The sequence below is a fragment of the Miniopterus natalensis genome, chromosome 8 (assembly GCF_054644295.1).
Source record: "Miniopterus natalensis isolate mMinNat1 chromosome 8, mMinNat1.hap1, whole genome shotgun sequence".
NCBI classification, from domain to species: domain Eukaryota; kingdom Metazoa; phylum Chordata; class Mammalia; order Chiroptera; family Miniopteridae; genus Miniopterus; species Miniopterus natalensis.
Window position 1 is genome coordinate 38,291,989 of NC_142088.1, and position 72,089 is coordinate 38,364,077.

Sequence of the window (72,089 nt, forward strand, 5' to 3'; positions counted from 1 at the left end):
ACACCAGTCGTTCTTTCCTGAGTCTTGGTGGTGTCTTCATATGCATGTGACGATCACCACTCAGCTGAAGCCTGGCCGCAGAACCACCTCACGGCTCCCTAGAGCTCTCTGTGCAGCCACCTCCAGCGCTCTGCTTTGTGACTTCTTGCCACCTGGCCCCTGGGGCTCCGAACTCGTCTTCTCAGCCCAGGGAACCTCCTCGGCTCCGTTTGGGTCCCCTCTCCTGGCTACAGCCCGGCAACGCTCTCTACGCAGAAGCTGGGACAGTTGAAGGGCTCACCTTGTTTCTCTTCACGCCAGGATCACTGTCCTGAACTTCCTCTTGCTTCATGTCTGAAAACCACTGTTCCGTATATTTTGTCTGGTTTCTTTAGTTGTTTAAGGCAGGAGAATAAATCCTGTTACTCTCATCATGACAGGAAGTGGACATTCTTAGATAGCATTCTGAAATATAAAGATTGCTCTAGGAGTCAGAGTAAAAATAAGCCTTTCTTATTTGGAACTGTCAAGAAAACTAAACAAAAAAAAAACACAAATGAAAATTTACCATTTTCCAAAATAAGCCCTTCAGCAATGGTATTTAGTTTAATGTAGAAAAAGTAAAACGTATGGGCTCCTTAGAGTGAAACCTTTAATTTATACATATGTGAGGAGGTAATTCAACATTTTAAAGGTGATTTACCTATCTAACCTCTTTCAAACTCATTTTCGTTTCTTAAAGATCACAAAAAACATTATTTCAATATAAGGTATTTCTCCATTTGTGTTGTTTAGTCAAGAAAAAAGTGCGATTGACAACACAAATCTGTTTGTAGTCAGAGAGAAGAAATAAACAGAGAAATTGGTCTGAGCAAGCGAGTACTTTTTTCCCTTACATGCTCCACTTTGTATTGGTAAGACCAGATAATGAGTAGCACTTTTTCTTTGTAACAATTCATTAATCAGAGAAATGATCCTTGCTAGTGTTTAGATGTTTTACTTAATTTGGTACCTCTGGCCTGCTGCCCCACTAGTGCCAAAATTATTATTTCTCACCCAGCAGGTGATAAATAACAACTTCAGTCGTGATTAATACCATGAATCCTTCAACCTGACTAATGCAAAAAAACTTGAGACCTACAGAATAAGTGGGTGATAATTGTTGTGAAGACTGTTGCAGCTCTGCTCAGCTTGTGAGGAAAGAAATCCACAGGAAATGGAGCGTTTGCTAGCAGTCCAGCTGATCCTAAGAGGCTTCATTAAGCCCATCTCAGCGACGTTCGCCATTTGAATACCAGTGTTAGATTTTTCTCCCTCCCAACACTAAGTTTTAAGTATCTTCAGAGAAAAGAAACTACTAACTCATTTTGCATACATTTAAATATTTATTGAATGGATGAGTGAATAATAAATGAGAACAGAATTCTTGCCTAAGTACTCGTCACTGTTAATATGGGTCATTTGAGAGCTACATATGGTTATTTCTTGTCATTTCTCTAATAACGCAATTGTACACAAATGTAGTTTTGCTAAAGCCGCAGCAAAATTAACATTCTTTGCTGGCAAAAAGAAAACAGTTGGTAATAGCCAGTAACTGAGGCCACATGGTGCCATCATCGTGATCTTGATTGTTACGGCTTAGAAAGGACCCCAAGGTAGTATACCAGTAGTCCTCAATTAGACAGCTGGTAAGGGGAATAATATTGTTTGTAGAGCTTTCCAGGATATTCCTTGCCTCCTGAGAAATTTATTTAAATGGTACAATATATTTTAAGTCACAAGTCAATGAATGGTGGTCAACCAGTTGAATATGGCTTACAGACTTTTTTTTTTTTTGGCAGGCAAGTAGTTTTAATTTTTTATGTTATTTTAATGCGTTAGGTGGAGGGTTGCAGTCTCCAGTTTGCCACAGCCCCCACTATTCCTACTGCCTAACATCCAGTCTGTCTCACTCTAGTCATCACATGCTTGGTTTCTGAATTGAGGTTGTGATCCCTGGCTAAATGGGGAGGTGTTAAATAATAACCAAGGCGGAGGCCCAGGGGAGACTAAAAAAATGGAGTTTGGATTGAGATAAATGGCTAAACACAGGGTGTGGCAAAAATAGGTTTACAGATGTTGACGTTGTAAACCTACTTTTGCCCTACCCTGCACATCCAGAGATTTTCAAGAACCACAAATTATCTAAGCATCAATTTCTTCAGTTAAAAACATTTACCTCATTGTGGTTTAATTACATTTACTTGATGACTAATGACATTAAGCTTGTTTTCATGTATTCATTAGCCATTTATATATATTCTTTTATATAATATCCATGTAAGTCTTTTGCTCACTTTTTAACCTGGTATTTTTGCCTTTTTATTAAGTTTTAAGAGTTCTTTATTTGTTCTGGATACATAACTTTATCAGATATATTTTTGCAAATATTTTTTCCCAGTCTGTGGTAAGAATTTTCATTCTGTAGTTTTTTTTTTTTGGAGAGCAGAAGTTTTTAATTTTGATATAGTGAGCATAGATCTGGGATTAAAGAGACAGTGAAGTGCACAAGTAACAACTAATCCCAAGGATGATGAACACACAAGACAAACTGCCACCAAACTCGATTTAAAAGCATACCATGGGGGGGGGGGGCGGTTAATCAAAGAACTTAGATGCATAGATGCATGACCTATGGACACAGACAATAGTGTGGAGAAGGCCTGGGGTGGATGATGGGGATGGGAGATCATTGGGGGGGGGGGGGGGGGAAGGAGACTTTCAACAATAAAGATAAATTTTTTTATAAAAAGCATATCATGGAAAATGAGAAGAACGAGGTAAGGCGAATGACTAGCATCCAAAAAGCAACGCATAGCAATTCTCAAATGCAAAGACAGATAAGCAGACAAGCAACAATTTTCAAATATAGATAGAAAGCCACCTCATTAGAGAAAGACTCTAAACTCAACAGAAAAACTAAATAAAAAGACAGAATTATGCAACTGAAGATGTATTTAAAACAATATCTTTGAAGACTCAAGAGAATACCATGCTTGTGAAATAAATGGAAATCTTGGAAGTTAAAAATATTCTTATTTGGATATCCATTTCAGCCAAGACAACAGTAATAAGAACTAGATTTGCCCTCTAAACTGAAACACCTAAAAATCCAGACAAAAACATGACACAAGGATTTCAAGACATTGGAAATCAGGCAACAAAATACAGTGGTCCTCGAGAGATGAGAAGCAGAGTGAATCTTCTGATTGCCCTCAGATTGCTGCCTTGAGATTCCAGGACAGGACAGGGAAGCGGAACCCAAGCAGAACCTGGGAGACTCCCTAAATTGAGGGGGGTGAGGGGAGAATCCAGAGACAAAGGCAGCTAGGGTTTGCAGGGCAGAGTAGCGGAGAGGAAAGAGACTCCAGAGATCTGCAGAGGGTCTCCCTTGAATATTCAGCAGAATGCTGATCTGGGCACGTGCATGGGAGAACTACTAGAGGTTGAGGCCAGGAGCCTGAAAGGACTGGCGGGAGCAGTGCTCACATCATGCAAGCGCAAGAATAGTGCCTACTCCCATCAGTGAGATTTTTGCAATTTCATAATTCACAAGACCTTAGATAGTGTATTAAGAGGGGTCTTCCCTTTTGCTTAACATTAACTTAAAGGTGCTAGTTACCACAGTATGACAAGGAAAAGAAACAAAATTGCCATTATCTAGGGATTATATTCCTTTATCCATAGAAAACCAAACTGAATACTTGGAAGGATTATTAAAATAAAAAAGTTCAACAGGATTACTGGTCAGATTTCATACAAAAGTCAAGAACATTTCTTCATATCAACAACTTATAACTTTAATTAGGTAAATATCATTTATTTATAACAGCTAATATAGAAAGAGTTCAGTAAATAAGAACAAAACCCACAAAAAGATGCTGAAGATCTCTACGGAGGAAAAAGTTTATTGAAGGACATTAAAGAAACATATGAAAGCATCACACATTTATAAATATAAAGACTCAATTTTGTAAAGGTAGTGATTCTTCCCCAAATAATTCAGAGATTCAGTGCTAAGCCAATCAAAATCCTAGTTTTGGGTGGAATTCTAAAATTTACATAGAAGTACAAAGGACTAACTTCAATTCCTGAAAGAATAAAATGGGAGCTTTGCCTTATCAGATATCAAAACTTGATACAAACTATAATAATTAAGAAGATTTGAGTTTGATGCAAAATAGGATAGCCAATGTAACAGACCGATGCTATACAATAGCCAAGAAGCAATCCTGTGCAGCCTGATTGGAAGTACAACCGAGATTGTTTATCAGCAAAAAAAGTCAGACAAGTCAATAAGGTCAATAAACAGTGCTGGAAAAATTAGTTATCCATTTGAGAAAATGAAATTAAATATCTATCTCACACCATTAAAAGATATTCAAGATACATTAAGAACTTTAATATGAGAGGGAAAACTTGTATAAGAAGCTGTTGGGGAATAGCTTTATAACTTCCAGTGTGACGAATAAGGTGGATTGATGTTCAACATCTATTGTATCATCCTTTTAGGGAGACTTTCTCTGCTGCAGAAGCTAGAAAATGAAAACCTACATTTTCCAGACTCCTTTACAAACAGGGCTCTTGATGTTATTTAAGTTCAGCCAATCAGATGCACTTGTGAAAGACTTGAAAAGCAAAAGTGAGGTGGAAGATACAATTCTACTGTTTCTCTAGCAACATTATGACAAAGGCTCTGTTTTTTCTGCAGCAGCAGCAGAGAGGTCCGAGTATCTAGTCACTAGCTTGGTGATAAGCAGCATGGCTGGGCACCCACTTTGCGAGTGCACATTACAGCAGGTGTCGTCTCGTTCTTGGCAGAGTGCCGACGCAGTGGCGGAGCGTCCCATTTTGGTGCTTTCTGTCACAGCAGTAAGGCAGACATTCCACGCGTGATGAAGTTCTGTGGAGTCATTCCTAAAAGCACAACCTACAGGGTTTCTTCAGGACTCTCAAAGACTCTGCTAGCCAGTTAACCTTATAATAAGTTCCTTCCTGCTTAAACTATCTAGAGTAAATTCTAGTGGGATTTTGTTTGGGTTTTTTAATATTTTAGATTTGCTTATTAAAAGGGTTATCATAAATTGTCCTCTACTCTGTATAGAACACGAGAGCAAGGTGAGCGAAGTTTAGCCCTTTGTAGGACAATTCTTCATGCTTGAAGTACTTGGAGGACCTGACCTTTTTTCCTGAACTTTTATAGAGGGGTCCTCTGCAGTTGAAAATCATGCCTCTCTCAACATATTTGATGTCGATTTCCCATTTTTGTCAAAATTTCCACATATTTCAAGAAAAATTAAATTGAATGTCCCTAAGAATTTCACAGTTTTCTTTGTTGGTATTACTTTTCACATACAGTTTTTAAAGTCTCCCTTCAGTTGGCAAAGTAGGCAAAAATGTACAAGGGGACACTAAAATACACAAAAATATTTTGATTAAGATCACAGAACAGGTTTAGTTTCCAGTCACCTACTCTATGACTCTGAGATCTACCATAACCATATTAGGTCCTAATACTGTATCCATCTTATGGGTTAAAATACAGGGAAGTAACCAGCCTCAAGGGCTTAGGAGTCATTTTCATGGACAACAATAAGGCCTTCTTATTTTGGAATCCCGTGAACAAAGGAACTCTAAAACTGGACCCTGACTTATCAGGATTGGGAAGGATGTCCTAAACAAGGCACACAAAGCTCAAATGATTAAGGAAAAGACTGATCATCACTTTGACTACAGAAAAATTAAGAAAGTCTGTACATTAGAACACGCCATCAAGGCAGTGAAAAGACAAACCACAAAGTAGGAGATATTTGTAACATTTATAACCAAGTAGGCATTAGTATCTATAATACAAATAGGACCCCCACAAGTTACTAAGAATAGGCGAACAACCCAACAAGAAATAGGCAAAGCATTTAGTAAGTCATTTCACACAAAAAGAAGGAAATAGCCAAACAATAATTATATATATAATTATAAATGGTTAAATGTCACATAGAGGTCTTTAAGATACTAGTAATGTTCTATTTTTTAACCTAGGTGTGGATATGACCTACATAACAAAATATTAAGAAAAAAGAAAATGTTCACATATTACATTTTTTTTAATTTTTAAATTTTATTTTTGTTTAAAATATTAAAATTTTCTCCCCAATGACCTGTTCCACCCCGTCCCATCCCCTCTCCCCACCATTGTCCGTGTCCTTGGGTTGTGCATATATGCATATAAATTCTTTGGTTACTCTCTCCCCCGCCACCCACCCGCCCTCCTCCATCCCTGATATTTGTCAGTCTCATCTATGCTTCCATGTCATTGAATCTATTCTGTTCATCAGTTTATTAAGTTCTTTAGATTCCACGTATAAGTGAGATCATGTGATGTTTGTCCTTCTCTGCCTGGCTTATTTCCCTTAGCATAATACTCTCCAGGTCCATCCATACTGTCCCAAAGGGTACGAGATCCTTCTTTACAGCTGCGTAGTATTCCATGGTGTGAATGTCCCACAGCTTTTTATCCACTCATCTACTGAGGGCACTTTGGCTGTTTCCAGATCTTAGCTATTGTAAACTGTGCTGCTATGAACATAGGGATACATATATTCTTTCTGATTAATGTTTCAGGATTCTTAGGATACATTCCTAGGAGTGGAATCAGTGGGTCAAAAGGCGGCTCTATTTTTAATTTTTTGAGGAACCTCCATACTGTTTTCCGTAGTGGCTGCACCAGTCTGCATTCCCACCAGCAGTGTACTAGCGTCCCCCTTTCTCCACACCCTCACCAGCGCATATTACATCTTAAAAGCAGACTTACATGAATTTATTGTAACATGTATTATTAAATAAAGCAACCATATAAAAAAGAATGGAAGTATAGACTGTCCTGAATTGGTGACTGTTGAAGTCAGGTAGTGGGTCCTAAGTACATAGAGTTCTTTTCGTTTTCTCTTCTTCTGTTTGAAACTTTTCATAATAAAACCTGTTTAAAAAGTCAGCATTTTTCATTCTAAATGAACAGTTATCTCAAGAATAAGAAGCAACCTAGATTTCCAGATTTCCCACTTTAAAATGTAGAAAGCTGACTTGCCAGTGAGAGACTCAGAGCCTGAGAGTGATGACGGGGGAGCCCCTCCGTTTTGAAATGGGTGGGGCCACAGAGCAGGAATGTGGGCCTTCCCTAAGAACTTGGAGCTGTGTCCAGCTGAGAGCCAGCAAGGTAATGAAACCTGTCTTACAGACGCAAGGAACTGAATTATGCCAGCAACCTAAGTGGTCTTGGAAGCAGATTCTTTTCTCCTGGCTCCAGAAAAGAACTCAGTATAGCTGGCACTTAGATCTCAACCTTAGAAGACCCTGAGAAAGGAATCAGCTATGCCATGCCTGGGCTTCTTACCTACAGACTAAGAGATAAGTGGGTGTTGTTTTAACCACTAAATAATAATAATAATGTAGAAAGCTAAAAAGAGTATTGCTTCCACCCTTACAATAATAATGAACACCAATCTGCAAATTCACCCCAGTTCTTGAAACCAGAGGTTACAGGGCCAACTAACCCAAAGTCTGAGAGAAGGAACATGAGCACTTGTTTACCTAAAACATGCTAAATGACAATGGTAAGGAGAACTTGGCTAAAATTAACTAATGGGTAAAAGTTGAGTGTGGGCTAATAGAAGACTATTAAAACTCTGGGAGCCACAGACAAAAAGAATTCACCCTCACTCACAGGCTCTTCTCCAAGGACAGGAAATTCACACACACACAAAACTGGAGACATGGGAATCTGAGAAAGTTTCCTTTGAGGTCCCTTGGAGGCCAGCATCAGCTGCAAGAAAGACTTACTAAGCCCCCACCTGATCCCTTCTCCCCTTTCACATGGATTAAAACATTTTGCCAGGTATCTTCTATTATACTTGTTCTAATTTCTTTTAACTCTTCCTTCTTTCGAATCGAGGTATTTTAATGAGGTCATTTTATCTCTACTATTGGCTTATTATTTATACCTTTAAAAAATTTTATAATATGTATAAAATTTAATAATATGTATATTTAATCAGAGCCTATGTTCAAATAATAGATACTACTTTACTCCCAGTTTATGGCGTCTTTTCATTTCTCAGTGGTGTCTTTGGAAGAGCAGAAATTTTTAATTTTGATGAAGTCCAGTATATTAAGTCTTTCTTTTATGGATTATGCTTTTGTTGTAGTATCTAAAAAATCTTTGCCTAATCCAAAATTCTAAAGATTTTCTTCTATGTTTTTTTAGAAGTGTTATTTAGTTCTTATATCATTTAAGTGTATGGTCCATATTGAATTAATTTTAATGTATGAGTTGCTGGTCTGATTCCTGGTCAGGGCACATACCTATGTTGCTGGTTGGATCCCTAGTCAGGGCGTGAATGGGAGGCAACTGGTCGATGTTTCTCTGTCTCTCCCTTCCTCTATCTAAAAATCAATGAAAAAATATATCCTTAGGTGAGGATTAAATATATACATACCTGTCATAAAAATTGTGCAAAAACAGGTAACTTGGCATTTTTATTTTAATAATAATACACATTACAAAATTAGTTCAGGAAAGCTATAATAAATAACATTGTAATCCAAAGAGAGTACCCAAAGTTTATGTGGGATTTAGACTAAGAAGACTATAAAATGCCCCTTATATGGTATAAATTTATAATCTTAAAAAAAAGTATAGTGTTCCTTAAAAGCCAAACAGATGCCAGACTGCCTGGGTTTGAATTCCAACTCTACCACTTACAACTCTAGGAGCTTGGGCAAGGTATTACCGTTTCTGTCTCCATTGCCTCTTCTGTGAACTGGGGATAATAACCTTTGCAGTGTTTTTGTAAGGATTAACTGAGTTAAAAATGCTTGGTACCTAAAAAGAAAATATGAAAGTACTATTATTCTACAAATTTTCAAGAAATGATTTTTACATCTGACTCTTTATAACATCCCTGGTTTTATGTAAAATATTAGAAAATTTGAAAGGGACATATAATCCTTAGTGCTTACATATAAACTCTTGTTGAGACTTCTGTGAAAACTATCCTCCCTTCCCCATAAAAGGAATAAAACAGCATTATTAAAATATTCTTGTCTCAAAATAAAAAGTTTCAAAAACTAAAGTCCTTGAAACTATCCCTTTATCAAATACAAATTATAGCTGCTCTGGTGAAATGTTTTTAAATTCAATTAACTTTTAAAAAATTTTTTCCTTTTTATTGAATTTACTGGGGTGACACTGGTTAACAAAATGATACAGGTTTCAGGTGCACAATCCTACAACACATCATCTGTATACTGTATTGTGTGTTCACCACCCAAAGTCTATTACGCTTAGATATGAAGAATGGAATCTGTTCCAGGATTTAATCACCTTGTAATCATTCACATTTGCCAAGCACATACCTATTAAGAACATTTTCCTGTGACCAGGTTTACCATGTATCTAGCAAAATAACCTTGGGAGTAGGGACACACATTACTTGCCTGAGAAAAGACACAGTTTACTCCATGTATAAAGCTCAGAGAGTAGCTTTCAGAAAGATCAAGTAAGAACACCAGCCATCCAGTTGTTTAAGGTTTATTTTTATATGCATACAAGTTTCAAGACAACAAAAATTTCAAGATATACGGTATAACATATCAAATGAAGTCATTCAGAATTATTTCAATGTGTACATAAACAACAGTATAAAGTACATGTATAAGATAAATTATACAATTTGTTTTGAGGTTTCAAAAAGCAGTGTTTTGGTTTTAAAATTCTGATACCATTATCATATCATTCAAGTAACACATATTTCAAAAGTTAAATTTTTTTAACAATAACTAAATTAACACATAACTCTAAGACAATCTGATAGATGAGCTGCCTTTACCACCATCTTCGAAATAGTGCTGTTCAATTCTTCTACAAAAAGCAAGAAGGTTGCTATAGTTTTTCACCTTCTCAGAAAGTTCATCATTGGTCAACTGTGTGGTGAGAATGGTGTACAGATGGCCAAATACCAGTGCATCTAGTTCAGTAGGCCTAAAACAAAAGTAGAAATGAGAGTAACTTAAATAGTGTTTAACTTGTATGGTAGGATATATACTATTTTAAAAACATTTTATTCATCTACTTAAAAGAAAAAAGTCACAGAAAGAAAGAAATCCTACCCCAACTTGATAGAATTTATTGTTTTAAGAGTTCATTATAAGATCTGAAAATAAATATTTTAAACTATGATTTGCTAAATGTGTGACTTGTTTTTTGAAGTAGTATTATTAAAAGGTGTTAAAATAATATACGTGTGATTGATCATATTCATTTTATTAATTAATTTGTTCACTACATAAATATAGCAGGTCTCCAATGTGCCAGAACTGTGCCAGATGTTACAGATATAAAAACAAGAAAGATATTCTAAGGCATGGACACAAAACACGAATTACCACAATACAATTTAGTAAGGGCTTTTTAATAGATGCATGAACAGAATGCTGTCAAAGCACAGAGGACTTCACTGTGGTGCCAGGACAACAATATGATACCTGTTTACCCAATCATATATTAACATTATGACTTCATTTTAATTTGACCACTGTTAAAGTAACTTAGCTTCTAAAAGAGACATAATCATGAAGATGGCTTCAACAAAAATTTTTCTAGGGGTTTTTCCCCCCTTTAATTTATATAACAAAAAAATGAAATTTATCTACCTCACTACTAATGGTCTATAAATGGGGCATCACCAATCTACATTATATTAAAATAATTACCAGCACAATATTATAAAAAGGAGAAAATACAGCTAAATCTTTTCACAAATATTTCTTGAAAAAACAATTCCTCTATGATAAGTTTGTAACCTAACAATATAGAAAAGAAACTAACTTAAAAAAATTAAAAATTTCTTACTGCTTATTGAAGAAATATGGTTGTGTTCCCAGCCTTTGAGAAAGAGCTTGACAGCACTGGTCAACATCTTCTAAGACCTAATACAGGCAACAGACCCCAAAGAAAAATATTAGCAAAACCATAAAATGTGTCTAAAACAATTTATATTACAGTTTATAACAAAAATATAAATTTAGGTAATCTTATAATACATTTAAATTGGATATAGGTCACATATAAAATATAAATAATACTTTCTATATGAGAAATACAAAGAAAATTTGAGAGCTTATTTCCTTTAAATACAACTACAATTAAGTTACTTATAAGGATTACTAACAAGAAAGTTTTTACTTCCAAACTCCACTCCCTACAAAAACTGTTTTCCTGAATCTATATATTGAAATGGTTTTTTATATATTTAAAAATCTGCTTCATAAAAATGGCACTGCTGACCCACCATGAGCCAAAGCATTTCAGCGGTTCTTCCACTAGTGGAGATGGTTTCATTTGCTCCACCCCTGCCCATCCACCCAGTCCAGTCCCACACACGGCCAGCGGCACGCGGAAGTGAGCTGGCTGCCAGGACTAGGGGCAGCCTTGGAAGAGACGTTAATTAGTGTAATGACGTTCAAACTCATGACCTTGACAAAATTTATATTTTTTAATCTTGCTACTTCAATAAATTTAAAACCAAAATTTAAAAAGAGACATATTAAGCACTGTATTTAACAGATTTTCTTTTTTTAAGCCCTGATGTTGCAGATCAATATTTATCGGCATCAAAGATGCCCACAATGTATTGTTGAATGGAAAAAACATCAGGTTATAGAATGGTAGGTATAATATGATCCAATTTAAGGAAAATGTTATCAAGACACATCTAGAAAAATGTTCTCCAAATAGTTAACAGGGGCATTTCAAGCCACTTTTATTTCCTTTTTGAACTTTTCTACATTATATAATTTGTTTTACAATAAGCATGTGATTTTTATAAAACTACTTCATGTCAAAGAAAATAAGAATAAATGTTTTGTTAGTTTTTTTATTATGCTGGAATTTTTTAAAGGGCTATCAATATAAAAAAATGAATATTTTAATACTTTAGAGGTTTATCTTAAGTGAATTAGGGTTTTGTGAACTTTAATATGAACTTACCTGGTCCAGAGTCTTGTTACCCCATCCAATAGCTTTCATCTTACGTTTGACTTCCCACTGTTTCTGATAGGCCAAAATACGATTCAGGGGCCAAGGGTAAGGAGACCCATACCTAGCAAGTGTGATCTAAAGCAAAAGATTTTGTTAAAAACATGATTCTTTCTAAAAACAAAGCCTCTTTTTACAAATAGAATTCTAAAGGAAATATACTGTCGGAGAACACAAACAGAGCAATCTGAAAAAAATACAGAGCATGCAATCTTAAAAATTAAAATTTTAAAACATTCCCTTTAAAATATATATAAACTTTTATGTACTTTGCAACCAGTTATATCAAACAATGACACATAGCTTCCCTAAAATGTATGTGCAAGCAAAATTAAAGTAAGTGAAAAACTGTATCACTAATGGTATAAACCACAATGTTTCATTCATGAGCAGGGACTTACAATTCTGAGCAAAAGTGTTTTCTCATTAAATTTTAATTAAGATAAATGCTGCAGAACCACTCACCTCCCCTACTGTAGCTTCATCACACCACTGAAGATACAACTAGGAACAAAAGAAACAATCACTAAAACTTTAGAATACCAAAGAGAAAATGGATAAAAATAAAGTTATTTCTTGCCATGGTAATTTTTTATAAGCCAACTTTATAAAAGTCACATGTGAGAGGTTTTCTCCTTCACTAATGTTGCTATATATAATTATTAAATTTAATGGTGGTACTTAATAAAAATATTTCTTATTCATTTAGCACATCTCTAAATACCATTAAAGAATTTTATAGATATTATTTAAGTACACTTTACAAGGCCAAAGTAAAATAATAAGTGAGCAAGAATCACTCCTTTTTACAAACAGAAAAATTAGAACTGAAAACGTCAGGCAGTTTGTTCGAAGATAACGATCAAACAATCTGAGTCAGCATCCTCACCCTACGATTGCCTGACTGTTTTCCAGTTTCTCAATAACTTTAAAATAACCATAAGAAAAGAGTATCTTTTATGAGAGAAAAAGCTCATTTTTAAGACCTATTATTTTCTATTATACCTCTGCAGTCAACAGCATATTGTTGACTAATTCCATGTAGGCTTTCATTTCTGCTTTCTGGACTTCATCCAACCCATCACTAAGAGAATGGCCCTAAAGGGAATTTAAAAAAATTTAAGAGCATCATATTAAATATACAAAAACTTTCAGTTATGTTACTACCAAGTAACATAACATCAATCTTTTTACAGCAAATGTCCAATGGATTAATTTCCAATATGCTTCTGAAAAAACTTATTTTATATTAAAAAATAGGTAATATTCTATTGCTACAAAATATTAATAAGTAGTATTTGTCATTATAAAAATGATTCTTTCAATGGATAAAATTACATTATCAACTATTTCGCAAAAGAAGAAAACAGGAATGGTCAGTAAACCTTATTATAAAATAAATGCTAAAAGGTTGACATGCATTGCTTATAAAGTGGTCAAAGATTTAAATAAAGGTATAGGGAAATAGATACTAATTTTTAAATTCTAATACACTATAGTAATGAGTGAATGCATAAAATTATATAACCTTTAGTTCAATCTGGCAATCTGTTTTAAGATCTTAAAAATGCATATCCTATAACATTGCAATATCACTCTTAGGAATGTATCCTAAGGAAATAGTATGACAAATGTACAAAGGTGTAAGTACAAGAATATTTATCTTAGTACTCAATAACAGCAAAAAATTGGCAACAAGTTAAGTGTCCATCAGTAAAGACTTAAAAATTATAAATATCCATATAATAGAATATTATAAATTTAAAAGGGTAATATATACACATACACACACACACACACACACACACACACATAGTCATTAACATGGAAGAATTTCCAAAGCTATTGATGATTTGCAAAATAACTAATAATACTATGAACTATGTTTTTCTATATATACAAAGAGAAAAGTCTGGAGGGATTTTTGCCAAAATGTTAATGGAGGTTGTCCTTTAATAACTATTAAAATCTAAGCTAAATAATTCGAATGGATAAATTAATACATTCAACTTCTAAACAGATCCTAATCTCCCTTCTCAAAGGTTAACTTGACATTTTTAACAACCTAACAGTTTTCATTTACGACCAAAATTCTCATAAGCGTAAGTTAGAATATTGTCTATTTTGTAAAGATCAAATTACCTTGTTTGCCATTGATTTGCATGATTAAAAAAAAGCCTTACACTTTAGAAATATTTCTCCAGTAGTTTATATTGGCATTTTATAAAACTAGGTTAAAATCAATGTAAATGTTAAGACATGCTAAAAAATGATGAATGACTTAAGAGTGGCTGTGATCAAATGCATTTAATATCTTTTTTTATTACCTTGGCTTTAACAAATTGGACTATTGGACCAAGTTCTGATACTACTTGATTTCCTACATGAATAAAAGGTACTTTACCTGTTGAGGAAAAAAAAATGTATGAAAACACTTTTGGTATGTTAAAATTTATGCTAATAAACAGAAAAGTAACACAAAAGTGGGATATATTTTATTAATACAGAATTTCATAAAACTATAACTTTTGAAAATTAGTTAAATTCTATGAAATTTTAAACTGATTTGCTAATTTTAAAACAAAAGACAAAAGCACTATTCAAATTATTCATTTCTAGAGTTCTCACATATATAATAACAGATCACAATATTCCCTTTTCAGAGGTAACACTAATAAATCACTCTATAGTTGTAAATATTAATTATTCAAATTACATGAATCAAGCCCAGATACCAGCTCATGACCACTGACAGATTTCAAAGAAATTCAACTGGGCCTTCTCTTCAGGTTACAATGAATTAATCCATATTTTAAACTACAGTTAAGAAGTCTTCCTTTTGTATCTTCTATTTTCAAGTCTCAGATACTCATTAAGGTCAATTATTTTAATTACATAATGGTATATTAATAAATGTCTTTGGATCAGAAATATCAGGAATTAAAAGAATTAACAATCCTTGAAGGTATGTTAGTTTATGAATTATAATAGAAAGTATGTTCCCAACACATATGGGAGAAAAGAACAAGTAGGATATTTACAAAAACTGGTTTCTCTAAATAAATGTCACATTGACAAATTATTTAATTCTTATAAATACAAATAGTTGATGAGATTATCAGAGATGATGAGAACAAAACAGCAATAAAGTTTACCCCAAAAACTAGAGAATAAGCCTTGCTGTCAGGCCTAGTTCAAACAGAGTTCACATTAACAGCAGGCTTCTTCACGGTCCTTTTCAATAGATTCACTCCTCTCTGGCTCAGTCAGCCTGAGGGTAATGGATGAGGTGCGTGGCACCAACAAAAGCTTCATCTGCATCCATAGGGTAACACATTACAAAGGAAAGCCAGGCCTTTTGGAACACAACAACTCAATACATGTATTTAGAAGACATATCCATGTTACCAATATAGAAACAATGAATTCCTGTTCTTCTACTGCTTTATAAATCTTGCAATAAAAAAAAAAATTTCTTATCTGGATAAGCATTTGGTCATATTGTATTTTAGGGCAGGTCCTCTGAGATAAAATAATCTTAGGATGAAAACTATTTATTAATGAATGCCTAGACTAAAGGGTATTTCTGGGGTGTAACATTCTGAGAGCCAAGTATATTCTCATTTTTAATAACCAGTCTGGAGTTCTTGGAAGAGATTTCATTTTATTTCTTTTCTTAAAAATACTTTCAGGGATATAGATTCTGAAACAGGGAAGCAGTGTAGGTAGTAAATTGAGTAGTTATATACCTCTAAATACAAAGCGACATATAAAAGGCAACAAATTAGAAGTGAACAATGTTTTTTGTTACTTGCCTGACTTAAAGTAGAGCCAATGTTACATCCCTATTATATCCTTATTATCAGGCAAAAGCACAGTAAGAAAGTTATCCTCTGGAACCAAAAAAAGGTTATAAAAGAAAACTAAGGGTACCTTTTCTCACTTTAGGCAGAATAATCATTTTTAGAACTTTTATTTCTAAAGAAAACAAGAAGATGTTGCCAAGCAAGTATGTAGATTTAGAGAATATTAGAAAAGAAAAGACCTTGGATATCATCTATTCCAATCATCTCATATTACAGATGAGGTCACCAGGGCTCAAAAAAGAGATGTCAAATTTCCCAAAGACACTGTTACTGTGTGACAAAGTCACAGAAAGATTAAACTAAAAATTTCCGCCCAGCCGGGCGTGGCTCAGCGGTTGAGCGTCGACCTAGGATCCAGGCGATCGGGGTTCGATTCCCGGTCAGGGTACATGCCCGGGTTGTGGGCTGCAGCCGATCAATGACTCTCTCATCACTGATGTTTCTATCTCTCTCTCTCCCTCTCCCTTCCTCTCTCTGAAATCAGTAAAGATATATTAAACTAAAAATTTCCTAACACTTAGCCAAGTGGTCCTCTGACTATTTCATGATACTCTCTGCTTTAAAAATCTTTCACAACAGCCCTGGTCGGGGTTGGTTCAGTTGGTTGGAGCCCATCCCATACACCAAAAGACTGCGGATTCGATTCCTGGTCAGGGCACATACCTAGGTTTTGTGTTAGATCCTTGGTTGCAGCATGTACAAGAGGCAACCAATTGATGTTTCTCTCTCATATAGATGTTTCTCTCTCCTCCCCTACCCCCTTCCTCTCTCTAAAAACATGTTCTCAGGTGAAGATTAAAAAAAGTCTATAACCATAGTTATAATAATCCGTATCAATTCTATTTAACATTTACTTACCAGCTTTGTGGCATTATATTTTATGTTAAAAATTATCTGAATCATATTTATTTAAAACTGTACTTTACTAATACATGACACACAGAAAGGCAATACTGATTATGAAAAATAGCAGAAAGGCTAAAACTTTAATAAAAAGTATCTTAAAATCTGTTAAAACAAAAAGAATTAAAAACCAAAAACATTCAGAGATGACATTAAGATCTATGACAAATTAATTATTTCACAATCTCTCTTCTTCCATCTTTACAATGGGAGAATATAATGTAGAAAAGTTTGTTTAATAATAGATGGATTCATTAATATTAAAATTTTTTTTGTGAAGAGGAAACAGTCCCATGTAAAAAAGACAGGCAAAATATGAGACTTTGTATTTTCTTAATATTTAAAACAATTCCTTAACTTTCCAGTAACCCTCTCTGACCATAGAGCTGAAATGCATAGACATGCCCACCACAATATTGTCAAGTTTGCAATTTTACTTTATAAAACCATGGGGAAATTCTTCAAAAGGTAAACTAAAATTATAGGCATTTAAAAAAACTAGGTAAAAGCTGGACTAGCACTGCAGTTTTATCAATTATAATGGCAGAGAAGAAAAAAAACTTACCAGATGGAGACATATATTCTGCATTTGCCTTACAAACTACTTTGATAGGCAGATTACACATTTGCAAAAAGGCCTGCAAATCAAGAGAATAGTAAGCCTAGTGAAATTATGTGCATATTTGAACACAACTTTTTAAAAACTTGTTTTCTAAACGTAATCACTTATACATTAATACTTTATTAGAAAAGAATAAATCTACTGAAAGTGAAAGATGTGTTCCAAATAAAAATAAAATGTTATTTCACTGCTCAAAAATCAATATGATGTAGATACCAGTAAATGTCTGAAGCTTAGAGCATTTATACATTTAAGAAAGGAAATGTAAATTATCCATATTTATCCTACTGTATTAGTTTGCGTAAGTCAACAATATTGTATATTGCTTTAACTTCTTTAACAGATGACAAAAGCCCAAATTTTATAAGGTATTACTTGATTCCATTATTCTTTCTTTTCTTAGGAAAAAACTCTCAAAATGTTATTTCTGCTACTTCAAAGTTCTCCTATAATACTAAATATCCTAACATGTAGTTTTTATGTTCACTAATCACTTATTAAATATATAGTTTATTTTCACTTTGTTTAGAGTAACAAAAATTTTATGAGCAACTTAAATATATTACAATAGGAAATGGGTAAATCATTTATGGTAAATCCAAACCATGGACTATTATGCAATTTTTAAAATCACATTTTTAAATAATAAATTTTTTATGACAAGAAAAATGTCCACACTACAATACTAAGTGAAAAAATACAAAAGTGTATTAAATATATACATTAATTCCTTTTTAAATGTTTTTAAGACATCAGTAAACTCTTTGCCAAACCTCTATGTTTCCTGACTGATTCTCTCCACTGTTTTTGTAACCCTCAAAGCTTACTCCCCTCCTTCTCTCTTCTATGGCATCTAGGTTTCTTTTTCTCCACTCACTAAATTTACCTACTTTCTTTCTATAAAATTATTCCATTGGGGCAGTCATAGGTTATAATGGTTTTAATTACCACATACAAATTAGAAAACAAACTTTTATCTTTTTCAAAACTGAGGGAACTACTATAAATAGCAGTCAATGTCAGTTGAGATAAATTAATAAATAACAAGGCTATTACTTATCATATATTAAGATTAATAACAGACCAATAAAGATTTATCATAGGGGTTGTCTATTACAATTCCTTCCTCAGTCTCAAGACTCTTGCAAAAGTAGTAAGAGTGTTCAACAGTGATTATCATCTTGCATGAAGTGCTCTATTTACCTAAAAGTATGTCAATCCTCTTCTTCAAATCTGTTTTCCCAAAATTCCAGTCTTCTAGGAATGCTCCTCTCTAAAAATAAACCTTAAGTGTATGTTCCCTCTCTACTTACACCCTGATTCCTGCATTGTTCTATAACTTACGACTACATGTCTGATGGCACCAAGTAAATGTAATATCTTAGAGAGCTAAGGAATAGATTTGAATTTTTTGTATTTCTGTCCCCCTACCCTCCAATCTCCCTCCTTTTCCTACAGCTACCATAAGATGATGCATTACTTAATAAACATTCAATGCTTAGTGACTGTGCCAACCAAAGCTCCCAGAATTTATTGTGGGAGAGGCCCTTAATTTTCCTCCATATATGTTCCCCACTTTCTCTACAGTGAACCCACTGTATTATATCTTCACACGTGGCTGCCTAAAATAAGAACTTTATTTCCCAGGATCCCTCATAACTGGGTGTGGCCAATGTCTAAATTCTGGTCAATGGGACTTAAAGTTCTGAGCAACTGCTGGCAAGTTTCTTAAACAGGAGCCCTTTTTTCTTTCCTGTTGACTAGAACGTGAAAGGGATGACTATAGCCACAGCAGCCAAACTAAATCATGAAATACAAGTTCAGTGTTGGACATGGTAGAGCAACAACAGTAAAGAAGCCTAGGTCTTTGATAACCATGTACTCACCAAACCTGAATTACCTTTTTATAAGGGAAAAAAATTCCATTTGGGTTTTTTGTCACTCGCAGACCAACTTAATCCTATCTAATTCACCAACAATTACTGTTCCTAAGTTTAAGCACCACCTCACCCAACCAAAAGCTGATTCCTCTGTGCCAGTGTAAGTGTACATTAACATTCTAAATACTATAAACTGTACTCCTAATTTATAATAATAGTGAGCTCCTTAACTGACCTGTAAGTATAGACTAGGGAAGTGGTTCTCCAACTTTAGTTTGGCATGCATCAAAATCATGTGGAAGGCATATTAAAATACAGTATGCCAGGAAGAGAAGAATTAGAGAAAATAAATTTAAACAGCTCTTTCAAGAAGACTAGGTGAGAAGGAAAGAAGGAAGGATTAGAAAGGTGAAATCCCTTCTGTTATATGTGTAACTGTACTGATTACGGAGAAAGGTTGAGCTCGTCAAAACAAATAGAAAAAAACAAACAGTAAAAATAGGCAGAAATTACAAGAAACAAGTAGCAAAATTGATATGCAAGATCCGTGAGAAGGTAAAAAGGAATGGATAAAAGCACAGATGGAAAGTTCTGTGTTTTCAGGAAACAGGACACTTTGCACTGTAATGTAAGGGGTGGTTGGAATCAGTGCTGATGACTGTAGAAGAGTAAGAAAATGGGGGTGTGCTCACGTTCTGTGAGGAACGAGAGGAGAAACCATCTGCGAAGAATGAGGGACTAAAGAGGCTGAGGCCCTCAGAAGAACAAAAAGAATTTCAAAGAATTGCTTAATATACCTTCTCAAAGGTATGAACAATATTCAGTTGTTAGTTAACAATCATAATACTATAAAAAACAGTAAATATGGTATACTGTATTTTGCTAAACTACATGCATAATGGCAACTGTACTAATCAATTTTCCAAAAAGCTGTATTTCTCTAAAAAAGATTTAAGCAAAATTATAATGTTCTGTAATCTAAGCCATACTTCCCGTCCTGTGAATTTTTTACTCCTTTACTATAAACAACTGACTTAATTTTGTCCAATTTAACAACACTAAACTTACCACAGACCTCAACTGATGGCATAACTCTGGTTAGTCAAAGATTAATTTTACAGCACTAATTATAATTACTCTTCATCCCTGATTCCAAAAGAAATTGTCTGAATTAATCTGTACTTCACAAAGAAGTCTGATGTCATAAACACAGTATTTTCACCCAAACTTTAAAAATACAAAACAAAACATTACTATGGCTGTCTTCAAGAATATAAAAATTCTGAAACCAAACCAGGCTTTGATTCAAACAGTATTTCCCTTTTCTCTTGTAGGATGGAAGAAAATCCCTGAAAGGTTCCAAAATAGTATTTTCACCTTTCATTTTCATTTTCAATCTCTTACTAGAACCCCAAATACTCCAAATAAAACAGGCATGATACAACAACCTAAAACACATTTTACTTTCAATTCTGAAATCACAATCTGCATGTTTTTATTCTTATGTAAATCTAAAGGAAAATGTAGTTCTAATTATAGTAAGAAAACTCAGGATAACTCACCTAAGTCCTATTCCTCAGTTGGATATTGTATTCCAAACTAAATCAAGTGATTGACAATATAAAATATTTGAATCAAAAACTTAGCACATTTTATCAGAATAATGATCTATAAACTTTACTGTTCAATATGGTAGCCACTAGTCATCTGTGGCTATTTAACTTAAATTTAAATGAATTCAAGTTGAATAAAATTTTAAATTCAGTTCCCCAGTCACACTAGCCACATTTCAAGTGCTCAAAAGTCACAGGTAGTTAGTGGATGCCGTATTTATTGGACAGCACACAAAAAACAGAGCATTTACATCATCTCAGAAAGTTCTATTGCACAGAGTGTGTCTATAACAATGGAAATCAGTGCATAAAACATCTTAGCAAGAGAGGAAATGAACAGCAGACAACTCTGCTCTCTTTTCAAAGGCCTGGAGTTGGTAAGGTACACCTGTATTTTTTGAAACCAGACAAGCAGTTTCCACTGAAACATTGAGAAGCCCAATCCTGAGGGCCACCCCATCTCTTCTGTGGACACAGATGGCAGAAATATGTACAGATCAATATCATCTTTGTCAACACTTTCCTGCAGGTCTGTAACATCAAGGTGTTAAATTGGTAGGGCTAGAGGTATTATACAGAATAAAAATACAATCAAGGATAGTTTTTATTTTTGGTCATTTCTATCTCCTGCATCTACAGCCCACCAAGTGAAAAGTCAATTTAACTAAATAGTTAAAATAAGAAGCTTTAAGAAGCCAAGAAAGCCATCCAATTAGAGCAGTATTATCTTCTGAAAATTTACTGAGATGTGAAAGAGTCACTGACAGCAGGAGTCCTTTAAAATCTCAACAACTATGGCTCCATCTTTAGGAGATTAAAAATAAGTATGCAGGTCTCTTATAATTAATATAAGTAGGAAAGTAGAATAACATCAATGAGCAAGTCAAACAAGAACAAAACCTCAAGTATTATACATATCTAGTTTCTTCAAGTTTTTATTCACAGAGAAATATACTAATAATATTCCAGAAAGAAATTTGGAGAGGAAATCAGTGAAATTGAATTTAAAGCCAAAAAGTCACTCATTTCTTTTACAGAAAACAATAAATATGATAGGTCCTGACAGAAGCAAGGAAATAGAATCTACAACATTAAAACCTTAAAATGCCAAATATTCTTTAATTGTATTATGTCTTTTCAAAAAGGTAACTAAAAACACTCAGTTCAGAAAGTGGTGAAGAGGACGTAATCCCAGTTGAAAGGAAACAGCCAGCCAACAGCAGGCCTGCCCCGGTCACATTTGCACAGGGAAGGTGCTGCCTCATTGAGATGCTATCCTTACCAGCATTTAGAGCACCTGACTTCCCGTTGCTGACTCACAGCCATACCACTCTCAAGACTGGGTAAACCATTAGCACATCCCACTCCTTAATTGTCACGTGTTAAGTGCCTTAGTAGAACTTAATGGATTTTAATAGAATATAGATTTAAGAAGCAAGTTGTTTAAATGGAAGACCAGAGTATTTTTTGAAAAATGGGAATCCTCTGCATCAGTCTTAAGAGTCAGTATAGAACAAAAAAGAGTTAATAGAGCAGAGCCTCCCAGTGAGATGTCTCTCAGTGGAATCTTGGCGACTGACTGTGTTAGCTTGAGAGAGTTCCTTTACCTCATAAGCTTTCTGATTTCTAAAATGAAAACAATTTATTAAGCAGATTAATTGAGGTGCTATATGTAAAATACCATTTATAATCAAAACAGCAAATTGTACACCAAGATAAAATCTCTAAATAGATATTAAAAGGAAAAAATAAGGGAACATAATAACCAAAAGCACTTTTAAAAGAATAATGCAATGAGAAATACATGATTTCTGCTTTCAGTATGTCTCTCATATAAAATCTTTTCTAACAAGGCAAAAACAAGTGAATAAAGATACTGACACAAACTTTTACTTTACAAATAATTTTTCAAAGTAATACACACCGGTGAAACTGATAAATGAACTGATAAAAGGCCTCCACCTCCAGAACACAAGCTCCATGGGTACACACTGACCTTGTCTACACCTTTTCACTACTTTATCTTTGGCATACAATAGGTCCTCAAAAAACATTTGCTTAATGAATAAGATATTGATATTCATAATAATAAATGCAAACATAACTTCATAGAAAACTAGTAATCTACAACAAAGCTCACTGTTTTAAAAAATTAGATGTAACTCCTGTTAAATTCAGAGGTATTTTTAAAATTCAATAAAATTACAAATATCAATAAGCAGATAGTGTTTTAGAAAATGGTAACAGGAATTCAACTTAAAAAAAAAAAGCTGCACAGAAATCATCAGAAACCACAATTCAGTAAGCATAAACAAGTTTTAAAGAGAGCAAATTTGTTACCAAAAACATGAAATGCTATTGAGACCACATATGAAGACAGGTCACATCAGAGGACCTTCCTTAATACAACTCTCACCTGAAAACTACTCCTGGAATATTTGACTCAGTTTTAGATACATCAACATCTGACAGCTGTAGGAAAAAAATCAAATTCAGAAAGAAAGCAACAAAAATGATAACCAGAATAGGAAAAGATACACGCTTTTCCTGCTAGAATAAATATAAATAAAAAGTTGTCTGGTGGAAATTAAGCAAAAGACTTATAACACAGACAAAGGAAAAGAAAGAATAATTCTTGTAACCCAAGAACCTAATGCAATACCAGTTGCATGGCTGGCACTCAATGAACAATCCAGGAGTAAAGAAAAGAAACTACTTTTTTTTTCTCTCAGGTCCTGTAATGAATGTTTTAAAGTTTTGTTATTTACAGACAAAGTAAATTTTTCCAACTGAGAAAAATAATAATAATAACAAAATTTTTTTAATTCTTAGGATAAGCTAAATAGTAAATGGTAAGTATATAAAATGTATTCCTTTTATTTTAATAAAATAATGGTAACTCAATATCGAATCATCTATACCAATGAGCAGTAACAACTATCTTCTTTCCTCTTCTTTATTCCAAAAATAGAATGTACATTGGTCTTCCAAGTAAAATACATAATTAACAATACTCCTTAATTGCACTTAAGCAAGAAATTCAACATTGCTTCCCAATAAAGATACAAAAATAATTCAAAATTTTAAAGAATTGTCTTTAATAAGTTTTTAAAAGATTAGGTGCTTAATACTGATTAATTTGGGGGAATTTAAGGAATTATAAACACAGCTTCTAAAATGTATGTAGATCACATTAACAAAGTTATCCAAATTCTAGATAGCAAACAATCAATCCATTTCAGTCCAACCAGGTAAATCTATCCTTAGACAGCAAACCTCAGGTTTTCTTCTTTAGGACAAAGCTTCTATATTCATTTCATAATTAAATCTGAAATATTTTATGTAAAGATTTACCAAGGATCATTCTAAAGCATGCAATGCCATTTTCAGGACACAAAATGAAAATGTTTATGAATTTTAATTCATATTTTATTTTACTAGGACACAAAGGAAAACTGTGATGACAACTGAAGAATTATTTCCCACCTTACTGAAGAAGCATGTTTTAAAATTAAAAACCATGAACAAATCTATCTACAAAATAATTCATTTTTATATCAAACAGCTGCAGACCCTGTAATTGAAATAATGTATCTAAGGTTACAAATGAAAAGTGTTAGGTATCATTCTTGAAGTGACAGATTAAGTACCTAATTCAGTTAAAGTAATAGCCATATTTGTAGTTTAACATAAATTAAGACCTTAATTATATTTGTGACTATTTTAAACAAAATAACAAACTCCTTTGTACCTGGGAATGTAATTTATAGCAAAGCCAGGTTCATTTTCCAAACCAATCTATTTCACACTGCAGAAGTACTTTGGTATAATGGTATAATGTAATTCTTGTTGTAGAATGTTGAAAGAGTAGATTCACTAAAAGCGCAGAAGAGGTTTGAAGATAAATGAAGATGCTATTCATTCAAGGGTAATTTCATCTTAGAACTATATGAAAGATGTTTCGCTCACACAGGGTAGTGTATGGCCTCAAATTTAAGTGTATTTTCAGCTCAAATATAATGCTGCTAGATCGATTATGTTGATACTGTATATCTAATAATGAAGAATTCTAGTCTTTTTCTCTTTAAAAAATAGACTGTCATTTTTTTCATCTTACTGCCATGTCTTTATTGCTCTGTTTAACAGCAACACATTTTAAAATCCTGCTTGCTATTTACTTTTTAAACAGAAAAGTATACAATTGATATTCTAACTTGCAATGTCTCAGAACTATAGGAGTATGAATTTTTGCTAAGTTAAATAAATGTTTATATTAACAAACCATTACCCTACATAACCATTTTGCATTATTTCACTAATTACTAAAAATGACAACTCTAATAGCCACCTAATTCTACTTTCAATATTCTTTATTTTCACAAATCTGGTAAGACTAATTTAAATATTTCATATAACCATACCATTTACATGTTGACAGATCAATATTAATAATGAATCATTTTTAATCTGCTAAATTCTGTTTGCAATTTAAGTTTTACACATTTAAATCATTCCAGGTTATTGTAAGCATGCATCACAAAAGTGCTTTTATACTTCCGGTATATAAAACGTGATGGGGATAAAATATTCAGTCTGAAAAATTTCCACTCAGTGATATCAGGGAAACATCTGCAGCCTCCATTTTGCTCATTTTAAAATACTTAAAAGGATTTCACAAGTTCCCTTATGTAATCAGTGTTCACTAAATTCTCTCTACCCCTTAGCTTTCTTTCCTTCTCTTAATCATGAAAGTGAATGAGCAAAGTGGGAGGGATGAAGAAGCATTAAAAAACTAAAATTAGGCCCTGGCAGGGTAGCTCAGCTAGTTAGTGTGTCGTTCCCATACGCAAAGGTTGAGGGTTCTATCTCCAGTCAGGGCACATACAAGAAGCAACCAGTGAATGCAGAAATAAGTGGAACAACAAGTCAATGTTTCTGTTTTTCTCTCTCTATTTCTCCCTCTCCCTTTCTCTCTCCCTTCCTTTCTCTCTAAAATCAATACATAAAAAATAAACTAAAATGTTCACTTTATGAAATTTTAAGAAAGATAACAATTTTTAAATGTTTTCCATAAAATGGTATTCTATTAATTATTAAAATATATCTACTGGTATCATCCTACTTGTATTTACATTGGGTTTAAATTAAACTGAGACAAAAACTTGCATACAACCATAAACAACTTATTTAAAGCAAAAATGTATCCAATTAAACTGAAAATTCAAAATCATTTCCTCCAAAATTCTGCAGGTAGGCTGTCTACTATGGCCATCTGCTATATGGCATTTTCATAATCACAATGCAACAACTGACATGCAGTCCCAAAGGAGAGAGAACTACTCCTCCCTCTGCTCTTCCCCAATCACTACATTAGGATATTACTATTTAACCACTAATTAATATGTCTACCTAAAAAGCATCATTTGCTAAAAGGAAAAAGCAAGGGTCAGCTAACTATCAGCAGATCTGACATGTTAGTGTTCATGGCCTAGCATTAATAGGGCCTATAAAAATGCTGGCTTTTTTAATGATACAACATATTCAACAGAAAAAATACTGTTTTTTTCTGTTGTCTTCCCTTTCATTTTTAGAGATAAAGTACCTATTCACAAAGGAAAGGGAAAAAATGAGAATATTAAATGGAATAGGAATATTTCCCTTAATCTGATCTTAAGTGTTGTTCTTGAAGTAAAAACTGCATAAGGAAAAACTAACATACTCTTTCATGCAACATTCTCATAAGAATCCTCAGCTTGACACACTCTCTAAAAATAAATTCAGACTTTTACAATGTTTAGATTAACCCATACCAAAAAAAAACCTCAAAAAACAGGTCTTTTTAAATTAACTTCATATATACTAAACAAATACATCTCTAAAACTGACTAGAAAGTAACATTTTATTATATAAAGAAATTTAAAAATATGTATGTAAACTTTTTAAGTTGAAATGGGCACTAATTCAGCATTTAGTATAATACGTTTCTATTGTTTTTACTTTTTTCAAGAAAATTTCCCATTTATTACCAAACTTGAACTTTACAATAACTCATAATATAGGTAAGACTGCCTTTATCACATATCAAAGATCCAAAACTTAGACATTTATCTTTCACATCTTAATGTAATCTACAAGTATAACATATAATTTGCTAGGAAATGTCAGAAACAATTTTTGAATTAAATGCCTACTTTTTTTAATATTTTAATATGTTTTTATTGATTTCAGAGAGAGGAAGGGAGAGGGAGAGAAAAATAGAAATGTCAATGATGAGACAGTCATTGATCAGCTGCCTCCTGCATGACCCCTACTGGGGAAGGAGCCCAAAACCAGGGCATGTGCCCTGACCAGCAATCAAACAGTGACCTCCTGGTTCATAGGTCGACACTCAACCGCTGAGCCATGCCGGCTGGGCCCCACTTATTTTGGGGTAAAAATTAAAGATCGGTATCACTGGACTGAACTGATTTGTAGCAAAGTGTTATGAGTGTGAATTCTTGACTCAGACTCTCTGGGTCTGTATTCCAGCTCTGTCCAGTACTAATTATATGACTTTGAGCCAGTTGCCTAACTTCTCTGCCTCAGCTTCCTAATCTGTAAAATGAGAATAATAATATTACCTACCTCATAGGGTTGCTGTGTGTGAGAATTATCTATATAACAAGTACACATAACAAGACCTGGCATACAGAATAAGTGCTGTGTAAATTCTAGCTACATTATTATTATTGTTCTTACTAACATCTACAGAATGGGAATTATAATAGCACATACCTCATACAGTTGTTATAAGGATTAAATGAGTTAATAAGAACTAAGTGCTCAGCACAGTGATGAGCACATGGTAGGTACTCAAGCAATACTGCTGTCTACCTCCACAATTTCTGGGCTCTGTGACCTCGAGTAGAGCTTTCCTAAGCTTCAGTTTCCACATCTTTAAAATGAGGGTACGTTACAGCAGCGTTATGGTAAGGACTGACTGAGATACTTTACATAAAAGCTCTCAGTAAAGTGTCTTTCACAGTAGAAGCATTCAATAAATATTCAATTTTAAAACAAATCTTATTCAGAATTATTAAAATAGTATTTTATTTGATTGAAAGCATTCAATATTAACATTTTTGGGGTATGGAATGAAAGTATGATTACAAGAATTAATGTTCACACAAATTCAAATATGTCTTAACAGTTATTTTAACTACTTCAGTATTTTTAAGGCATTATAAAGCCTGCAAGCTTCCAATCCTCCTGCTGACATTGATTATGTGTACTTCTCTCAAAGAATCAGGAGAGAAGAAAATAATAACCAACGTGCAGTGCATATTTACAATATGCCAGGTACTTTTTCTAAGTACTTTATATACATTAACACATTCAGTCCTCACAACAGCCAAGAGGATAGCTTCTATTATATCTCCTCATCACTTATCATATCTTATAGATGAGGAAACTTGAAACAAAGAGTACTGTTTAAGGTATACTATATTTGGAACAGAGACCAACTGCCCATTTCATTTGTGGAATCTGCTATAAAAAAAACAGTATTTGAAAAAAAGAAAATAAAACTTTTTTTTTTTTGGCAGAAAACTTGTAAGTAGAGGTCATGTTTGTTCATACTGTATTTCTAGACATGTGTTGTCAACACAAGAGATTCCAGCTACATGTAGCTACTGAGCACTTGAAACGTAACTAGCACAAACTGCAATGTCCTATAAGTGTAAAATACACATCAGGTTTTGAACTTAATATAAAAAATTTAAAACATCCCATTAATAAATTCTGTATTGAATACATGTTAAAATAATAATATCTGGATACACTGGGTTAAATGAAATAAAATATATTATTGAAATTAATCTCATCTGTTTCTTTTTACTTTTTTAATGAGGTTAATACAAAATTTTAAACTACATATGTGACCCACATTATATACATTATAAATAGCTGGTTTAGGTTTAGGGGTGAGAGTAGTAACAGAAAATTATTATCAAAGTTCTTTTATCAATACAAGCTTAAGTCCTTCAAAGAAGAAGTATTACGAAATGGAAGGTTTCTCTGTGTGTGTGTATGTGTGTTGTGCCATATATATGTATACATACCTAGCTACATGCATGTGCATGTATGAATATATATACATGCATATATCGTGAAAACCGGGGAACACACACTACACTAATACTTCACTATATTCAACACATAAGATTATTTTATGACTAGGCAAACACTTGCGGTAATACCAATACTTTGTGGATGAGGAAAGGAAAGAAAATCTAAGAGGAAATAACGGCCATGAGAAAAAATTTATTTCCTTTTACACTGAAATCATAAAGGTTCCCTTAATCAAAAAAGATCTAACCACTTAGTTTCAGGGGTATGATAAATGCCAAGTCTATGTGGTAAGTAAAATTTAAATTTCCTGATGGATTGACTAGCAGACTATTAAAATATCTGATGTTTGATATCTGGTATCTTCTAGAAAATATCCAGTTTATGGATACCTGTCACATTGTTTTGATCAATTTTATACATTTAACTGGTTCTTCTAAATAGATATTGGTCCACTATATAGATGAAAATTACTCCATAAAGTTTACATCAGATATCTGGAAAAGTCACATTTATAGTCATGGCTACTATCAGCTGTCAAGCCGAAGAATATTGAAAAAAAACAAGAATTTTTAATATATGCTGGTTAATTTATCATCTAAGTGACATATGTAGGATAACAAAAAAATTGAAAATGGTTAAGCAAAATTCTGCATTTTGAAAGGTTCTTTTTTTCTGGTTTTATTTTTAATTGCAACTATGATTTGAGAAGCCATGGTGAGAAAGCAAATTAACAGAAATCATAAAAATAGAGTTGCTAAAGAAAGTACATGCTAAGATTTCTTTTGCCTTGTCACAGATTTTTTAAAGCATTAATTTTTTATCAGAAATATACCAATATTTTAGTTTGTAATGAAAACTAGTTAAACCATCTATTCCAGGGTTTCTCAACATTTACACTATTTACACTTGGGGCTGGTTAATTCTTTATTGTGGAGAGGCTTTCCTACGCATTCTAAGATGCTTAAGGGCATCCCTGGCATCTACCCAATAAATGCCAATAGCACCCCCGCCACAACAGTTGAGACAACCAAAAATGTCCAAATATGGTTAAATGTTCTCTGTGGGGTAGAAATCTCCTTAGTTAAGAACCATTGGTCTATTCCTACCCCAAATACCTTCCTACTTGGTAAAAATTACTTCAGTACTTTCCTACACTACTCTTCATAGCAGATTCCCAGACAGTTTCAGCAGAGAGATCAATAAACTTCCTGAAACCATGTGCAGAATAGTCTGGGTATGTTTTTATTTGTGTGTGTGCACTGGAATGTGTTTCATCAGATCCTGAAAGAGTTATCCCAAAAATGGCAATTAAAAAAGATTAAGAATTAATGCTTCAACTAAAGTATTCACTGGTCCCTGAGCCATCTTTTCAGGCTATAAAAACTAAAAATACTAGTTTATACAGAGCAAATAATTTATTGGTGCTATCAATTATCAGGCAAGATTGCTTTTACCACACTTATAAACCCTTCATTCAACAAACATTTACTGAGTACATTCTATATTCTAGGCACTATGTTACCAGTATTTGAAAGCTAAACTTAAATTTCATCTCCCTCACCAAAAACAAATACATAATCTTAAAAAATTAAATAGCAGTATAAAATCCATATTTATTGCCTATAACCAACTAAAATTTCTGCTTCTCAAAAGTTAACATAAGAAAATAACCAGTTATAATACTAGTGCCCAAAGATAAATTAAAGGAAAATAAATAAAATAAACATAATTTATATTCTTGGTAAAAAGATATAAATCTTCTAAATAAAGAAATTTAAAGATACTCAGACTCATAGGAATAAATTACTGTCCAAGACATCTCTTTCTACCTCTCCTTCTTTCCCTGCCTCAAACAAAACACAAATGTACTGAATGATATACTATGTATCAAACATAGTTATTATGCCCAGAGGATATAAAGTTGAATAAAAAAATATAATGAGATAACTAAGTGCCTAACATCATGCCTAGAACACAGCGAAAGTTCACAGTTCCTTTTCTTCCCTTTCTGTCCTCAAGATGCTCACAGTCTCATCTCCAATAAATATCAGATGTCTTACATTTCTCTTTTAAGTTGTCCTTTAGATGCTGGACAAAAAAAAATCCTCTTTGTGATTCAAACTATGTAAGCTAACTGAATAAAGAGCAGCTAAGTATGTAATATGTTTAAATAATTATAATTCTATAATCTACATAAACATTTCCAAGTAACCTATTCTTCCCATAGTACAGTTTAAAGTTTACAGGGCCACTAATATCTTTTGGATTATACAACTGTGACATACAACTTAAAGAGCTACTGCATTCAAGAAGTGGTTTGGGCATAACAGACACTAACGTAATCAATACATATGTAAAAAATATAGAATATGTCTGCTTCAAGATTACCAAATGGATTAATGCTAGAATGAGTACAATGAGGAAATGATGTTTTAAAATATGTGGTGAATAAATCTTTACAAATAAGTATGAAAACAATTCCGTGTATGTAAATGAACATATCGCCCCCAAAAAATCAACATCATCATATCTAGCCAAGAGCAAAACCACTAAGAAACAGAAGGGATTTTTTTATTAAAAGAATAAATAATGAAAATGTTTATGTTTATTTTATATAGTGACAACAATTAACGGAATAATATTGCATAATAAAATTACCCTTCACAGAAGAGATGTTATATTGATCATTGTAGATCACACAGAAAAGTCCTAAATGAACCATATCAAATTATCTAGGGGGGAGGAACTGCAACTCAAAGTGAAAAAATTTTACATTATTTATATATTTACCTGCACAGCAAGAGAAGCTGCATTGTCAGAAAGCAAAATTTGCTCCCCTGTGGAAACACAATTAAAGTTTTCAGTTAAAAGTATGATTGCTAAATAAGTAAGATAAACTTACATTTTTATTTTTAAAAATTATTCCTATTTTTTAAAAGAGATAGCCTTTCACTAACATAATTATGAAGTTCTATATCAATGCTACTGTGTAATTATAATTTTGATTATATTATCATCATATGTAAACAATGATAAAACAAGAATATTTCCTCTAAAACTGATCATTTATCACATTTTATGGGCAATATGTAATTAAAATCACTCACTTAAAAACAAATTCATTTTTCAAGTTTTCAAAATATATTCCTCTTCTTTTCATTAAAATTGGGTATATTTTAAAATTAATACTATTTGTATCTACTCAAACCTCTCTAGATAAAAGTAAAACCATTTGAAATCGTATAAAACCAGCTTGCAGTTAATATTGCACAGTGTGTCTAGGACTGTCACACAAAAGAAAGATGACAAGTTCGCTGCAATAAAAATTCCATGCTTAGAAGACTAGGGCTGCTGCCTATTAGTCTTCATTACTTTGCAGTCTTCTGACAACTGTAGCAGGCTGCTGAGCCCCAAATGGGGTCCATAATGTGATCTGATGATATATGAAGAGCTGCTAAAGGGAGCCTGAACCATCCTAGCCTATACATTTTAACAGTTCCTTTTTACTGAAAGCCCACTTTACCACAGAACTTCAAAAATCTGCTGTGTCAGCTATTGGTGCAGTAAATCTGCCAACTGTTCCTGCAACCACATCATTTTACACTGCCTACAGCAGCCAATATAATGAGTCAATAATAAACTAAGGACCTTATAGGCCATGAATAGTTGGTTTACACTGGCAGATACAAGTTTAGGCAAAATCTTCTAGACGAACTACACAAGGGAATCCCTTTTCTTTATATTTTATGTTCTCCTTGCAGTAAATTATATTACTGAGGGAATATTTTGGGGGGGGTAATAAATATATTTCGATACAAAGCCATTTTTAATTGTGAACAAGTTCCTACCTTTCAGTTGCTGATATAATGTAGCATTTTCAGGCCAAGGTTCTGCAGCTGTGGAAACAAGGCAGTGATAGTTAGGGACATAGGGCAAAAACATATGAACCCACCAAAGTAAATAAGCACATGCATTGGCCTTATAAGCTGGTAGTATTTAAACATACAGTGGAATCCTGTAGTATTCTAGAACATTTCATTGCCTTGACCCCACTACCACCACCACCCCACAAAATCAAAGGAGAGGAGCATGATGAAGCAGTGAGTTCCTACAATGTCAAATAAAGCTGGTAAAGCTAATTTTAGGCCTAAAGTCAGGCTTGACCTTGACTCTTAACCGTTCACCTACAGAAGACTCCATCTAGCTAGCTACAAAGAGAATATCAGCAATCTACCAGTGCTTAGAAAAAGCTCTAGATTTAAATTTTGTCTAATCAATTACACTTAAGAAGCAATGTCTCCACTGATAGAATATATAGGATATTATTTGTTGAATTCTTCTTTATAAAAGCCATAAAACATCAGAATCATCAATTCTAGCATAGTAACTACATTTGCTCTTAGGAAAAAAGTAAATTATATATATGAAATTTGATAACAATTAGTATTTTCTTATTCTGTTTAATGCAGTCTCTGTGATATAGCAACAAATTATTTTTTTAATACATAACTATAGTTGATTTTTTAAAGAAATGTATGTATGTGAAGCATTTTTTCCTTATGAATGATCATTTAAGATGCATTAAAACAGTCCCAGGGATAAGGGGACTCCTTAATTTGCTTATATTTATACTTTAGAATGAAAAGGAAAACATACTAGTAGTAGTATAAATTATAAATTCTATTTTTGTTTTGGTTTGGGCTACACAAAATTAAACTCATACTTAAGGGTAATATGAAATCATCAAGCATAGTCTTGTATGCTGTTACCCACAATATTTTACATATACATAAAGGCTACTGAGTTTCAACTCACATACAAAAAAGGCAGTGAAACTAAATATTTATCATGTTACTGTAAACTTTTTAACAAAGTAAAATTTCAGTAAGAAGCCAATTAACCTGTGTAACATAGTTTTATAAAAGTCAGGGAAACAAAAACAAGCTGACATCAGCAAATTACTCAAAAATAACCTTTTACGATAAATTGCATAGTTAGCACTCCCACACTGTTTACATCTGTACGAGAAACAATACAATGAGGTTCATTCATTATAAGATCCTACATCATCAAAGATTCAATTGTATGTACTATATTAATATTAAAGCATAGAAATAAAATTTACAAAATTTTCAAAGATTGAAACTAAGTTCCTTGAAGACACAGATGTGTTGTATGCATCTTGTGTACCATGTTGTGCATATAGCTGGTGTTCATTAATTGGGTGTGGAAAGAAAGAAAAGAGATATTTCAGCTAAACCTACCACTCTATTCCCTAAATATTTTGTCTAGGCTAATAAAAATTTTACTGAACTTAATATTATCAACTATGTTAAAGTAATAGGTGTTCTAATTAGATATTCTGGTCATTTTAACTGTTGGGTTAGCTGTTTTGTACATATACGAGACATGTATTAAAATTTTTTAAAACAATGGAATAACATTCCCTTAGCATTAAGTACATCCTGAATGTAATTTAAGTGTTCTTTGATAAATCAGAAACTATTTCACTACTGTGACATATCAAGAGTTCTCATATAAACAGTAATTTATGTGTCCAGTAATTCCAGTTAAGAGTTAATTTATCATCACCCCCATGAATTCTGCAGATCTATTAAAACAGACAATATGTGAAAGTAAAAGAAATCTTGCAACATATTACCTGACTGTAAATAAGATTAAAGAAGCTTCCTAAAAATACAAAAACTCTATTAAGAACCTAAAGCTGAAAATGGGGGTGAAGTGCTATCCTTTTCTTGATCCAATGCAAAATATGTTCCAACTCAGACATTATTATTGAAAATAAATTTTCAAAAAGTAACTGCCAAAACATCTGATGCTATCTTCACAAACAGAATCTACCATTTAAAAAGAGAAGGCAAGAAGGCTTAGAACCATATATAGTCATGTTATTTCAACAGTTTGGAATTCTAGTGCATCCACAGACTAGGAGGCAAGAAATGGTAGAGGAGGCAGGGAATGATCAGATGCCTGTCTCACCCATGAGCAGCTCAGAGTATACAAACATCACTGATTTAAATGTGTCACCTACATAAACCAGCTCAAATAATTACATTTTAAACATGAAATGGGACATGAAATGGCTAGAGTGTCATTCAATAGAGTGCCCAAAGTGAAAATCCTAAGTTGTGTGGATCTACAAATCAACCAGGCAGATTTTTATCTAGGAAATGAGCTCTATAACTGCCTTCATAAGTAAATCCATGAATCATGCACATTATTATCCACACATAACAAAGTACAAAGCCTATTTCTTGGTTTGGGTAATATTAATTAAAGCCTTTTTATTGAGAATGCCTATTATGTGAAAGACAAAGTTCAAAAATACTCCTTCCCCACTCCTCTTTCCCAAGGTTAGGCAAGTCAATATCCACCCCTTCTCACCATATGTAAGAGAGATTAAGAACTTAAAACTATTGTGCTGACAAGAGACCTTAAAAATCTGTAGTATTTAAAAAGAAAAATATTTTTAAAACAATAATAAAATAATTCCATCTCATACAAGTTTTACTTCAGTCGACCTAAAATGTTTCAGACTACAGACTAATTCTTTTTATTTTTATTAAATGTATTGGGGTGACATTGGTTAATAAGATTATATAGGTTTCAAGTGTAGATTTCTATGATACATGATCTATATATTGCATTGTGCACCCACAACACAAAGCCAAATCATCTCCCGTCACCATATATTTGGCTCCCTTTACCCTTTACTATCTCCCACCCACCCCCACCTCTGGTAACCATCATACTGATGTCTAATTCAGTAGTGAATCAAATTTCACAATTCATCCACCTCATTTTCAATTTCTACCATCAAAAGTACTCACTGATATGAAATGCCTTTTTAGACCTGCATTAGGGAAGGGCAGACTTAGAGTAAATATAGAAAGTGTAGCTAAAAGTTTCTAAAAAGAAGGCTGGTAGGAAATGGGGACTGAGAGAGAATGCTGTGAAGGTGCAAGTTACTAGTATTATTAGACATCAAAAGTAAACTTTATGCTTAACATATATCAGTTTGTGTGGCTCTTGAAATAAAGATCAGTATCATCAATTTGGCCTTACACATCACTCTCTCTACCTCTCTGGCCTCATCACACCTCCACTGCACCCATTGTGTACTCCAGCCACAATGGCCTTCACCTAGTTCCTGAATGCACCCCATTCCTTCCTGCCCTAGAGATTCATTGGGGCTGTTTCCTCTGCCTGGAGGAATCTTCCTATCCTATTGTGTACTCACATCTCTGATTAAACATCACTTGCTGGGGTTGGGCCAATTTCATGGGCATGCAACCAGAGCAGCTGCACAGGCCTGCACTTAGAAAGGCTCCACGTTTGATTTAATATTCTGCTCTCAGTCCTGAATTCTTCTGAAGAAGGGGCCTCTAGTTTTCGTTTTGCACTAGGCCCCACAGCCAGTCTTGTCTTCAGGGAAGTCTTCTTTGAGCTCCCTGAATAGTTCAATCCCTTTCTCTACAAGCTTGAATAGCAGGCACACTCTCCTGTACCACTTACCACAGTCAACATTTTCACCACAGAAGACTATTGGATTGTTTATCTCCCCCAGTAGAACATAAAAACACCATAAATCTAGTGTTCATGTCTGATTTTTGTTAACACATCATCCCTAGAACCTAGCACCTAACAGGCAATCATTAGATGTTGGCTGAGTAAATGTTTTTTATTATTACCACTATCATCATTATCATTCTGGATCATTTAGGCTAAGAATGCAGCAGGGAAGATTAGGAAACTACAAAACAGGCCCCCCAAAAAGGAAACTTTACCCAGAAAACTTCAATACTACAACCAATAACCCAACTGTAAAAATATTAAACAGCTGCCTGAAATAGTTGGCAGAATTTAATTCTATAAACTTACCTATACACTGACCCTAACACTGGAAATGTTTCTATATTTTATATCAAATATATAGTTTTCATGATATTATTGTTGTAACACTCCTAAAACTAATATAAGGCCCTCAACCACTGATAAGTAACCTCATTAATCCCCTTTCCACATTTTATAACCAGCCCAGGGATCACTACTTTTTAAATCTCGTGTCCCCATCAATAAAATATTTCAGCATGCAGGCCCAAATAAATTTAGAAATCATAGGGTTGCTATTTCTGAGCTTGTAAATAACATACATTATAAAACATACAGTGAAAAATAAAGTTTTTAAAAAACTGAAATCCAAGTTCCTGTACTTTAAAGGATTGTCTTGCACAACACAGGGTGCATTTACCCCACCCCACTTTGGAAAAACACTGTTCTAGTTAAATAACTACCTTTTTGAAATTTTAGCAGGGAACCCAGCCACTCATGCACCCTTGAACAAAGAAGAGTCCTCTACTTTATTAAAATCATTTTTTGACCATGGAAAAAGCTTGGAAAGAACACACACAAATTAATGGGAAGAAGAAGGGATATCGGCCTACCTTATCTACCTAACAACGGGAACCTCGTATCCTATAAGAGCAGTTAAAATTTCTCCATACATTTCATACTTTGCCACATTCGTGACTTTGCTCAAATTATTCCCCTCTGTCCAGAATACTCCTTCAGCAGTACAAATTTAAATCCTACACTTTTCTCAAAACCAAGTTAAAATGCTACCTCTATCAAGAAGGCTTTTGTAACTAAACAAATCTAATTTCTCCTTTATCTGTACTGTCCGTAGCAGTTTGTACTTGTCTTACATCATATATTACTTTCTACTCTATTCTATTATTATGTCAATATCTTATCTCTCTTTCCAGGCAGTAAGTTCCTAGACTGTGAAAAATTCCTATGGTCCTGAGATTATTTATTAAAGACCTGGCTTCTCAACTGCTCCAAACTGAATGTGGCATTTATAATAATATATACAAAAAATATTAAATTCAAATTACGCAAAATTTAAATTGTTTGCTCTAAGTATCATTTAGAGCTAATATCTATATTACAAGAGTTCCGAAGTAAAACTACCTGCTTTTCAGAAATTTATTCTTTCACAATAAGAAACTACTATATCATTTTCACACTAAAGCAATAATTTACACTAAGGTACTCTTAGTGACCTACATTAATTCATTCTTTAAAATTAGAATGACTTCTTATTCCCTAGCAAAAGACCCGTGAAAATTTTTATAAAGAAATAGATTCCTATTTTATAGCTATAAAGAACATCTAAAAATAAGGCAGCCCGGCTGGGCATGGCTCAGTAGTTGAGCATTGACCTAGGATCCAGGAGATCTTGGTTTGATTCCTGGTCAGGGCACATGCCCAGGTTGTGGGCTTGATTCCCTGTTGGGGGCATGTAAGAGGCAGCCAATGAATGATGGCTCTCTCATCATTGATGTTTCAATTTTCTCTCTCCCTCTCCCTTCCTCTCTCTGAAATCAATAAAGATATATTAAAAAAGAAAGAAAGAAAGAGGGGGGAGGGGGGAAGGAAGGAAGGAAGGAAGGAAGGAAGGAAGGAAGGAAGGAAGGAAGGAAGGAAGGAAGGAAGGAAGGAAGGAAGGAAGGAAGGAAGGAAGGAAGGAAGGAAGGAAGGAAGGAAGAAAGAAAGAAAGAAAGAAAGAAAGAAAGAAAGAAAGAAAGGCAAATATCAGAATACTGCATAACAAAGTTTCTATCTAATTAACATCATTAAAAGTTTTTATGCCCTGGTCAGTGTTGCTCAGTGGTTAGAGTGTCCACCCGAGCACCAAAGGGTATCGGGTTTGATTCCTGGTTAAGGGCCTGTACCTGGGTTGCTGGATCCACAGCTCTGCAGTGGGGGCTGGTGCAGGAGGCAACCCACCGATGTATCTCTCCCACATCAATCTCTCGCTCTCTCTCCCCCCCACCCCTCTCCTTCCCTTCCACTCTTTCTAAAAATCAATGGAAAAAAATATCCTCAGGTGAGGATTAAAAAAACAACAGTTTTTTACCTGCTTAGTCCTTTACTTACTTTCCAATTCTGCCCAGGCAAAGTGATTATTTTACATTTAGCGTCTTTTTTACCAGGAGCAAAGGAGATGCCTCTTAGGTTTCAGCCTTCAGTGGAATAGTTTTTTTCCATCCAAACGAGTGTTTTTAAATTTTTCAAAGAAATTTTCTTCATTCCTAACAGTATTTATGTTGGAGAATAAAGTTTTAAAAAAAGAGAGAGAGGATCTATATGCTTGGACTTTTGAAAGTCATAAGACAAACTTAATGCATATATAAATAAATTAACGTTAAAAATGCACACATGGTAAAGAAACATCCACAGCCCAAAAAAATAAATACTTGCTTCTCATTTAACTATCTTTAGAGTACCTAGTATTTTTAAGCTTTATCAACCAATACAATATAACAAGAAAATCAATATTCTTCACTACTAACCCATTATAATTTTTAGAAAAATGACTAATGGCCAATAAATTCCAGGGATATGTATATCCCTAGATCTCTTAAAGACTCTATATTTTACCTTAGGCATTCTCTCAAGTATCAAGTTGGGTGATAAGTCATTGTAGTAGCAGATGATCTATCTATTCCATTCAATTCAGGGTATGTCAGTATGAAAGTGCTATGACCTAATAAACAAGTCTAATTCCCAAGTCCATCTCTTGATGATCTAACCTAAGAAGACAAGAGAAAGGCCATGAAAAGAAGTGCCCTGTGTTGTTGGTTTTTAAGTTCGGCATTCTTAATGTACAACATGACTCCTCTGGCACATGAATGTAGGTGAAAACATAATTTGTAAAATAATAGGCACTAATATCACATGCTGCTTCAACGCTGTCATATTTCCAATCCATCAAATTGATTAATGTTATAATAACTCTACACAAACCTATCATTTGTGCACTAATGAAGTAAAATCCTGTTTATCCTTAGGCAATTGGATTCCAAAAGCTCATAGATGTCATCTCTTCAGCTTCCAAAGACGATATAGACAGTGTCATACAAAAGGAGTAAGAAACATGTGCAGCCTATCTCCAAATTTGAATGGCTTTCTGCCAAAGGTGTAAATACAAACACTACTAATATAACAAAATGATCAAAGAGCATTTGACAGCTCTTAAACATGAACAAGTTACTGCAAGACACACACAGAAAAGGAAATAAATTTACTAGTTTGACATAAATATTATTCTGATGATCTCAGTGATATCAACACAGACATTAATTTCAAAACCTAACAAGTTTTAGGCCATTATGATATGAAGGCCTCGTTTAAAGTAGATTTTAAAGATGTTTAGACTTAAAATATGATGACATGTGACTTTATCAAAACTGGAATTTTAAGAGCTATATATCAGATTCAACCTGAAAACTATAGTACAACTCAAAGATAACACTATATCTCATATAACATTGATAATGAAATGATTAAATAGTGAAGCCCCTGAGCTATTGTTTCATAGGGGATGTTTAATGATATTACATAGGATATGTAAGCAGGAAGTGACTCTTCCCACAAAAGGAGTTTAAAACCAATCTCCCATCACTTCTAACAATCAGAGATCAATGTTCGTGCCAGAAAGTGGCTCATGTTGAAAAATGGAGAAACACAGTGTAACCCTGTCATTTCCATAAACCTAAAGAACTGGCAGGTAGCATTTTGTATCATTAGTGGTAAGTCTACTATCTTAGTCCATTTGGGCTGCTTATAACAAAATACCACACACTGGGTGACTTATAAACAAAAGAAATTTATCTCTCACAGTTCTAGAGGCTGGAAGTCCAAGATCAGCATGGTCAGGTACTGATGAAGGTCCTCTAGGTCGCTGACTGCTGCTGACTTCTTGCTGTATCCTCACATGGTGGAAGGAGTGAGGGAGCTCTCTAAGAGCTCTTTTGTAAGGGCACGAATCCCAAACATAAGGGCTCTGCCTTTATGACCTAATCACTTCCCAATGGCCCTACCTTCTAATACCATTACCTTGGGGAACAGGATTTCATATGTGAATTTGGGGGAGGACACAAAAATTCAAATCATAGCAGTTACTTAAAGAATATATTGCAAGTGCCCTGGCCGGTGTCGGCCCACACACTGAAGGGTCCTGGGTTTGATTCCTGGTCAAGGGCACATACCTGGGTTGCAGGTTCACACCCCATGACCCCCACCACCCGTTGGGGCAGGTGTGGGAGGCAACCAGTTAATGTTGCTCTCTCACATTGATGTTTTTCTCTTTCCCCCTCCCTCCCTTCCACTTGCTCTGCAAAAGCAATGAAAAAAATATCCTCAGGTGATTATTAACAACAACAAAAAGAAAGAAAGAAACAAAGAATATACTGCAAGCAAGTGCAGATACAAAGATTAAAGACTACCTTAGGTTGAAATAAGGGTCCTGAAGCAAGAAGCAGACATTCAAGGACAGACTGGAGAAGTATAAGATATATACAGAGGGATTCCCAGATTCTGGAAGAAGATTCACCCCAGAATTATTCCCTTGACTACAAGTTATCATCAGTCCTTACAAAGAAGAAATTTGTTGACTAATATCAGAATCCACTGTATATTCTTTATTGCTTGTTGTGTATATATATATATGTGTGTGTGTGTGTCATAAATTGTACATAGCTCTCATTTTAGAAAGTAAGTTTAGCCACATTCTACAAATCTGTTTTATCACTCATTCAATAAATATTCACAGAATATGTATGTATTCCTCCACCACCACCACTACCACCACCACCCCCCACACACAGATATGCCGGGCACCATTCTAAGCACCAAAAATAAAATTATAAAGAAAATTAAGGCACTTAGACTTTAGTGGTACCATGTGGCTTATCTTCATATCTGTTACCTTTATAATGTTTCAAATCTAAAACTCTGACAAATACTGGAGTCTATCTGACTATGACAATTAAAGATTCTCTAATCTACCCATAACAAGGCTTAATTCTGTTTGGTCTACATGCTTCATAAAACTAACAAAAAATTACATACAACAGCGCATAATATCCATAATGCAAAATGAATGCCCATTTACTGAGTCCACGGCAAATAAATCATATCCCACAAATCCCTCATCAATACCTTCAATGCTCCCCCATTCATTTGTAACAAAATGGTAAACAAAAAATTAAAATGATCCAAAGTGAGGGCACATGAATGAATGATATAGAATTAAAATCCAAGGCAAATGGATTCTAATACCCTGTCATTCATGAAGCAGAAAATAGAAAGCAAAACAGATTGAAAATTCAGGAAAACTAGTAGAGGGGAGAACTTCTCCCTCACAACCCAACGCTGGGGCCCAAATGAAACGAGAGAATAATGAGAATCTATCTTCTTCTGGTCAAACACTACCTAGACTTCTATCTAGGCAGATGATGATGATGATGATGATGATGTTGATGATGATGACGGTGATAGCAGTTAAAATTACCCAAGACTCATAAAGCTTATATCCAGGATATACAAAGAACTTTTACAATTCAATAATAAAAAACACAAATAACCCCAAAACTTTTTATGGGCATAGGATGTGAATAGACATTAAAGGAGATGATGGACAACAAGCAGATAAAAAAATACTCAGTTATCACTAGTCATTAGGGAAATACAAATCAAAATCACAACATACCATTTCACACTCACTAGAATGGCTATTTATCAGTAAGACAGAGAAAATAACAAATGTTTAGAGGATGTGTAAAATTTGTAACTTGCACACACATTGCTGATGGAAATATAAAAAGTTGGCAATTTCTCAAAATGTTACACAGGATTACCGTATGACCCACTAATTTTACTCCTAGGTATTCCCTCAGGAGAAATGAAAAAAACATATGCCCACACAAAGACCAACCTGTATGTGAATGTTCACAGCAGCATTATTCACAAGAGTCAAAAAGTGGAAACAAATGACCATCAAGTAGAAAATGGATAAATAAAATGTGGTATATCCATACAATACAATACTATTTTTTTTCTTTATTTTTTATAAATAAATTTTAACAGATGTCCCCCTTTTAACTCCACTGATCCCCTCCACCCCATATCCATCCCACCCCTAGGCCCTCCCCACACCAATGCCCACGTCCATGGGCCATGCCCATAAACATACAAGTTCCCTGATTAATCTCTTCCCACCCACAACACCCTCCCCGCCTTCCCTCTGAGATCCCTCAGTTTGTTCCAAGCTTCAATGTCTCTGGATCCACTTTGTCCATCAGTTTATTTTGTTTATTATATTCCACATATAAGTGAGATCATCTGGTACTTGTCCTTCTCTGATTGGCTCATTTCACTTAGCATAATACTTTCTAGTACCCTCCATGCTGTGCACCAGGCCAAAAGGTCCTTCCTCTTCACAGCCACATAGTACTCCATGGTGTAAATGCGCCACAGCTTTTTTATTCACTCACCCACTAATGGGCACTTGCACTGTTTCCAAATCTTAGCTATTGTGAATTGCGCTGCTATGAACATAGGGGTGCATAAGTTCTTTGTGATTGGTGGTTGGGGTTCCTTAGGATATATTCCTAGAAGTGAGATCACTGGGTCAAATGGCAGGTCAATTTTTAATCTTTTGAAGAAACTCTATACTGCTTTCCTTAGTGGCTGCACCAGTCTGCATTCCCACCAATACAATACTGTTTAGCAATAAAATGGAACCAAGTATTGATATATGCTACAACATGGATGAGCTTCAAAAGCATTATACCCAATGAAAAAAGCCAGACACTAAAGAAAACATATTGTGTGATTCCATTTATATGAAATGTTCAGAATAGGCAAATCTACAGAGACAGAAAGTAGATTAGTGATTGACTCAGAATGGGGATGGGAAGTGACTGTAAATAAGCAAGGGATTTCTTTTTGGAATGATGGAAATGTTCTCCAATTAAATTGTAGTAACAATCACAACTCTGTAAATATACTAAAAAATTCCTTAAATTGTACACTTAAAAAGAATATTTATATTATATCACAGTAAAGCTGAGGTAAAGAGAAAATTTTAAAAGACTCTTATTGCATTTATTATGCACTTAAATGCTTAACGTATTTACTATCTCACAACTTTATGAGATTGACATTATTATTATTACCCCTATTTTACACTAAGAAAATTGAGGCACAAGCATAAGTAACTTGCAAAGTCACACTGTTAGAAAGTGACAAGAGCCAGGGTTTGAACCCAAGTAGTCTGACTCCAGAGTCAGTGAACACACAACTACATTAGCTAACATCTTACAGAGCCCACAATAAACATTCTTGAGAGTTAATTATTAGAATTAAAGCAATTATAATCAGCTTACAACAGTTGTTCTCAACCCTTAGCATATAAGAATCACCTGAGGAACTTCATAAAATTGTGTACTTCCACCAAACCCAAAACTCAGACATTCTAATACTGTAGAGATGATGCCACAAAGACTCCCAGTAAGTCTGATGAAGACAGTATGTGAGCACCGCAAAAAAAGACCATCCCCGGGACAAAGAATGCGTGTGAAATAAGACTGAGTTCTTTTCACCTCCTTCATTCATTTGCCTCAAAGAAGGTGGTACTGAAGATCTATGTAGATTAATTTTATTCAAGAATATTTTTGCCCATCTTACTTTACTCAAGTATTTGTGGATATGGCTTAAAGCCATGTTTTACAACATGCCTTTACAACATGTTGCAATTTTATAGTGTTCCAGAATAAGTCTTTAAGATTAATGAACTGAAGCCTCACTAATTTTGGAACCAAAGTGGCTAAATGATAGTTTTTCCATTAAATGTAATCAATAAGGAAAGTAAAATTAAGTTAGTAATTATGAGACCTGAACATGAGCCATCTAAATCTATCTATGTGAAACTAGAGATCAATTTCATAAAACTGACAAATCTCTGGAGGTTAACAAGGGTCAAGAAAACAAATTCACATCATCAACAAGCTAATAACTCAGGCTAAAGTGAATACAAGTTAAATTTAAAACCTTCCATTCTTTCTTCATAAGTATGCATGAGTCATCTCAAATAGTTATGTTTAATTCAGACTTTGTCCCATTATAAAGTGAACAACCATTTTTCATTAGCTTCCAATAAGAAGCAGGCCAACTACATGTGATTATGAATAGATATGAACCTTGTAGCTAGGACTCAAAATTTGAATTCTTTTTTTTTTAAATGGTAATCTGAAATTCACAAAAGAGGAAACCGTAATACCATGTCTGAGCTTTTCTCAGAAACAGATGCATTTGAGATCAACAGCAGAACTATACGAAAACAACTGGTTAAGATTAAAAGTGCAATTTCTGCCCAAAAAACAGAAGACATACAGCCCTGCATAGGTATCAGGCCTCAACAATGTTAACCTTCAAGGTTTAATGGTTCTCTAAATCTAATCCTAGAAAATGGAAACTAGATTTCCCTCAAACTAAGGAGCAATTCTCTCCACTACTCTAAGACAAACACAATCATTATAATAACAGCACCTATTTATTTTTTAAGTATCTACTATTTACCCACTATTCTGAGTACTTTGCATATATTCATTCTCTCATATCAAGCTAGGTAACCAAAAACTCTCCATTCCTCTTTCCTCACTCCCCCTAGCTAGCCATGAAACACATAATCCCCTACAGTGGGTTGGATCTGCACCTCCTGAAATCCTGGCAGAACTGCAAGATACCCAAAAAACAAGAAGATAACATAGTGTAATCATCACAGAACCCCTTTATGTATGAGTTCAGGGGTAGAAAATCCTCAGAAACAGAAAAAATACATACATTTAACAAGTTATTAAACTTCCAAAATGTATGAGAGACTGTAATAAAAAGGTAAAGATGAATATAAAATTGTCATTGCTCTCTAGAATCTAATTTTGTTGAGTGGGTCAGGGGCCCAGGGGTGGGGTGGGTGAAGAGAAGGACTGAGTTACATAATCATTTACAATAAGTGAATGCAGGTGGTATAGGGAAAAAACATAGGTCTCAAGTCAGGCTCCCCTCCCAAGTCTACAACTTATTGTCTGAATCACCTTGGCCAAGCTGCTTAACCTCTTCTAGCCTCAATTGGCTCATCTATAAAAAGAGGAACTATTACCTACCTCATAAGGTTGTTGGAAAAATAAAATAAATTATGTAAATGCCATATACAGTCTCTAGCTCACAGAATGTATTCAATAATTGTTAATATAAGCATCAGACCAGAATTATGTTTAAAGCACTACTGGAATCCTCTTGAAGAAATAACTAAATCTGCCTGAGGAAAACAGGAAAGAATTCACAAGAGGAGATGAAATCTGAACTGGGTACAAAAAATAACAAGTGTAACAGACAGAAGGTGGAGGGGCAGGGAGAGGAGTTGAGATGTTCACTAAAAATCTAACACCCCTAATACAGTTTGAGAGAAGGAAGGCAAAATGCTTAGTAAAGGCATCCTAAGTTAGCATTTCTATTATAGGATTTACCACTTTATATTGAAATTATGTGTTTCAATGGATGTGTCTCACACAAGAATTTAAGTTTATCAAAGGCAAGAACGGTTATTAATTTTTATACCCCAGCACCTAGCAGAGCACATAAATTAGGAACTCACTTTTTTTTGGTTTTTTTTTTAATCCTCACCCGAGGATGTTTATTGATTTTAGAGTAAGAGAGAGAAACATTGACCCGTTGCCTCCTGTACACACCCTGAAACAGGGATCCAACTCAAAACCTAGGTATGTGCCCCAACCAGTAATCAAACCCACAACTTTTTTGGTGTATGGGACGATGCTCCAACCAACTGAGCCACCCAGCCGGAGAAAGTACTCATCTCAACAAATAAATGTATTCCATAGAAAATATAAGCAAGTCTTTCACTATCTAAAGCCTGAAAGATATCTGACAGCAAAAAATTGCCATAATTCTGGGAATAAAACTATCAAGCCAAATTAAGGCATAACATTTCAATAATGCATACTAAATTCAACAGGATGAACTCATGAACTCACTTTCTCTCCAAATTGTTCAACGTTCCTAACCAGAGGTACACAGCCCAATCATCTATGAAATGTTTAAAAAAAATATTTGCTTTTGCCCAGCCAGTGTGGCTCAGTGGTTGAGCATCCACCCATGAAGCAAGAGGTACCCAGTTCGATTCCTGGTCAGAGCACATGCCCAGGTTGCAGACTCTATCCTCAGTAGGGGGAGTGCAGGGGGCAGCTGATGGATGTTTCTCTCTCATCGATGTTTCTTTCTCTCTATCCTTCTCCCTTCCCCTCTCTCTAAAATCAATTTTAAAATAATTTTAAAACATACTTGCCTTAGAGCTACCCTCACCCTTCATATATACTAGGCCTTTGGTGAGGAAAAAGAATGTGTGTGCCAGTGCGTGAATGAGGGTAGGAAGTACAATGCAAGGGTAGGAGGTACAATGCAAGGCCAGCATGGCTTGTTTTAGAGAGCGCCACAGACAACTGACTACAATGTGCAATACCACCCCCTACCACCCTCACACACTATTCTGCCCACCCCCACCTCCCATCTACCCCCATCCAATTTTAGAACTTCTGTTAGGTCATGAATGGGACTAGTCAGTTCCCAGCTCTAAGTAAGACTCAGTTGAGCCCTCTGCACCAGTATATCACCACCTTGGTTACTGTAGCAGATTATATTTCTTAAATATGGCCACACAATATCTCCTGTCCCACAAGCTCTTCTAGAGCCCACAAACTCCCCCACCTCCATCAAGAAGTGAAGTCTAATTCCCCTCCCCTTGAGTTCCTTGTAACTCTCTTGTGACCAATAAAACATGGTAGAAGGGATGGTTCGAGACTTCCAAGGCAAGGCCATAAAAGGTGATGCAGCTTCTCCCCTGTTAGCTTGGACACGTGCCTTTGGAGAACTGAGTAAAAAGTCTCACTACCCTGAGGCCACAGGTTCTGAGGAAGCCCAGGTCACATGGAGAGGCCATGTGTAAGAATTCCAGAACACCACCCCAGCTGAGTTCGTAGCCAGCACCAATTATCAGACATGTAAGTGAAGACTTTTCCAGCCCTCAACTGTTGGATCATCTCTAGCCTTTGAGTCTTTCCAGCTGTGGATCCAGACATTGTGATGTAGACACAAGCCATCCCTCCTGTAGCCTATCTGACTTACTGACCCACAGGATCCATGAAGGTAATAAAATGGATGTATTACAGCAGTAATTTGTGGTGTGGTTTAACACTACAATAACTGAACAGTTATATTTTAATAATTACTACTAGTCACAGATAAAGCATTAAAGACAGAATTAAGTGCTGATTTATCTGAAGCCTCAGAATTCCTTCTGTACATCTAAATCAGTTATCAAACTGATTCCCGACCATGTCACATTTATAAATTCCACTTTACTGCTTCAGGCATAGATTTTGACATTTCCACCTACCCACCAATCAGTTCCATTTTATTAACCCATTACCTTGAAACTTTATCTTTCTGAAATTTTACTTTCCAACTTCCTTACCACAAAACAACTCTCTGGCTTCTAGTCCCCAAGATTTGGAACCAGTGGACACATGGCTTACCACCATCATAAACTCTGGTCTAATGGCAGTTGCTACATTATTCAGGAAATGAGAAAAAAAAGAGAATCCAAGAGAAAAATAACCTAATTATACTAGCTAAATTCAAATTTTACCCCAATCTTTTTATAAAAGATTGATAAAGTCATTTACCTATGATACAAAGATACTACAAAACAGTAAAGAATAATACTTTATATGTCTTTAAACTATACTTCATAATTTATAAAGCATATTTCCCTTTCTAAATATTTATTTTAACATTAATATTAAAATTATTTTATCTTCTCCAAACCGCCACCAAATGTTACACTATGGGAAAACCAATAAAAGTATATGGCAAGAAGGAGAAATCTGTTTTAGGAGAAAATACATCAAAAGTAATTCACAACCTCAACTAAAGAACAAATATCAATTACCATTTAGTTAACTTTATATAACTAGTTCTCATCCATGAGCCAAACCAGAAGGTTAAATTGATGAATAATAAAAATCTTAAGATAATGTCTAATGAAAAGATATAGTAACTTTTATTTTTACACTATTTCTCATTGATGTATATTTTGAATTTATAAGAAAATTAGGAACATTACTTATAATTCATGATGCCAAAATATTTTCCTATAACATAAAGACTAATCAAAAGAAAACGAGGTCAGTAATAGGCCAGATCACTAAAGCATCATCTGTCAATATTACCTTACAGAAATAAATGCTGGAGTAATGATGGCCTCTTCATGGCTAACAAATGACACCATTTATTTGTATGACATTCTAGTCAGTGCTCTAGTTTGACCAGGTAATGAAATATGACATGAAGGGAAAAATATCTAAGGATACTGTATTCACTGGGATAAACATACACAACTATATACAGCAAAAGTCTTTTCTAAAAATCTAAAGGCAGGTTAAGTTATGGAGAAGCTTCTTTGGCTTATAAGAGTTCTTAGATAGAAAAATATATAATCAGCACAAAAACATAGCTAAGTGTATAAGAACAATGAAATGTTTTTTATGGTTTCTATTTTGCAACACAGTTACAGTTAATGGGAATTGCAATTGCAAAATTATTGTTTTTATGAAAAGAACCTTCTGTATTACTAACCAAATTCCTTTTTTTTTACTGATGTAGAAAAGTTCAAAACCATGATTCATTTATAGAGAGTACAAAAATAAGAAAAGTGTTCAAGAATAGACTAGAGGATCATTTACAAAGCAATAAAAAATTAAAACATGCATTTCTCTTACTGGCAAGGCAAATGCTTCTACACAAATGTCTGTAGCTGAATTTGCTGAATATTATAACATCTTTGAACAAAAAATGAGAAGCCTGAATTTAATATCTCATCTCCATTTGATATCTCGGTCCATCTAATAACTGCTTATCAAGAAATTTTTAAAATGTTTGAAAAATGTTAAGAAGTTTGATGATGTTTTCTTTCAATTTTCACTCAAATATGGAAGGCTTGAGCTAACAATAATAACTCAAATGTCTTCACAGAAATAAGAGTGACACATTTTATGGGGCACCCACCCATCACCAAAATCTTTTACGTTAAAAACGAAGTCATTTAATTTCAGAGTATAAAATGTTAATAAAGCATAAAAGGAAATTAAAACTCACATTATGTTTAACTATGGACTATTTCAAGATCAGACACAAGCCTTTCAAGTGATCTTAACATCGTATCAAAGTTTTCTAAAAGGCAACAAACACCATCTCTAAGAATTTGACTTCCAACCTATTCATGAATACAAGTACAATAAATTAAAATAGGCCACAGTGCTGTCAATAAATTGTACTTTGCCTCTAATCTGAAGTATAACCATTTTATCTTTGTTTTGCTTCTCCATCTGTCCCTTCAATATCTACTTCACATGTGCCAAGGTGATAAGCACTACAGTATGACACTGTTCATATAACTAATATGAATCAAAGAAGATTCTCAGAAATGTGACAGCCAGTTCAATAACTTCTCAATAATTCCTCAGTGCCTTCCTCAATACTGGAGGATCCTCAGAATACTGAGTATAAATAACAAAATATCTTTATTTTCAAGAACAAAAGAATTAAACTCTTTGTACTTTTTCAATTCTCTGTTGCAATTATCATCCTTAGATATTCAGACATGCAGATGTAAGAGCCTTGACTATCATGTTCTTCATTTTTAATAAACCCTGTAAACAATAGTATCACTTCTATTTAAAAAGGACTTTTAAGCTATGTTTTCCACTTCTTTGCACCTCTGGAACCCTTCTGAATGCTTTTCAAGTCCAGATTTCCCAGTACTCATGTAGAAGGGGATAAAACAGAAAAACTTTATTACTGATATAAAAACAAAAATTTTTTTTTTATTTTTTATTTTTTTAAATACATCTTTATTGGTTTCAGAGAGAGGAAGGGAGAGGGAGCTAGAGATAGAAACATCAATGATGAGAGAGTCATTGGTTGAGCCCGCAACCCGGGCATGTGCCCTGACCGGGAATCGAACCCCGATCGCCTGGATCCTAGGTCGATGCTCAACCGCTGAGCCACGCCTGGCTGGGCAACAAAAATTTTTAAACATGCCTGTTTTCATTACACTTACTTTCAAGATGCTTACATATGGGTTCCATGGAACCTGTAAAACTACTTTCCCAGATCATTCTACAATATAACGCCACTGCCAAAATGAAGTTATTAATAAATTTAAATAATTAAGTACCCTCATGCCCACAATGAGATAAATGAAATATTCCAAGTCTTCTTTTTTCATCCTTTATATAGTTTTGAGCTTCTAAATAAAGAACAGACAGATATTATCCTGATTTCAAAAGATTAATTACAGTATGACAAAATTAACTGATATGCTTAAAATATAGCAAGGCACTGGGAAGTAATAAGATCATTCAGAAAAGATGGTATATGAGTTAACAAAAATAAAGACACTTTGGACATTTTCTGCTGTCCAAAATGGTAATGGGATAACATCCTCAAAGGCTCTTAGGTAATAAAAGTAATAATAGAAGCTATCGTGTATTGAACATTCATCATGTAGCACCCTGTACTAGATGTTTAATATATATTATAAAATACATTATCCCCCTTTTACAAATAAGGAAACTGTGGCCCAGAAGGGTATGCCCAAGATCATAACACAAGTAAGAGGCAGAGCTGAGGTTAGAACTCAGTTCTTCTGTCTTGCTTCAATGGCCTTGTTCCTAACCTTTATGCTTTCTTACCTAAGGGAGCTTCAATTTCTTCATATATAAAACAATAACAACACCTATCTAACATGATCAAATAGTTATTAGCAATTATGTATATAAATCATCTAGTACAGTGGCTCAAAAATGGACGCTTACTCTTAATATCAGTAATCAGATAATTATCAGCTAAGATTTTTAAGGCTACAACTTTTTGGCACTAATAAACGGGCTTCTACTGAAAAAGATTCAAATATATATATATATATATATATACACCTATGACCTATGCCAAAAATTCTATTTTATAATAAAGATAAACATTGCTGGGGTTTATCAAATGGATAGTCTTAAAACAAGTATCTTAGAATAATTTGTTGTAGGAGTAATTTAATAATTGTAATAACTGTAGATGTTTTATATTATTGAAATAAATTTTGTGTTCTATTTATAAATAACTTTTAAAAGCTTGACCAAACATATCTTCACACAGAAACTTAGAGGCAAAACCCAGTAGAAGAGAAAAACTGATAGGTAAATAGCTAAAAATAATATTAATGTACAATTATTGCATGCTTACAATATGCCAGACACAATGCTAAGCATTTTATATCTTTCTTATTTAATAAAGTTTTATTTTTCAAAATGTACAGCTAGTGGAACCTGTTGTTCATGCATCTTCTCCAACAGTGAGGGCATCCCCACCTTTGGTGTTTCTGGTGTAAATTACTTGAGCTCTGTGTTTTGAAACTAGTTTAATAAGTCCTTTACTAAGGAGCTCCTGAAGTGCTGCCCTGGCCAAGGAGCGCAGATCTTCAGTCTCTTAGGAACAACAGGCTACAAAAACGGGTTACCAAAAAAAGTATGCATATTTCATATTTATGTCAATTTTTCTCAATTTTAGGGAGAGAGAAAGAAATAGCTTTGCTCACCAAAGTTTTAATGATGAGGATGGGATTTTAAAGTCTTAATCTGAGTGTTATGATTTTAGGTGATCCTTACTTTATTCTTTATTTATTTATTTGGGGGGGTTATTTTCTACAATGGCCATGTATCATTATTTTTCAGAAAAGAAAAATGAGAGGAAACCTTTCTCATTTGAGAGGAAAAAATGTCAGGCCGACTTACAGGTTAAAATATGCCAAGAGCCTTAAAAGACAAACAGGAGTTATCCAAGCAAAGAGGACATTTCAGGCAGAGGGCAACATGTGCCAAAGGTGGACACTACATGTAGTTTAGAAAGGAGAATGTTCAAGGAAAGGAGTGACAAGAGATGAGGGTAGACAGACAGACCTGAACTAACTTACAGAGAGTCTTACCTAACTTATATGCCTCCTCACTCCACCTACTGACAATGGGGAACTAATGAAGGTGTTAAAACAAGAGTACATTTCTACTTTAGCAAAATAAAGATCAAACAACACAAACAAAACCCCACTCAGGCCTGCAGTGTAGACTGTATTGGAAGGAGAACAGACTGGAAGCAGGGAAACCAATTCAGAGACTACCACAATAACCCAGGCAAGAAAAGCAGTGGAGATGGAGAAAGTAAGTCTTTGAGTCGTAGTAAGGAGTAAGAACTGAGGAAACTTCCTGGGGGATACACTGGTAGTGCAGAGACAGAAGTGGTTTGCTTAAACTATGGAGTTCAGAGAAGTCTTCCAAAAAGATATCCTTACGAATAAGGCTCTCAAGGATAGCACAGACAGCCTTTCAGGCAAGAAGTCTTTAAATGTTTCCAAAAGAAATATCAAACAGTGTGTTGGCTCACGCCCATTGAAAGGAAGAATAATAAGCAAAGTGTTAAATACATTAAAAATTAAAGCTCTTAACTACAAAAACAGACTCACAATTACTTATGAAGTTATAATAGAACTATGTATGTATACATCTCAAACCTCCTGAGGTTTAAGCTCTTCCAACAAAACCATATTACTGCCAGAAATAGAATATTCTGAACAGTTGTTGGATTTGAGTCATACTTAGAAATCACTTCAAGTCAAATGCAGGGTTTCATATAAATTATTATTTCATCTGCCCTTTTTTCACTGCTTGCCAAACTAAAATCTTTTAAATCTTTAATTTAGAATTGCTTAAATTACAAAAGTAAAATATTCTCACTGTAATAATTCAAACAATTCAGAAATGTAGTTCCTCCACCTTCCCCCAATGCCATACCCTGATTACCCTGAAATTACTACTTAAAATTAGTTGAATATTCTTCTGGGGTTTTTTGCTTACATAAACATATACATGTTTATATAGGGTTTGTTTACTTATTTAACAATAATGGGTTGATACAATCTATATTATTCTATAACTTGTTTTTACTTAAGATAATCATAACTCAAGCGAATATATTTAACAGGTGTACCTTTTCATTTTTAGTATCTGCAATAATGTGAGCATACCATTTGATATATAATTAGGACATATCTGGGTTTTTGCTATTACAAATAATGCTACAATTATTATCACTGTATATTTCTTTTCTTTTTCTGTATATTTCTTTAAATACTGGTCCTTATATTTCTATCAGATAAATCCCTGAAGAAGAATTTCTGGGTCACTTATGTTCAGTCCATCAAATCAAAGGTGTTTCTAAAAAGTACATGTAGCCCTGGCCGGGTGGCTTGGTTAGTAAGAGCTCCTCCCCAACACCAAAAAGGTTTCGGGTTCCATCCCCAGTGGGGGGTGCGTATGGGAGGCAACCAATAGATGTTTCTCTCTCACATAGATGTTTCTCTCTTTCTCTCTCTCCCTTCCTCTCTCTCTAAAAATCAATAAAAGAGAACATAGATCCCTAGGTGAGGATTTAAAAAAAAAAAGATTTAAAAGTAAATACATGAATTTTTTTAACGTGCATGTAGATTTAAAGACGTTTTAGTGAATCCTGGAGACCTATTGGCCCTACTGTGTAGCTTGGAGATGAAACAAACCTTCGATGGCCCCTCAATGACAGAAGGTCACAAGGGTGACTCAATAGTGACAATCACCTTAAACTTCAGGTCCCACCACCAAGACTGCTTTATACTGAAGCCCTGGGATGCCAGGCCCCTGTGGCCACGCCCCCCACCTCCATCCCAACTCGCCGCCTCCTCCACACACCCACGCCCCTCCCGCCCCATTGGGGAGCTGGACAAAGCACCGCCCAGGGGAAGCAGACGACTGCTACCACTGTGGGGTGACCTTGACCGAGTGTCTCCCCCTCAGTTTTCTCATCCGTGATCTGAGGCTGGTGCTCTGTGCCCGCCTCCTTCCTCAGGCCTGGGTTCCGCATCCAAGGCCTCAAGGCCGGGGGGAAGCGGAAGCCCTAAACCCCACGCTGCGCCCCGCAACTGTCCCGCGCCAGCCCCCGCCGGCTCCGGGGTCCGCGGCCACGCGCGCTACCTGCGATCTGCGAGACGAAGGCTTCCGCCACCAGAGACATGTCGGCTGGGCGGCCCCGCGCCCGCGGTTCCTGCGCCCGCGGCCCTCAGCGCGCTCCTCCGCAACCCCGGCGGCTGCTGGCCGCTCAGAGGCCTGGCCCGGCTGAGACTGGGACTCGCCAAGCCCACCACCACGGCGGCCGCGGCGGCGAGGTCCCCAAGGTTACCGCCGGGTCCGGCCGGGAACTTCCGGCGCAGCTGACAGCGGCGCCCGGGCGCTTCCGCCGGCCCCGCCCCCTCCCTGCTCCGCCGGGCGCGCGGGGCCGCGTGTGCTGGGCCCCTGCCGCTGCCGGGCGCGTGGAGGGAGGCGCGGCGGGGGCGCGGGGCCCCCGGAGACCCTGGCCGCCAGCCTGGGGCGTGGGCAGGGGGACCTCGGAGGTGTTTAGTTCCTTTCTGTAAGCGGGATTCTTGTAAAAGCAGGTCGCATTTTTAAGCGCAGACGAGATGCCCGGCACTTTTTAAAATACAGCCAGCGCTCCTTTCAGTCCGTCCGCTCCGCCCCCGGCCAGACGGTGCTGTTCGCGCCATTTTACTGATAAGAAAAGAGGCTGAGAGAGTTCAAACGCGGGCTCGGGCCGTCGGCGCAGGCCCACGCTCACCTCCACGGTAATCTCTGTTCTACTGCACTGCTAGGTGGTTTAGCCCATAGACAGATATTGGTGTTTAATTAGTCCTTTATTTAGAGATGCTTGCCAGAGAGGAGGAGACTTGGGCGGCACCTGAGCTGAGAGATTGTTTGCCCTTCAACTCTCTGCGCCCCGATGAAGCTCATCTTGGGGAGTAAGAAGGCTCTAATCTCACGCCCTTCCCCCTTCTGGGGTGAGGGGCAGAAAGAGAAGACGCTAAATCTCAGTGACTTTTTAACCCCTTAACCTAATTACTTCTGAAATTATACATATATAATTAAAGAAAAACCAGAATGTGTTTAGATTTAGAGGCATAAAATATTATAAGAAGAGCAGGTTTCAGAGATGATCTGGTAGGCCAAAGCCCACTCTCACTGATGAGAGACAGGTTCAAGGAGGTGAAGCGACTCATTTTAAATCATACAGTAAATCAAAAAGTCAGATAGCTTCCTAGTTTTTGCAAAGGAAACCTGGTGTTTTAAGAATTACTGTCGATGACATATGACACCTAGAAAGCTATGTCTCCTTTCTTTGTGCTTCCATAACTCTCTAAATCTCTATTACAGTTTACTGTTCATATTTCTGGCTCCTTAACTAGTGTATTAGTTTCATAATAGATTGCCACAAACTAAGTGGCTTGAAAGAACAAATGTTCTGGAGGCTAGATGTCCAAAGTCAAGATGTCCACAGGGCCATGCTTTCTCTCAAGGCTCTAGGGAGGAATCCTTCCCTGCCTCTTTGTAGCTTCTGGGGATTACCAGAAATGTTTGGCCTTCCTTGGCTTTAGGTATATCACTCAGATCTCTGTCTCCATCATCACATGGTATTATCCCTGTGTGACTGCATCCAAAGTTCCCTTTTATCATAAGGGTACCAGTCATTGAACTAGGGCCCACACGAATACAATATGACCTCATCTTAATTTCATGTGCAAAGACTCTTTGAACATATCTTTATTTATTTATTTATTTATTTATTTATTTATTTATTTATTTATTTATTTACAGGTATGGAATGGATTCTACTCACTACAGTAGACAGTAGATATATTTTTTTAATCTTATCCAGATTTATATCACCCTCTGCAACTAGAAAACTGGTTGAATTAAATATAAATTTACCCAAAAACTTACATGAACACAAACGCAGTTAAGAAGCAGAGTCTTCTCAGTGGCTGACCTTCAGAGTTGACAAGAGGCTGAAATAATAGAGATTTGTTGTTTGTTTGTGCTGAGGGAAGTAACACTGATAGTAAAGAGTATGCTATGCCCAGTTTCCTCATCATCATCCAATGGGTGGCACTGACCAAGAGAAATGAACTGTTACAAGTATTTTGGTGTCAAGCAAAAGAAAGGCTTTCAGTTCCCATCTGTTCTCTGCACAGTGGAGAATTTTCTATAACCTGTAAAAGTGAAGATTATCAACTATTCAAGTTCTATTACCAGGTTTGGTAGGTCACCATTAAAAAGCTGAAGATAAAATATTTTGACTTCTTTTTGACACATGCAGGGTTTTTAATATTTCTATATCATAAACCTGAACCAAAGTTCTTAGAGAGTACTTAGAATTGAACCAAATCTAACAAGTCCAAAGGGCAGAGGTGAGCCCCAAGTGGAAGAGAATGGCAAGAGCCAAGGACTTGGGCATTCAGGCAAGAGAAACAACAAGATGAGAGGCAAAGGAGAATGTGCCCTTGAACTGTCAGTACCCATCTATGGCTTCATGCATTGCACATGGATGAACTGGGCTGGCTCAAAGATACTGGGTTGGGACTGATACCAACCCTGTTCCAGCAGGCTTTTGAGAAAGAAACAGGGATCTGCTGAGGGCACTGTCTATGCCAAACCTTTCTTCATTGTAGCCGGAGAAACAGAAGCATTAGTGCCATATGGATTCACTTTTTCTCCCTGACTGACAGTTCCTTTGCTTCCCACACAGGCTAATTTAGGCTGGAAAGAATCTATAATGTGGGAGGTCTTTATTACTAAAAATTAAATCCAATAAAATGCAGATGTCCTGATGGTACCCACAAACAAACTGTCTTTGTAATAAACAGCCAACTGGAGAAAATATATTTATGCATCTGTATTAGAACAACTGGCAGCTTTAAAGCTGAAGATCTGTTTAAGATCACCACAATTAAGGAAAATACAAGAAAACAAGCCACTGGAATTTTTAAGAATGAGGTTATAAAACAGAAGTGTTAGGGAATCCATATGTTTCTAAAAAGATAATCACACAATTATTTGAAATAAAATATTAATGCATGACATTAAGAGCCTTAGTGTTTGCCCTAATAAAATCACTTTTCTTGCAAAACTGTGTCATAAGAATATTTTCATGTCTGTAATCTAGAGTTTTATATTACTATATTAAATATAAAATATTCAGCTATGATGAATATGTACTTTATAAAGATTAAAATGCTAAGGCATTTTATCTGCATTTATTTAAACATAAATATTTTCTTTTCTTTTTAATGCCTACAGGAGAAAAATTTGGGCCAAGATTCTTTCAAAATTATACTAATTATTTAACAATGATAAAATAAATTCAGGCCTTTTTATGAAGTTAGTCCACCCCACCCCCCAATGCTTATCAACAGAATTAATTATGGTTAATTCAACCGGTCTAAGTAGAATATTGATACATTTGAAAACACTAAGGTAACCATGTTATTCCCCAGAGCTTTTCTGTTCATCTGTTAACAGTTTTTACTTCTTTAAAAACAATGGAACTGCAGACAACTACAAGCATTCTAATACATGGGGTTTACAAAGATATTTTTTAAAGAGTACAGGAATGTGGTAGCCATTTGTCCTATCTCGCAAGTCCTCTTTCTTCCATTTTGTTTAATTCCTAAGGAATCCTGACCAATCCAGGGCTAAGTTCTTACCTTTTTGTCACTTTCTGATCCCATTCTTTGTATTTTAGCACACCCTCACATGAACTGCAGGCATATTGGACTACGCTTTGGGAAATATCTACATTATTGATTATAGTGGGCCAAGATTCTTCAAATATTAACTGTTTCTCAAAAGAAAATGCTAAATTTCCAAATTATTCTGCCAAACTGGGCAGAAGATGTATGTTGTCTCACTTTCATAGCTTTGTGTTATTATTGGGAGCTGAGTCTTTTAACTGTATCTACTAAGGGTGCTCTTCACTGGTGGTTGATAAATGTCTTACAGGAACTGAATCAGTTAAGACTTTTCTGGTTGCAAGTTATAAAAACAAGCCTAGCTTAAGCAAATTTAAGTTTATTGCCTCATTGTGGCAGAAAAGACACCAGGGTAATTCACAGAACTGAATGAAGAGCTTTGGGAAGCAGGACCTTACTGTTTCAGTTCCCTGTCTCTCCACCTCACTTCTCCATTCAGCTTTACTCTTTTCAATTGAAGACACACCTTCTCCCAGGTGGCAGGAAAAATAGCTGCCAGCAGCACCAATCTTTACATCTTTTTAGTTTGGCAACCCCTTCCATATGTTAATCCCAGGGAAGAATTATAATTGTTTGGATATTCTCACCTCCAGATTTAATACTTTGTCCAAGTGAATGGGGTCAATGATTGACCAGACCAGGAGGAATGAAACCTGTTACAAGAAGAAAAATGGGAGAAAAGATGCTAGGCAGCCAAAACCATAGCCTCCAGAGTGCTATACTGTGGCTACCACTTGTTTTAAAACTAGAAAAGTCATTTAAGCTCTTTAATATTTTTCATTTTACTTCATAAAGAGAGTAATAAAACAGCCCCTGGATGGAGGAGGGAGAGAGAAATTCAGACAATTGTGTTAACTGAAAGGAAGAGCTGACAATGCCTTCAACAGAATTATTATATTTATTATTTATATATATTTATGATATTATATTTATGTGAAAGTAACTACTTCACATAAATGTAATGAGCTAACTCAACCCTAAATCATTATAGCAATAAACTTACAGGTTTTCAAAACAAAACAAAAACCCACACACAGTTGTATCTTGGGGTATATATTAGCCTTCCAGAGCTGACTAACAAGTACATACATTCTCTGAAGCTATAAATAATACCTGTGAATATAACAACATGGAAAATATGAATGATACAATGTTAAGTAAAAACAGTAGAAAACAAAATGTATTTTATTTTGAATACAACTATGTAAAAACAGGTAAATGAAAAAAACTGGGTGGGTTTCTCAAATGTGTTTTATCAAGGGAGAGGAACTTTTTTTCTTTTTGCTGTCTTCTAAACTTTCTGTAATATTTTTATGACACTTCTATCATTTAGAAAAAAAAGGTTTTTGATCATACTGGGAAGAATTTCTTTATAGGTGACTTGGCCCTGGCCGGGTAGCTCAGCTGGTTAGAGCATCGTTCCAATCGGCCAAGGTTGCTGTTCGATCCTGTGGTCAGGGCACATACGAAAATCAACAAGAATCAACCAATGAACTCCCCAATAGCTGGAACAACAAATTCTCTCTGTCTCTGTGTGTGTGTGTGTGTGTCCCTTCCTCTTTCTCTCTAAGAACGAATGAATGAATGAGTAAATAAATAAATAAATAAAGGATGACAATTATGGGAAGTGCTCTGACTTGTCTACATCCAGGCCTTGTATAATATCGGTCTCATTAACCTTTAATTATACTGCTGAGAATCTGTCTTAAGTCAGCTTCATGTTCCATAGCAGAGACTCACTCCTACAGTAAAATGAAAGAAGAACATATGTAGACAGAAAAACATCCAAAACAATTATTTTGTGATTGTATGTCCTACTTAAGGCTGTGTACAGATGGGCAAGACACCTCTCATTGGGCGACTTCTGTTTAACACGGAATGATGTGTCGAACGGGGAAACCGGCAAGCTTTGCAGACCGATTGTAGACACTCTTGCTTTTGATAATGGTCTGGCATTGGTTTTAAACTGTATCTCATGTTTTACCTTATAACCCCTTACACAAAGCTGAAGAGTTGGTGATGGTGATTAAGGACCCTGAAGCAAGAGTGTCTACAACATGTGCCACACAAGCAACTGGTAAAGAGATGGGCCTAAGCAGAAATTTGGAAGGACTCCTGACCACTTGAAGCAGTTTTGAGAAAAAAGTCCCCATGATGGGGAAACGGGAACCTCTGATGTAAAGTTGCATCTAGAAGCGTATGCCAAAGACATGGCCACCACTATTTATTTTCCTTTGCCTTCTTTCCAAATTAGAATCTATGTTAGAGCATGAGATTTATTCAGTAAGTCAGTCATCAGATAATTATTGAACCCCAAATTGTAATGCCGAGCCCTCAACTAGATCATGGAGATACTTTTGCGAACAAAATTCAGTGTCTGCTCTGAATTATAGTCCATCTGAGAAGATGGATTCAGTTGAGAAGTTAGACAAGTAAACAAGCCATTTCAACACAAGGTAATAAGAGCTATGAGTGTCCAAACATACTTAAAGTCATAGGCAATTTTACCTAAGAAATGTTTTAAGTTGCTGTTGCCATAGTTACAACTGTTCAATGTAAGCAACATGCCCTTGTCAGGATACCAAATGCCTTTCCAAAATTTAGATGTATGAAAAATAACTCCTTGAACTGGTGTAAAGTTCACCTTCAGTAACCCAACAGCTCATCAAATATGTTAGCATTCAAAGGGGTAACGAATAGCCTTGTTTTGTCACATCTTTGAGCCTCACAATCTAGAGGCACAGCATGCTTCTGTTCATGACAATTCTCTTTTTTCCCTTTCTAGATAAAATGAAAAATCTCACTATATAACTTGTCAAAGCTGAACGCAACCATCTTAAGTTGTTGCTCAGTTCAAATTTCAGTGTGAAATATTTGGTATCTTGCCAGCTTCCTTTGTTGTTTTTTTTTGTTTTTTTTAAACAGTACTCTAGAAATAAAACACAGGAACTCAAAAGGAGTAGGAACAACTAGTATTGGGAGCAGCACCTCTTGCCAGTCATAACAGTGATTCCCATTCTCCTCCGGAAAGGTTTTAATCAGTGACTAAATATTCCTCTCTTCACTGAGTTCATTCACATGAACCCACGTGAGTGTTATATAGATCTTCTATTTAGTTTTGTCTGTATTTTACTGTCAGCAAAGAACTTAATTCCAAGTATAAAAATCACACAAAGAAATCTGCCTTTGCTTAGTTTCAAATTGTATTTATAATACTAACAGTGTCTTCAGGCTACTACTACTTCAATCCAGAAGAAAAGGTATTGTCTGGGAAAAACTCACTGCACATCAGTTCCATCTAAACTGCAGTCTGGCTCTAGCCAGTTTGGCTCAGTGGTTAGAGTGTTGGCCCACTGGCTGAAGGGTCTCGGGTTCAATTCTGGCCAAGGGCACGTAAGTACCTCAGTTGCAGGCTCCAACCCCAGCCCTGGTCAGGGCGCATGCCAGAGGCAACCAATTGACCTCTCTCTCTCTCTCTCTCTCTCTCTCTCTCTCTCTCTCTCTCTCTCTCCCTCCCCCCCCCCTTCCACTCTCTCTGAAAAGCAATGGAAAAAGTATCCTCTGGTGAGGATTAAAAAGAAAAATTAAACTGCAGTCTAAGGCTGAAGTACTAAAAACGCAAATATGAAGGACTTTCACTAGCTTAGGAAGGGATAAGGGAATTCAATTTCTCCACGCAGGACTCTCACCCAGTTTTCTCCAAAGAATTTGTAGCTAAACTCCTCCACACCTGAGAAAAAAAGAGCCTGCTTACACAATGCACCTATGTAAGTGTAGTTGCACATATACATAAACACAAATATGAAAAACAACACATCTCAGTGTCTTAAAATGAGATGAAGACAAAGAACAAAGATGATACCTAAGAGAATAAATTTTAAAATAACAATAAATTTACTTTGATATCTAATAATAATTTAAAGGTCGTATAAGTTGCCTATATATTTTTCTTATGATGACCTAAAAATATATGTCTTTCAGCTTTTTTAATGCCCATTTTCATGTTGAAGTGCATGTTTACAGCAAGACATAGGCTTTTAGAGAAAGAATGGCATACTAGAAAATACTTTAAGCTTACCAGCCCTGCCAGATCATGTTTAGCAAGAAAACATGTTAAGGAAAGTGTAAGTTGTATTAAAAGGCACTACAGGCCTGGCTCAGTGGTTGAGCTTCAATCTATGATCCAGAAGATCATGGTTCGATTCCCAGTCAGGGCACATGCCCAGGTTGCGGGCTCGATCCCCAGTTGGGGGCTCGATCCCCAGTTGGGGGCGTGCAGGAGGCAGCCGATCAATGACTCTCATCACTGATGTTTCTACCTCTCTCTCTCCCTCTCCCTTCCTCTCTCTGAAATCAATAAAGATATATTAAAAAAAAAAGACACTATAGCAGGCCTAAAGTTAAAATTAAAATTATAGCATAGCTTTCCCAGTATTTTTTAAATTTAAGTTCTTGAGTATTAAAATATGTACTCTTGATAGCCAAAGATGTGTCCTATTTTATTTGTTTTTAACTTTTGTTTTGTTGTGATTCTTAGACTTATAGAAAAGTGGCAAAAATTGTAGCTCAGTTTTATCTAATGTTAATAACTAATAGTAAAATATAATTTTGTATTTTATGTAAATACAAAATTGTATTTGCAAATGTAATGTTTTTGTATCTGTAAAATGTTTGCATATTTGTAAATGTAAAAGCAAAATTACTGGCACAAAGAAATTAACATTGATGTGGTACAATTGACTAATTCCCAGACCTTAGGCTCATTTCTCCAGTTTCCCTGCTCACTTCCTTTTGCTTGTCCAAGCTCCCAGGTTGCACTGAGTTGTTATGTCTCCTCCAATATGTGACAGTTTCTCAGTTTTTCTTTTCTTTGATTTCTACATTGACACTTTTGAAAATTACTGGTCAGTTATTTTGTAGAATGTTTCTCACTTTGAGTTTCTCCAAGATAAATCGAGGTTATATGTTTTTGGCAAGAGTACCGCGGAAGTGATACTATGCCTCTTAGTACATCACATTAGCATGTGAGTAATATATCTTCTAATGGGTTGTGTTAAATTTGATCACTTATTTAAAGTAGTGTCTGACTTTTCTTCACTGTACAGTTACAATTTTTTTCTTTGTAATTAATAAATACATTGTGGGAGGAACATTGAGACTATGCAAAATCCTCTTTCGAATCATACTTTTGTCCACTAATTTTAGTATCCATTGATGGCTCGTGCTTGCAACAATTATTACTTTTGTGTTTACTTAATGGTGATTTTCTATTTTTATCATTCCTTCTACATTTATTAATTAGAATCCTATTGCAAGGAAGAGCTATGCTGTGCCTTCTCACTTTTATTTATTTATTTACTTATTTGTTCAATTATTTATTTGTATCAGTACAAATTCATGGATATTTTATTCTATTGGTTATAATCCAAAACTATTATTGTTAATTTTATTGCTCAAATGTCCCCACATTTGGCTATTGGTACATTTTCCAACTTGGTTCCTCTGTCTTTTCAAATGCCCCGATTATTGTTTGAGCAGTTCCTAATTTTCTGGCACTAGAAGATGTTTCAGCCTCATTTTGCATTTTCCCTGTTCCAGCCATGCAATCAACCTTTTTCCAAGAAACCCTGGTTTCTTTTAGTGAAGCATGGTATTTAGAAACCAAGTCTGGCTGCTAAGTATGCCCGATGCTACAGGATGTCCTTGCTTCCAGGCCAGTCCGTAGACAAAGGAAGGAAACATGTGTGTATAGTAACACATGCACACACATCTATATTTATTTCTAAAATGATTCATTTGTGTGTATGTGTGTATGTATATGTGTGTGTATACATATATAATATATATATAAAACCATGAGTTTATCCTGATGCCTTCCATTTAACCCAACGCTACAGAATTCATTCTAGCCTCCCCCCGTTTCCTTATTTGGAACTTCTTTCTCTGACAGTGAGAAACCTGGCTTTCATTATCCACAATATATTTTCTTATTTGTTCAATCATAGCATATTATATGCCTAAAGTAGTTTCAAAATTGCAAACCCATATCCCCATGAGAAACAAATTTTCTGAGTACAATATTTCTGAGTGCAGGATTTTTGGCTTTAGCTTTACAGTTTATAGTCAAAAAATTATTTTCTAGAGTTAGTTAGGTTAGTTCTTTTCTTCCCTACCCACTTCATGTGATTATGTTATTCATTTAACGCACTTAGGTTTGTGTATTACTCTCCATGTTCCATTTGAGGTTCCCTCCAAGTCCTGGCTGATGTTAATCATTTATTTGTGGGGTAGGGAGCATATAAAACAGTATCATGGTTCTCAGGGTCAAAGCCATGTAGAAAGATGTACACAGAGAACGTCCCTGCTCCCGTATTTCTACTACACGGTCTACTCATTCCCATCCACTCCAATCTCACTATTTCTGATTTATCCTTCCTGCATTTCTTTTGCACAAATGAACAGATAAATGTTTATTTTCTTAAGCTCTCCTTCCTTTTTACATGAAGTAGTTTATCTTCTTCAAAATCTTTTCTCATAATTTTGAATGTTATCCTGGACATCCTTGCATGTTTACTTTTCTACATAAACTTTAATATCAACTTGTACAGCTCCATAAAAAAAGACTTGCTGGTCTTTTTACAGGATTTGCATTAAAACTATAAATCAATTTAAGGAGCACTGACATCTTATAATGTTGACTCATCCTATCTAAGAAGAGAGGATGCCTTTCCATTTGCTCAAGTCTCCAGTTTTGGCTTTCAAGGGTGTTTTAAATGTTTCACATCTAGGTTTTACACATTTCTTACTAAGTTTATCCCTGAGTATTTAATCATCTTTATTGCTGTTAGAATGGGGTTTTCTCTAACTTTATGGATTGTAACTGGCTATTGTTTGTATATATACACAGGAAGGGGCACATGTTGTGGGAAGAGAAGTGTAGACATGATGAGTTTCAGATGGCAGCAGAAATGCAAGTGAAAGTGCCTGGAGGTATTTTGAGAGGCAGGCCTAGAGCTAGGAGGGATATTAAGGACTGATTTTTTTAAATCCACATATAGGTGATGATCGAAACCAGGAGATGGAGTATGATCCCAAAGGAAGAGAGTTATAAAAGAAAAAGGAACTGTGAGCTGAGGCCTGAATCTTGGAGAATCCCCAGGTTTGGGACACAGAGGAGGAAGAGAAACCTGAAATAAGGGAAGCCGCAGAGACCAAGAAAGAAAGGTCCAGAGGGTAAAAGCGGCCTCTGTGGCACAAGCGCAGAGACAATGAGCCTGAGCAAATGCCATTAGATGCAGGTAGTTCTAGTGGTTTCCAAAGCTTGGTCCCCAGCATTCTAGTTCCTTCAGGATGACAATATGTATTGTTCAAAAAGTGTTATAGGGATCAAATAGTTTGGAAAACACTGGATTAATCAAAACTAAACGGGGTTCTTTACTGCAGGACTTCTCAGAGCTATCACTATGTTCCTATGAATTATAAATTTCTGTAAAAGAGAATAGTATACAGATTTCTACACATCTTTTAACCAACTAGCCTTTAGTTTTCTTAACCCATCTTTTTTCCAGAAGGATTTCTTAGGATGAGATGTATCTTGGAAGACACTTTGGAAATTTTAGAGCCTACTGCAAACCCCTTTTCTTTAGCCTCTTCTCTGTCCTCAGAGTCACACACAGAAGTGAAGAATTTCACTTTTTAAAAATGAATTAATTAATATTTTTGTTAATTCTCACCTGAGGATATTTTTTCCATTGCTTTTTTAAGAAAGTGGAAGGGAGGGAGGGAGGGAGGGAGGGAAAGAGAGGGAGGGGAAAACATCAGTGTGAAGCAGACACATCAGTTGGTTGCCTCCTGCACCTAGGATTGAACCTGCAACCCAGGTACGTGCCCTTGACCGGGAATGGAACCCAAGACCCTTCAGTGCGCAGGCTAAAGCTCTAACCACTGAACCACATTGGCCAGGGCAGTAACTTGTTCTTTCCTTATGTTCTTAATTTCTTCTTTGAAATCTACAGTTGCATAAATCAGATATTTAGAAATATCTAAACAAATGTTTCCATTAATTGAAGTTCTTGGGGTCTAATCATTGTATTGGGTGTATTTTCTGACCTTCACTCATAGTAGGTTATTTCCTTGTATAATTTCTAATTTTAATCTGTGCAGCATTCCCTGTGGAAATTATGTGCAGCTCAAGTTAAATGTATATTCCCCCAGAAAAGTTTTGCATTAGCTTCTACCAAGCACTCCAGAGGTAATACCGGCCTAGCATAGGCCACTTTGTTGTTGATTTATCAGTGTGAGAGAGTTCCTGGCCCCCTACAGATGGTATAAGTTCATGTGACAAGTTCATATGAGGGTTTATGGTTAAGAACTTCAAGCGGAGACTATTTTGGTTCACCCAGAGCACAGGTGAAAAACACCAAGATCCTGTTTTCCTCTCTGTGTTAGGCAGATTTTTGCCAGCTTGCCTTCTGGGCACACCTTCCAGGGGTTCCAGCATTACAGAGGTGTCTAACCCGGCATGGGCCCAGGCCTCTCGTGTGCTTGCATGGGGTAATAAACCCAAGACTCCAGGTAACAGGACCAACCCCCTTTCCAGGGACAGCGTTTTCCACGACACCGTTTCTGCTTTTCTTGTATTTTGTTTGGGAGGGAGATGGTGTACTGGGGACATATTCTATATTCTATTGGAACTTAAAGTTTGGCATGCTCATGGGACACCAGACTGAGGTCTGTAGAGTGAAAAAATAAAGGAAATAGACTTAGTGCTTATGGGAGTAAAAAGTGACCTGGGCATGGTCCCAATATGCTAAGGTTGTGGACTCAAGCCCCGATCAAGGCATATACAAGAATCAACCAATGAATGCATAAATAAGTGGAACAATGAATCAATCTCCTCACCCTAAATCAATAAAATAAAATAAAATAATTTAAAGAAGTGGCCTGGACCACAGCTAGAGGTTTTGACTCATCATGTACCAAGGGAATCATTCTCATCATGGGTGTGAACAAGATCACTTTTTAAGCATATGTTACTTGAAGGTTTGTTTTTTAGGTGCTAGGCTATACAATCTAGCTCTTTATTTTGTTTTTGTGTTTTCCCTTGAGGACATTTTAAAGCAGCAACTAGTCTGCTCCCTTAGGGCAAGATCCTTTCCAATCCAACTTTATGCCCCGTGAAGACTTGCACACTATATGGAGTCAATAAATATTTGTATATTCAACAATTTGTCTATTGTTCCACTGTGTCAATGTTAGATTTTGAGACACATCAATAATTTCCCTAGGGTTAATAAAAGTAATTGTAAACAGTTGAATAGTCTGGTGTACCACAGGCTGGCTAAATATAGCAATAATAGCTACCACATTTGCTAAAATAACAGCTAAGCTGCTATAGTAAATCTAGGATTAAAGACTTATTAAATAATAATATAATTATTTTCAGTCATATTGACCCACTCATTATTCCAGTACAGGCATTGAGTATTTCTGTTCCCATGTTTCTGATAACTCCATTTATCCCACCTGGAAGAGCCTATCACTCCTTTCCAGAAGTCACACTCTTCCTTTTTGTTAACCTCTCAAGTTCCATTTGCGAAGTGCTTCCTAAACACTCTACCCCCGGGTTATCATATTCACCCAGTACACATTACCCTGTTTCCTCAATTTTCTCTATTTAACCTACCTTCCCAGCCAGAATGAAGAGGAATCCTTTAGATTGGTAAGAGATTCCTTGCCTAGCTCAATGGTAAAATGCTAAAATAATAGGCACCCCGTAACTCGTTGCTGTTGATGATGATCGAAGGATAGGCACCAAATTAGTCAAAGGACCATAGACTGTTAGAGTTGGAAGGAAACTGGGAATTCTGTGATCCCAGCCTAACATCTAGCAGACATTGTGCTTTTGTCTTCAAATTAACTACATAAACTCATTGGAGGTTCCCAGCTAGGAGTCCTCAGACAGTGGGGAACGTGAGGTGCTGTGGTGATCAAGGTCAGAAAAACTAGTCTAACCCAACTTGCTTATTTTGAAAATGAAGAAACGTAGTTCCAAAGAGTCAAAATTATTTTTCCAAGGTGGCACAACTGATAAAGTGTGATAGAGTCCGGAAACTCAGGTTACTGACCCCTACCCTTAAGGTTTTTGCATAATGCCATAGTATTTGTAGACTGATACCTTAGTTATAGCACTGATATAAAAGACATACACACTTGACAATTTTCCCTTACTGCTTTCAATAATAATATTTGAGTTCCAAATCTATTGAATAATTGAACGAGACAGTGACTGGATAAAAATTGTCCTTTGGGTTAACCAAAATAACTTTACACTTAAAGATGGTCTTTATAGTTATTGCCACTGAAGCTCAACTCTAAATGGAGTAAAGTAGGAGAAAACTTCCAGAATGAAGCTACTTCCTCTATTCTGTCCTTGCTACCAACTCCCCCAAGGGCAGGGATGCTATGAATTCCTAAATCCTCTAAAACGTTTTTATAATGTAGGTATGGCTTCTTTGATGACATAAAGTCATCGTGCTTCATTTTGTTTTGAACATTCTAGATAGAATTCAATCATCTTAAAAGATAGGAAGCTTTAAAATGGAGTAAGCTAGAACACAGTCAAAAAGAGAGTTCATTAAGTAAATGAGCGTATTTAGCTTCCACTGCATCCTCTTAAAGCTCTGTAATGGGAGTAATCAATGCCAAAATAAAAAACCATTCATTTCATATCCATGCTTATTAAGAATTTGGGGGCACTGCCTCAATAAGAAAAAAATAGCATTTGCTAGAGGAATTAGCTCTTTAGCTCTTTCCCATCCCCCATCTTTTAATCTAGCAATAAAAAAAGAAACATGAATTTTACTTTTCAGACAATTTATTCAGTCTTGCTATTGTTATAGCTCCAGGGACTAGATTTACATTTTGAAAAAATACTGTGCTATACAAATGCGCATACCCTACTCAGCCAACATATCATAGATACTGTATGATGACATGTGGGAATATTAAACTTTGCCTGTACTGGCAACCTAGTTGGCATCTTTAATTTACGCTGCAGATGTTTTATACTGATGTGTTTGGGAAATATCTGAAGTATTCTTAGGACAGTATTCTGAGGTTTCTGCAGTGGTCCACTTTCGTCTTTTGAAGTTCTTTAGACAATAGGATACATACATCGATTTTCTAAAGCATGCTTGGGGGAGGGGGCAGAAAGAAAGAGAAGCTCAGGCTGCCTTTATCCGGAGCTTCCCTGAGTGGCCTGCACCTGATTCCTTTCTGGCACTGTCACCTGGGCAGTCGGCGGGCTTTACCACACCCACCTGAGAACACCATTCCTGTTCCCGGACTGCCTCGCCGAATCTAGATCATTTCAACGCCTTGTATTTATGAAACACTCGTATTTAGAAAGATATAAAATTCTAATGTTACTTCTGAGCACGTAGTGTTTTGATTGCGCATTATGGTTAGGGCGATGCCCCATGAAAGCAATGATTGCCTGTGTGCGTGCGTGTGCACGCGTGTGTGCGCATGTGTGCGTGTGTGTGCACGCGTGTGTGCGTGCTTGCGCGTGCGCGCGCCTGTGTGCGCGTGTGCGCGTGTGCGTGCGTGTCGTGTGTGCGCGCGGAGAGGTGGCTGACGAGCCCAGGCGCTCCCCTGCGCAGCGCTCAGTCGAGGCCCGCGCGCGTCTCCCGCTCCGCTCTCGGGAGCTTGCTCCTGCTTCCGCCCGCTGCTCAGCCCAGCGCCGCGCCGCCCGGCTTCCGCTGAAAAGGAGCGGCCCTGACGTCCGCGTGCGGCGGCTGCCCGCGGCCCGCTGCTGCGCCACGTGCCGGAAGCGCGGGCCGTGGGCTTGGAAGGCGGGGTTCGCGCGTCGCCGTTCACCTCCTTCTGCGCTGAGACGGCCACACCTCCCTGACCCGGCCGCAGCGAGGCCCCACCAGGAGCGGGCGGCGGACACCCTCCGCCCTGCCAGAGCCCCCCAGGGTGTGCAGTGAACATTCTTCGAACTCACTTGGGTTGGCAAGTGTTAAAATGCACACTGAAGCATGCCACAGGTCTGAGTTTTCACTAATTTACTTATTATTTTTAAATAGTTTGAAGAGTATGAGACACTAAATAAAATATATGGTATCATATTTGGTCAAGTCAAGGAAAAAATATGTAGTATAGTTTGTATACTTCAAGAGACCCAAGATGCTGTAAATTAATGAAGAAATGAAGTGATTTGGCAGAGCTGCTTCTAACCTCGAGGAAAAAATATCCGTCTCATATAAGCATCATTCCAGAGTGACTCTCTCATCTGCCTGTGCCTGAGTCTGTCATCCCTCTATTTCTGTTATTTGTCTACTCTGACAATGCCATCGTTGATCTCCTAAAAGCCACATTTGTTAGATGAGTATCACAAAAGCTTTCAAACACTAACTGCAACAGGTTTTTCCTGTATCTCCGAGGGATACACTGAAGAGATATGTTGGCACGGCTAAAACAGGACTGTCTGTAAATCTGCTTGCGCTGTCTAAAGAAAGAGAGGAATTGTACAGGAAGTAAGAGTCAATGAGACAAATTAAAGGAAATAAAGAATTCTGGTGTGGATTGAACTGGCAAGCTCAAGAACAAAATGATAAAGACTTTTAATCACTTCAGAAAGTCTATAAAACTGTATTAAGTACAAGGACTAGAAGCTGTTAATAATAAACCTTATCTTATTAAATAAGAGACAAAATTAACTGCCAAAGCTTCAGAAAGATCAGCTCTATCATATATTGTATCTGTATTGAATACTCATACTAAAAACTAATTGGAAGTCTAATGAAGAATTTGCTTTGGTGGGAATAATCTTTTTTTTAAGTCAAATGACTTCAAATATGTAAGCCTCTTAGACACCTGTAATTGCCATGAGAGCATGCCTGGGCTAGCCTGCTACGGGATGAGACACAGGAGAAGATGAACCATCCCATCGGAGTCCATCCTAGATCAGACAACAGCCGGCCAACTAGTGAGCAAGTCCCAGCTGAGCCCAGAAAAACTGCCCAGCCAAGCCCAGCCAAAATCTGCAAAATTGCTTAGATACCCCCACAGCTCAGCCCCTCCATGGAAAATATCACTTACAGTGTGGGAGCGTGGGCAAAGTGGGGAGATGAGTCCGAGGAGGCTACTGCAATATGCTGTGCTCACAGCCCCCAAACTACTGATCAACGCTAACATCACAAAAAGAGAAACAACGAGGCATTCTGTGCCTTCTGATGTGATGCACTTATGAAGTGTTTTCCCAAACAATAAAACCTGCTCTGACTGTGCAGCCAGATCTAACTACCAATTTACAAGAAATACA

The 72,089-nt window shown here is 35.7% G+C and overlaps 1 protein-coding gene across 2 annotated transcripts; it reads right to left on the reverse strand.

Annotated features, from left to right (window-relative positions):
• Positions 1–9,588: 9,588 nt before the first annotated feature.
• MTX2 (metaxin 2) lies at positions 9,589–55,261 on the reverse strand. Of its 2 annotated transcripts, XM_087819747.1 has the most exons (10): positions 55,155–55,261; positions 32,952–32,999; positions 31,894–31,940; positions 17,444–17,516; positions 14,437–14,513; positions 13,115–13,207; positions 12,575–12,613; positions 12,062–12,187; positions 10,925–11,001; positions 9,589–10,054 (listed from the first exon to the last, which is right to left on the reverse strand). In XM_087819747.1, the coding sequence occupies exons 1-10, from the start codon at positions 55,192–55,194 to the stop codon at positions 9,871–9,873; spliced, it is 804 nt and encodes a 267-aa protein (XP_087675873.1). In that variant the 5' UTR covers positions 55,195–55,261; the 3' UTR covers positions 9,589–9,870. The 2 variants fall into 2 exon arrangements, with proteins under 2 accessions (XP_087675873.1, XP_087675874.1); XM_087819748.1 differs by lacking the exons at positions 31,894–31,940; positions 32,952–32,999; positions 55,155–55,261 and adding an exon at positions 20,943–23,453.
• Between the last annotated feature and the right edge of the window lie 16,828 nt (positions 55,262–72,089).

What these genes read in the sequence shown, in the direction of transcription:
- MTX2 (XM_087819747.1), bottom strand. Translation starts at nt 55,194, where the DNA reads ATGTCTCTGGTGGCGGAAGCCTTCGTCTCGCAGATCGCAG. An exon ending in TCCAATTTGTTAAAGCCAAG is followed by an intron (nt 13,208 to 14,436) that starts GTAATAAAAAAA and finishes AATTCCCTTTAG; the next exon opens with GGCCATTCTCTTAGTGATGG. An exon ending in ATATGCTGTTGACTGCAGAG is followed by an intron (nt 12,614 to 13,114) that starts GTATAATAGAAA and finishes TTTTGTTCCTAG; the next exon opens with TTGTATCTTCAGTGGTGTGA.